Source organism: Strigops habroptila, chromosome 6, assembly GCF_004027225.2.
Source record: "Strigops habroptila isolate Jane chromosome 6, bStrHab1.2.pri, whole genome shotgun sequence".
In the NCBI taxonomy this organism is placed as follows: Eukaryota; Metazoa; Chordata; class Aves; order Psittaciformes; family Psittacidae; genus Strigops; species Strigops habroptila.
Window position 1 is genome coordinate 65,647,137 of NC_044282.2, and position 53,148 is coordinate 65,700,284.

The 53,148-nt window shown below is 45.7% G+C and overlaps 1 protein-coding gene across 1 annotated transcript; it reads left to right on the forward strand.

Moving 5' to 3' along the window:
* Nucleotides 1-17,229: 17,229 nt before the first annotated feature.
* SLC1A4 (solute carrier family 1 member 4) lies at nucleotides 17,230-49,160 on the forward strand. Its single transcript, XM_030489587.1, has 8 exons — nucleotides 17,230-17,804; nucleotides 27,659-27,701; nucleotides 29,140-29,202; nucleotides 34,136-34,302; nucleotides 37,688-37,921; nucleotides 39,018-39,212; nucleotides 40,633-40,767; nucleotides 43,357-49,160. Exons 1-8 carry the CDS (start codon nucleotides 17,293-17,295, stop codon nucleotides 43,589-43,591), a joined length of 1,584 nt encoding a protein of 527 aa, XP_030345447.1. The 5' UTR covers nucleotides 17,230-17,292; the 3' UTR covers nucleotides 43,592-49,160.
* Nucleotides 49,161-53,148: the final 3,988 nt, after the last annotated feature.

Genomic DNA, 53,148 nt, shown 5'->3' on the forward strand with positions numbered 1-53,148 from the left:
GCAAAACCAGGCAAGGCAACCGTGGTCCTGTCACTGATGCCAGAGCTTGGGGGGCCAGTTTATCCTAAGGTCACCTCCACCAGCCCCCATCTTTCTTCCTCCAGCATTGCCCAAGGGCTATCCCCACCATTCCTTTCCCATGCAGCATATGCCCCAATTCCTTGTCTTTTGAGTGGCAAAATTGAACTCTGCCTACGCAGCTGAGAAATGTCAAGCTTCGCCCAGACTTGTACCTGTCCAGTGCTCAAAAATGCAATGCTCAGAAAGCCCCAAGGCTGAAGCCTTTGGCTCAGACTTGTCCACCCAGCTTTGCTCTCCATCACTCCTCTTTATGCTGAACATGGACATTATGGTTAATGTGGAGGGCTCACAGCCCTGGCCTGCAGGACTTACCATCAACAGGATGTCCTTTATGAAATGATTTCTGGCAGGGTCATTTGGTGAGAAGCATTTTGCCATGTTTTATCTTGGTTGGATGCCTCAATGGGACTGGTGGGAGGTTTGCTCCTGTGGGGCCAGAGTCTCGCCCATGAGCCAGAGGCTCTCAGAAGTGGCTTTGGCTTTCTCAAACTGGGCTGCTTGTGACTCACAAACTTGTGTCTTGTGTTCAGATGAGAGCAAGAGATAGAGGGAAGATGGGTAAATGGGCAGACTGGTGCAGGTTTCATCCCTGCAAATTGCTTTAGCTAAACTAGGGATGTTGCTAGTGGGCTTTTGACATGCAATTCCTGCCAGCTCCTCAGTTAACCCTTCCCTGGGAGCAGAAAATGAGGGCATTTAATTTGCTCACCAGGACCAAAGCACAGTACTAAGAAGGTGAAATGACCCCTTTTGCCTGTGTGCCACTGGGGCCTGCCAAGCAGCACAACCATGCAATGTGTACAGGGCTCCATCATGGCTCTCCATATGGCTGGGGACTCTGGGTTCGACCAGAAACCCTTTACCAATATCTGTGGCATTTCCCATCGGCTTTCCCATATGCCTGAGATCTGGAGGAGGAAACTCCACGTGCAGCCATCATAGAATCATAGAGTCATAGAATAGTTAGGGTTGGAAAGGACCTTAAGATCATCTAGTTCCAACCCCCCTGCCATGGGCAGGGACACCTCGCACTAAAACATGTCACCCAAAGCTCCATTCAACCTGGCCTCAGCTGCAGGGAGGGCTGAGGAAGGAGCCAGCAGCAAGAAGCTGGGCAGAACTGTCCCATGTCCCCTTCATACTGGATACCTGCTTCACACGTGGTGGGTGATAAGCTCCCAGGAAGTGATTTCTGAATATACACAAGGCTAAAGGGGAATTGCTGTATTCCTGCTGGCTACAAGAGAGTGGATAGTGCAGTTACACACCTTATCGCAATGGTTTAATTGTTAGAAACTTGAATTTCACTGAATGCATTTAGTGAAAGCTGTGTTTGCCAGTGAGGCTCCTGATGTAGTGATGAGAGAACCTCCTAAGATACTTGTTTTTCACTTTTGGAATTGGTTTATCCAGTGTTAAAGAAAGTCTAGGCATATATTTAGAAGCTCCCCCACTGCCAGTCAGAATTTATATCCATAGAGCCCAGGTCCTGGGGAAAGGCTCAGGGTCTTGAATACACTATTTCCCAGCTTCAGGGTCGAACCTCTTTGCCCACATGCATGCAGGTGCCCCCACATGAACTGACACATCCCTTCTTTATCTGCTTCAGTCTCTTGTGGAATACTTCTACCAGATTCTGTGCATTTCCAGCCCAATTGCTCTGCATGTAATTATCCAATCTTGCTAAAACTGTTTAAATGTTTTTAGCCAATGTAATTATCCAATAATAGAGTCGGTCCAAAAATTGAAAGCAACAGAAAGAAAAAGAGGGAGGAAAAAAGAAAATAGAGGCATTTGCATCAGATTTCTTTTTTTTATTACTTTTCATATTTGACAGAATGGGGAGAAAAATCCTCTGAAGGTAGAAAAAGGTTGGTTTCAAAGTGGAAAAAAAACCCAACCCTGCCTTATCATCAGAATTCATTCCTGTGAAACAGTTTTCTGCCTGAAAGTGCTGACCCCGGGAAGATTTTTTGCTCTTTTCCCTGCAGTCCTCTTTAGTTGCCCGGAGGCACATGGGAGATGGTGTCATCTTGTTCCACATGAGCAGGATCAGCCGTGGTCAATGTCCTGCAAAGAAAAATGCATCCAGAACCTGCTGGAGCTGGCTGGTGATGCTCTCCCGTGAAAGACACTAAGCCCTGGTGATCACTTTGTGTTCCTGGGGGAATCATCTGGAAATGAAGCAGGGACCTTGCTCTAGGCTACAGCAAAATGCTGCATCGTGCTCAGCAGCATCTCAAAGGTTTGCATCCTCCTTCATCCAAAAGAGTCTTTCCAAGAGCATCATATGGTCACTGCCTTAGTCTTTGCAGAGGCAGAGGGGTATTGAACAGCTCAATCCCTTTCTTTGGTAATTCTTTACCATTTTCTGCACCACGTGAACAGGCATGTTAAGCCTTCAAACACCAAACCAACACAACTCTCCCAGCACACTAATGGAGGTTATAAGCCAGCTGAACAAGTCGAGGCTTACTTCTGGGCATTCACTTTTCGTCCTTCATCTGACTAATTAAGCAAGAAGCCTGGGTCATAAATTAATATGACTAAAACAAATGAAGCAGTGTAGAGTGCACCCTTAACTGTGCAGATCATAGGTCACTCCATCTGTACTTGTTTGCTTAGCCCACCCAGGACAAAGTCCTGGCATTTGAGCATTGAATTGTCAACTCTTTGTTTTTTATGGTTCACTGCTTGCAAGCGCACAGATTGTGTGGACATTGAGAGGCCAAATCCTGCCCCATCCTGCCCCACTGAGGAGGAACTGAATCAACAAGATGGGCAAGCATGACTCAAGGGTGGGATGTGACTGTGCCTGGCCACGCGTGCTGCACTTTGGATTGAGCAGAAGTAGGAGATAGTGGTGTTTTACCATGGAGGAATTTCCTACCTTGCAAGGAATTTCCTACCTTCCACCATACTGACCTCGTGCCCCATTAGCTTTGCCTCATCAGCTCAGGCTGGATCTCACAATCTGCCCTGAACTCTTCCACTGGCTGTTTCCAGCTGGGAGCAAGGGGCAGCCAGTCTCCAGTCATGGCGCTCACGGAGGTAGTCCATTCTTGTGCAGGTCCTGGGGTACCATGGCTGCTCCCCTTTCTTCCTGCTAAGCATTAGGGGACTGAGTACCATCCAGCCACCACTTGCTTAAATGTGCTGCAGCTCTTTCTGGCAGCACATATGGTCCCATGGAGAATTGATAAGAACCCAATCATTTAGTTCTGGGGAGGGAAACCAGGGAGATCAAAGTGACCAGCAATCCCATCTCAGCCATGCATCTCCTGGTCACTCTGGGGTGAAAACACCATGAGGCTTTTGCAGGCAGGTCTCTGACCCCTTCATGAGCTGGGCTCAGCACAACATCTTTCCTGCCTCCTTGGGAGCTGTGCCCCTACACTGGTAAGTCAGGATTCAGGATGGATGCAGGGAAGGGCAAACCTCCAAACACCACTATTTTTCTTGCCCCTAGGGTGTAGGTGAGACAGAGCATCTGCTGGCTTAAAGGGGATATTGTTACTGGAATTTGGGATGCCTTTCAGATTAAGCATCATGCAGCACTCACAAGGCTCCACTTAGCTGACATGTCTGAGCTCTGCCTGAAAATCTGATTTCCCTGTCATTACTTCTAAAGCTGTCTTTGCCTCTCCTCCTTTCTTTTCTGATTCTTTTAATCCTGGCCAGTTGTAACATGCACCTCCCTGTTATGTTCTTCAGATGTACTGCTCTGTTTTCATTTGAACTAAATTCTCTGTGCTCTTTTCTCCCCTTTTCCCAGTACTGGCCCTTTCCCCAAATTCCTGGCACAGGCAGTTTGTTTTCTATGGTTTTGCTTCATCTGAGCTCAGTTATTGAATGTACTTTCTTCTTTCCAGAGAGACTCCTGGTCCAGCCCTTGGGCTATGTTTCCAATACATTAAGTGTTTCCATCTCTTTTCTCTCCTCGACTTCGAGAAGATTTAGTTTCATCCATTAAAAAAGTAGCAGTAACCTTTTACATCTCTACTTCTGGCCTGTTTGTATTTAATGGTGCTATGCATGGATATCTATTTACCTACCTGTTGATTCCTTCATAACTTGAACCCCTTGGCCAAATTTGATGAAAGTGGATAGAGAGTTAAGGGGTTCAAAGGCTTAACATTCTGCAAAGTCTCATGAATATGTGTGAGTGAAGAGACAAGGAAGATGATCTGTGTTTTCTAACCAAAGGACAGAATATATACTGTGGTTTGGGGGCTCCAGATCCAAAGGCAAATGAAGAACATGCACTTAATTTTCTTCTAAACCCTGTGGGTTTTAAACCATAAAGTCTCATTATTTTGGAGGGACTGGACTCATGACTTTTAAACCATGGGGTATGAAAGCAGTCATGTTGGAGTCTCCTTGCAGCCAAGAGCAGTCAGACAGAGAGAACTTTTCCCTGCCGTGTCTGTGCAGCATCTACCGCTACAGGGTTCCCACCAGGTTGTGCCATGCAGGAAGGGAATGAATCCGGACCAAATATGTGATGGTTATGGGCATTGCAATCCTGTAAGCATCACCTTAGAGAGCAAAGGGGATAGCCTGGCATGTAGGAGGCATTTCTCAGGGGCTTTGCTTCTTGGATGGGCGCCCCTTGGCTAGGGTTTAGTGCCCCTTGGCTAGGGTTTGTCTCACAGGCACTCTTCCCAAACAGCTCAAAGGAGATAAAAGGATGAGATGGGGAAAAGGAAAGAAATGAAAGACCAGGCAGGAAAGGAGACAGAAACTGGGAGACAGAGAGCAGGAGACAGCTCTCTTATCTGTCGGAACAGGTAGCAGCTGACTCAGGGCAAAATATTCCTGTTTGAACACCAAAAAGCTTCTGTAGTCCCAGCCTCTTGCGTGCACAGGCCCTGCATGAGCAGCCAGCATGGAGAAGTCCAGCATTGCTCCCTGCTGAAGAGCACAGCTGAAGACAGATACATTTGCTTCCTTCGGGATTTCAAGTCACTTCCTACAAGGTCTGGTAATTCCACGGTGTGCATTTGCCTTCCTTCCTAATTTTATTTGGCTGCAGTATGTGTGTTTTACCTACAGTTCCCACACGAAGTAACCCAGCTTCTCCCTCCGTGCAGACAGCTATTTACAGGATTTCAATGGGTACGTCCAAAATGATTCCATGTCCAGAATTGCCACTGCCAAAGGAAGGAGACAGGGGTCTTTGTAAAGGGCTTTAATAATTTTCCTGTTGCTCTCACTGGCAGCTTTCGGCATGCGTCCCACATTCTTCACTAGCCCTTTCCTTAGCAATGAATAGGCTTTTAGCGCGCTCTCATAATGGTTTCTTTTCCTGTGGCACTCAGAAAAAGCTTTCAGCCCGCTCCAGCTGCCGCCTCTGCTGCCTCTCCTTATCCACAAGAAAGATGTGGTGGCTCTGCTCAGCATATCCTCTGCCGCTAATAGAGCCACTCTTTCACCTCTGAGAAGAGGTGGCGTGTGAGCAGGGGGTGGAGGATGGCTTTGCCTCTGCTCGTGTTTCTTAAAGCTCCTTTACAATCTGGGGGTGACAAGGCTGAGTTAGGACCCCTTTGCCGCCCCCAAGAAGCAAACGTGCCCATCCAGGATCAGGTAGCTTCAGCCTGGGCTCTGTGGCTGTACTGTGCTAGAGACTGAACTTGCGCTCCCTGATGCAGCTTCTCAGGTTGGATATAAGGAAGAAGTTCTTTACTGTGAGGCACTGGAACAGGTTGCCCAAAGAAGTGGTAAATGCTCCATTCCTGGCAGTGTTCAAGGCCAGGCTGGACAGAGCTTTGGGCGACATGGTCTAGGGTGAAGCATCCCTGCTCATGGCAGTGGGTTGGAACTAGATGACCTTAAGGTCCTTTCCAACCCAAACCATTCTGTGATTCTGTCATTCTGTGCAGGAGGTCTTGTCTCTGATTTAAGGCAGGTGGAAAGTGCATGTTCCTCCTGCCTTGTTTTCCTCATCTTAATTCCCATCAGGGCTGTTACTCCGAAACCTGCAGTGGCAGGACTCATACACAGCCACAGTAGTGTGTAATCTACTCCACATGGATATGTTGTTGTTTGGTTTTTTTCTCCTGGATTTCATAATGATGCTATTTAATTAGGGACCCAGAATTGCTTTAGTTCAATCTAATAAAAGGACCTTTGGAGCTCCCAGCAGTTATCCCAGATACCTACATTAGCAGGTACTCTAAACAACTGTGAACATTGTACAATAATGTAAGCTGAGATTCTCAAAGGCTTTGAGATCAATGAGAATTACAACCCCCAGGAAAACATTCGGTACCCATGTACTTGTCTGGGTCTGGCTAAGAAGTGCCTCTGGAACTGTGGACTTCAGCAGCAAAAAGCTCATTTTCCCTGATGCAAACACGATGTGAGGAAAGGGGCAGAGTGGCAATGCAGCACGCTGCTGTGACTTCTCCAGAATTGGAGGTTGTTTTCTAACTAACCTGTGGCCTCATTACACAAGTTTCTGTTTTCCCTTTTCTCTTAACTTTGGGTTTTTTTATTCCCTGCACAGGAAAGCACTGAGTATGTGTTTACCATTTTCCTTAAGTATATTTGACTCCCCCACATCTTCAGGTATTTCTATATATTGTTTCAGGATTAAAGACAAAATCTACATACACACACCCCTTCTTCTGATATTGAGGCAACTACTCTGTGATTCACACGGAGAGTTGGGACAATGGTAGACACAAGGTAAGTTTTAGCCTAGTTCCTAAAGAATTGTACAATGGCACATGTACTGGGAGATGTGTCCCTATGTGGCTCCTTATATCCGTCCCTCACTAATAGCTCTTGATTTGAGATCTCACAGGAATTGTATTTCTGTGAGTTTCATAAAAATAGGCAGGTTGGCTGAAGAGGAACCTCCACGGAGGAGCTGTCAGATCACCTCTGAGCAGAGGATTCACAGCCCTGGAGACCTACAGCCTCATTAGATGGGTTGGTCTTAGGCATCTCCTGGGCCTGAATGCTAAATTCTCTTCATCACAAAGGAGGGAATTGCACTCGGTGGCTGAACAGCAGCCTCAGAGGACAGAGGCAAAGAAGCTGTAACACCTCCTGAGATCTGTGCTTCACAGATACAGCAAACACAGCAAGTTTATAGTGGTTTGGTACTTTACACATCTGGTTAATACACTCACTTGGTGAATCAACCATGTCAGAACACATCACTGGCTAGATGCCATCTTCTGCAGTAGGTCAGATGCAGCCCTGGTAGCTATTTGCCTCTTTCTGCCCTAAAATTGATTTACACTCTCCTGGGGTCTCGGCGTAAATGACCAAGTACTTTTTTCTTCAACAGCCTCCACTTGCACCAAGCAGGTATAAACTTAATGTTTCAGGGAGGAGGAGAGGGCTCTACACTGGCCACTGACATAGATGTTATTTCGGATACCCCTAATGATGAATTCTAGCTGTTATAGTAACACCACATCTGACTCAGGCAAAGTGGTGTGCAGCTAAAATAGCAATCTGAGAAATGGAAGTGTCTGCTTTCTCCTCTGTGCATTTACTCTTGTTACAGCATCGCAGCAACACGCATACATACACGCAGAGCAATTGCTCTTTGCTCCAGGCTGGTTACTTTACTGCCTAATCCATGCATAGCCATCAGGGGCCTTGCAATAACTGGCCATGCTTGAATCTGCGGCCACGGACCTTGGCAGCAACATTAGTACTCAGTGTCAAGAAGGGAATCAACTTCTCTGGTTTTAACAGGCTGCCTTGGGTAGACTTTGCTGCCTCAGCTGTAGCTGGCAGGGGAGAGGGGAGTTTCCAGCTATCATCAATCTGTGCACTCTCTTGTGCTCTTGTATCAAGGGGTACAGAGGGACCAGGAAAGGTGCAGAGGGTGACAAAAGCATGCAGGGAGCTCTGTATGGGACTAACAACGTCTCTGGAAAAGAGATAACTGGGCCCAAAATCACAGCAGACAAATTTGCAGGAGGAAAATGCATGGAAGGCTTTTAAATCCCAAGGACTGCACCTGGAAACTGCTGAGCTGCAGGTTGTTGGATACTTAGAAAGTATTCTTGGAAAATATCACATGTTCTTGCTTTGCTTATTATGCTCTTCCTTTCCAGTGTGACTGTTCTCAGGACATTTTGCTGCTCTTTCTGCATGGCCCCCGGGATCTCTAGAGCTGAAGTTACGTCTGTTCAGTCCACACGTTTGCTTCCACAGCCCCTTGGTGTGGCCACTGTCATGCTTCTGCAGGAAGCTGGGGCATGGGAAGACACCTTCACAGGCCAGTGGGCAAAGGGCAGCTACACGGTCCCCCGCGTTCCCTGGCAGAAGCTCTACCCCTCCTGCTTGCTGTCATCCCAGTTTACTGTCACCCATAAGCAGGGATAGAGTATTCATTGTCATACCGTAATCAGGGATAAAACGTGTAAGGATAGAGATTCCCCTTGCTGCTTCTAGCCACTGAATCACAAGTAATGTTCAGAAATTACTCATGCTTTGTTCTCTCCCTAAAGTAGCTTTTTATAGTGTACTCCATACAGCTGATGTAAATCAAGGCATACTCTGCTTGTGTGTTAATCCCCGAATGCCAGGCAATCCTCAGGTGTCTCACTTACCCGCCTCCTGCCACCAGCGAGGTGCTTTGTCAACCCACAACCATGGGAGAAATTAGCAGGCTCTTCTACTTGGAGCAGTCGCAAGTTCTTCATTCAAGAATGCTTCCCATAGCTGAAACCGTCCCATCGTTTCCCTTGCTTCTTCAGTAGCAAAGCTTCACCATAAGAGGAGATCACGCAGCTTGTTTTCAGATCAGCCCAGCTTGTTTTGAAAAGCCCGACCCTGCATTTTCCCCACCAGCTAGAGGCAATGGCTCCCTGCTAGGACAAGGCATGTGACACATCCAAGATCCTGAACATCTGCACTTGCTCTTGCCCTTTTTTCCTGCTTTTCCCTGCTTTATCCTCAAAGAAAAATCCCAAGGAGACCCTACGAAGGAGAAAATGCCATTACTCTTGGGAGATGAGTCAGGGCCCTTCTTCTCCAGCATGTACTGATTTGTTTTTCTTCATGTTTGTATATTATTACGTCTTTCAAAAAGAGAACAACACACTCAGTTTTAAATTTACTCCTGTCTCAATTTGACTTTGTTTCCAAAGCCATTCAAAGGAGCCTTATTGTAAACAAAGTGTTTGTGTGTGGGGGGTATTCTATATTTGTCATCTTCTTGCTGGTAAAACTGCATGTGCCTTTGGAGGATAAAGTTAAACATTTACCCTAGGTCAACCATCCCTGGCTGCAGAGTTTATGTTTTGCTGGAGTTTGGGCAAGCAAGTGGGATTTGCTAAATTCCTTGCCTGTCTCTGCTATTAGACAATGCACTCACAAAGGCCTTTATTTGGTTTTGCATCCTCAGAATATCTTCAATCAGGTGTGAGAACTTCCCTAGCCTGGAGAGACGGTGAATCTACATGTAGCAGTGTGGTAGCATTGCGTTTGGGGCTGGGTTATCTTGGTTGCTAGCCAGGAACCTACATGCAGCAGGACCTGAGAACTGTTCTTGGGAGCTGTCATCACTGAGGGCCAGGGGGTTTTCTTACCATGATTTTGGACATCTTGAAATCAGGCTCATTCCCATAATCCAAGTGGCCGGTCCTGCATCCAGCTTGCAATGAGGCAAGCTGGTTGGTGACACTGGGAAGAGCTGAGGAGCACACTTTATGTTCCTCCCAGAGGCAGGCAGAGAGCACTTCTGCGATGGGGATGGAGCCTGTCCAAATTGCTTGGCATCCCAGGCGCAACAAAGTCTTCCTGCCAAGCTAAAGTCTGCATACCAAGGAAGTGCTCTAGGCCTCAGCCAGTGTGCTATGGCTCTTCTGAGGGCTCAATCTGGCCTGGGAGAAAACAAGGTCTCTCCCACATTCTTTTCATGTATTCTTCTCAGAAAAAGGCCACTCTGTAATACAGCCCCTGAGGACACTGCAGGCTGCCCAGGACATCTCCCTTGGGATGTTTGTGAGCACCTTTTTCAAGCTTCTCTGGAAAAACACGAAGATAAACCTCAACTCCTTTCTGTTCTCTTCCTTTTCATCTTGCTCCCTCTGGCTCCCACCATGGCTTTTAGGCATCAGTCTTCAAACTACTTCAAGTGAAAGCAGCCACGGGAGATGAGCTGATGGATGATCTCTTTGAAAGCCTGCAGAGGTTTCTGTTAGGTGTCCCAGGAACAGAGGGCAAACAGCAGCCAGACCCAAGGAAGCTCCTGAAAGCTGCAGATGACCTTGCTGGCCTTACAGAGATGGATACAGTGGCAGGAGGACGGAGGGAAGCAGTGGTGACACTGTGAGTGTTCACTGCACTCCTACTGCACACAGCTGGTATGTGGTTTTGTAGGTAATGTGGCCCAAGGACTACACTAACCTGTGCCAAAAGGGCATGTATCAGATGCAACAGCTCTTTAAAAGCCGCCTTCTCCTCCCCTAGCAAAGAAACTCAACTGATTTCTTTCAGACTTTGTATTGACTTTCCTCAAGTGTGGAAAACCTTCTCCTCTGTTTCTTACAGGCTTTTTCCACCCTTTGAAACCAATGTCACTAAAGCTTTTTTGTGCCAGCCACGTAATATGTGTTGATGTGACTGTATGAGAAAACACCCACCAGATGGGTTTATTATCACCATAGATTATCAAAAGCCAAGGGTGTAGCAATTGCTACTTTATGTCATGGGCTTTGTTCTCTTGGAAGTATTTGTTACACATAGTCTATTACGTTTGTGCTTCATGGTAATACATATCAATACCTAACATATGCAGTGGGACAGATAGATAGATACTATATAGTAATGTAAAGTGGATTCTACTCTTTTCCTTCCCCAAAACCAAAAATCACAAGGCATTAATACTTTCATTTCGGGCTGAGATGAACAGCACTGTGCAGTTAATGGTCAAATCTGACTTTCTCCAAGATCACAGCTGTTGCTATCCAAAGGTTTTATGTTATTACAGAGGCCACCATGAAGTTCAGAGCTCGCTCCAGATGTGCATGTCCTCAGGGCCAGGATACATTTATATTTTGAAGGTCAGAGCAGAAAGAAAAAAAAGTAGGATACAGTTTGGATGCCAGGATCTCCTCCGAGGAACAAAAAATCATCTTGAGTTTGTAATGTCGAGTGAGTATAATACATACAGAAGTCACAGAGGGAGGAAAACAGTGATTTTCTATGCTACTGTCTGGTTTGGTGAGACTTGCATTATAAGTCAGTGACGGGGGGTGTCACACAATGGAAATTGCCTGAAACCTGGATATCCTAAACCAGTTGTCTAGGTCTTCTTCATACTCAGTGGAGCATGGTAGATATTCCCATGGGAATTTCATCTCATACGCCTCAGATGCATCTTTTAAAAGGGGGTGACCTTCCCTATATGTCTATTGCCTGTGGCAAAGCAAGTATTAGACATTAAGTTTCTAGGTGGCAACAATTAGATTACATCCTAAGTGTCCATCCCACTGATTTGCATCAAGATTGTGGTAAAGGTTAACAGTGGGAATTGATGAGCAGCAGGAAAAAGGAATTGGAAGCCTGTCCTCAGAAAGATCTTGATACCAACTTCACTCAACAAAGCAGGACCTTTTCTAAGGGAAACAGCTCAAAATAAGTTCTGTGCTCTGCTTGCTTGGTGCTCAAACATAGAGGGGAAGGTCCTGACTGCCTTACAGCATCAAGATCTTTTCATTCCCTTCACTGAGGCTGGAATTTCAAATACCCACCTGCCATGGTTTAACCCTAGCCAGCAACTAAGCCCCACACAGCTGCTCTTCCACAACGCTGCAGTGGGATGGGGAATAAAATCGGTAGGGTAAAAGTGAGAAAACTTGTGGGTTGAAATAAAGGCAGTTTAATAGGTAAAGCAAAAGCCGCACACAAGCAAAGCCAAACAAGGAATTCAACCACTACTTCCCATCAGCAAGCAGGTATTCAGCCATCTCCAGGACTGGGAGATGGGATAGGAGAAATGGTGTGTTGCACGGAGCTATTGGGCATCAAAGCCAACTCAGGTTGGGTCACTGCTGCACTTGCACTGCTTCTCGTAAGACTTGTCCTCCTGTAACATGAAACTCAAATCCCAGGTTACAACGATTTAAAGGTATTTCCACTACAATCTCCACCCCTGGTCCCTTTGCACCAGACCATAGGGTTTAACATTGCAATGAACTCCTCTACTTGCCCCTGCTCTAGGTTGGACTTCTCCACAGACTGAGTCCCTTAGGGCTATACCTGCTCCAAATGGAGCCTTATCTATGAACCACAGTCTATTCAGAGGTATACCTGTTGCAACATAGACTCATTCACAGCCACAGTCCCTTCAGAACTAAACCTGCTCAAACATGGCCTTACTCATGGCCCTCCAGGGATGTACCTGCTCTGTCATGGGCTTATCCATCACCGCATGCTTTGAGGTGCTCCAGCATGACCTCATGCACAGCTGCTGATGCTTCAAGGTGTACCTGCTGCAGCATGGACTTATCCACAGCCACAGATGCTTTGAGGTGCACCTTTTCCAGCGTGGACTTGGGCCACTATCCCTTCAGAGGTATAGCTGCTGTAGCACAGACATAACCACAGCCACCAAGGCTCTGAGATGTACCTGCTCTAGCATGTCTTATCCACTGACACTGATGCTTCAGGGTGTCCTGGTCACACATGGTCTCATCCTCAGGTGACAGTCCCTTCGACTCGAGTTCACACTGGGGTTCTAGCCTGCCCAATACAGCAGCACAGAAGCAGCAGCGAGGCCCCAGCCATCTGCCAGCCCGCGCACATCACCATTGCTGTTATCAAAACATCACCAGGCACAGCAGAGTAAGGTGATAAGCAGCACTGCACTAGAGGAAGCAGTAAAAATGAAAACAACGAGCACTAGACTCTGATAGACACTGAGGCAGCAAGTCCCATGGCTTTCAATTAATAGCTACACAACAAAAACAGCTATAAATTCAATCATCTATAACTTTCCAATCCAATCTGTTGTTATCTTGAACCCTTCCTGCCCCACATTGGGCACCAAAATGGACTGTCGTGGTTTAACCCCAGCCAGCAGCTAAGCACGGTGTGGCTGCTCATTCATTCCCCCCTGGTGGGATGGGGAAGAGAATCAGAATGGTAAAAGTGAGAAAACTCGTGGGTTGGGATAAAGGCAGTTTAACAGGTAAAGCAAAAGCTGCACACAAGCAAAGCCAAACAAGGAAGTCATTCACCACTTCCCATCAGCAGGCAGATGTTCAGCCATCTCCAGAGCAGCAGGGCTCCATCATGCATAACAGTTACTAGGGAAGACAAACACCATCACTCCCAATGTTCCTCTTTTCCTTCTTCCCTTTGGCTTTACTCCTGAGCATAATGTCATACAGCACAGGATATCCCTTTGGTCAGCTGGGGTCAGCTGTCCTGGCTGTGTCCCCTTCCAACTCCTTGTGTGCACCCAGCCTATTCACTTGGTGAGGTGGTGTGAGGAGCAGAACAGCCTTTGATGCTGTGTAAGCACTGCTCAGCAGTAACTGTAACAAACACCTCTGCATTATCAGCACTGCTTCTGGCACAGATCCAAAAATAGCCCCATACTAGATGCTCTATCCCGCCCAAACCAGCACACCACCATCAAAAAATGATATCAAGCAGAATTGGACTGGAAATCCCAGGACCTCTTCTTCCTGGGCAAGCGGTGAAAACTATGTTGGCTGCCTTCTCACCTAAAGCAAAAGGAATTTTAACATTTTATTTAAAAGGAACTGGATTTTGTTTGTTGTTGTCTGTTTATGACCCCTCTGCTGGTTTCTGTAGGAAGCACTATAACCCTGTGCAGGTGAAAGCCAAAAACCTCCTTCAAGTCACAATAGGGAAAGTCAAACCCCTAATTTGGAAGCACCAGCAGGGTGGACATTGGAAACATGCAGACTCACTCACTGGAAAGCTCCCAAGACCTACAAGAGCTGAAATGAAAACATGACATAAAGGATCAGTCAATGGTTACTACTGAGTAAGTCAGTGGGCTTCAGAGTTAATCACTGCAGCCAGCCGTGAACTCTCACAGGGTGCGGAAAAACAGTCAGCTTTGCCTTTGGGATGATGTCCATTCTATGATGGGAGGCTTACATGCTCTGATTCCTTCTTGGCAAAAGCCTTGTTATCTGAAGTTATATTAAGAGAAGGATAACTGTTTGGAGCAGTGTTTAAACCAGAAAATCAAGAGGGGAAAAAAAGGGAGGGGAAATTGGGAATCTGACTTCTCACAGTGTCATTGACCAGGAAGCTTGATGCAAGCATGCCTACATCAAGGCGTTCCTCATGAAGGGCTGGCTATCACCAACCTTAGCACAGGTTAAAAACCATGCAGTGGGATCTGTGACTCTGGAGGTGTGTTTTCTTGCAGGTCTCCTGGCTGTTCTCACGGCACTGCTCTCAGCAAAGTCAAACCTGCAAGGAGCCTGCTATTGATTCACACGGTGGAAAAGGCTCTGTTTTAACTCTTGTGCTGGCGTCATACATGTGCTGCTATGGATGAGTTTTCTTATTTAATACATTCCTCGTGTTCAGACTTCCCTGAATTTCTCTCCTTGCTTTTCAGTTTGAGTATAGAAACAGCATTTCTGCTCAGTGGTTTTAGAATCTTTCGTCAACTGCAACAGAGAATAAAGACTTGTATATTTTTGTATTTCTTTTATATTTTTCTGTTGTTCTTTCTTTTCCCCTTTTCTCTTCCCCTTTTCACAGGTAAATGGAAAGAAAAAAGGGTGAGATGGGGAGAGAACAGCAGGGAAGAACGCAAGGGGAAAAAGGAAGCATGATGTTGAGGAATAGTCTCAAAATATGAATTAAAAATCCATTTTAGAAATGCTTCTGATGAGGAAAGAAACAATTATTTTGGAGGGTTAATTTTTTATTATTCACAAACCTATTCACAAGAAAAAACAATCAAAACTGATTTTAAAAGACCCACATAGCTTTTTGTTGCTTTTGAGGTTGGTGGAACTGAATGTCTTTGAAAGTGTTTGCAGATACTTGCTTTCCTGTTTAGCTTAGTCTTTGTTTCTTGTCTCTGATTATCCTAATTTGGCAGAATATTCATTCCCAGACTTCCACAAACCAAGCATTCCTCAGAGGGGAAGTTATCAGGAAAAAAGAATATAAAATCAATAAGATGCCTGGTATCTCGAGTCAAATTTTGATGCAGGAGCAAGCTGGGGATCAGGACTTTGCATCGAGCTCTGGGGCGGGTGGTGGTGGATGCAGTTGCTCATAGATGGTGTCATTACTTATTTAGACAGAGACGATTCCCAGGAGCTCTGGCCATGGTGTAGGGATCATCAGGTCTGCCCGCGAGGCTGGAAAGCAGAACAGAGTCTTATTAAATCAGGATTATCGCCCCATCATGCCCTGTCAGTCTCTTTAATTAGCCTGGTCTACCCGAAAAGCAGATGTGTGGATGTGTGGCTGGCTGTTTTCACGGTGTGTTTTCTGCTAGGCTGTGCTTCACTGGTGCCAAGGGGAGGAACTGAAATGAAGCTCCTTCTAAAATCCAAACATCAGCAAAGCTTGAGCAATGGGCTCCATGAGCAACCACAGCAGAGCTGTACCTTCAAGGCACTTGTGGATTTGAAAGCCCCAGGTGCCTCTGTCAGCCCCTTGTACCATCAGACACATCGTCTGCCCCTCAGACAACCTGCTCTGGTGAGGTCAGACCAGGTTCAGCCTGGTTGCCCAAGGAAGCATGCTAGGAGCCCATGGGTCCCTGCCGCCCTGACACTGATGAGCCTGTGAGATGGATGGCTTGGACCATGGGGATGGGGAGCACAGCCACAGCCCGTTCTGGTGCAGAGGATGGCTCCTGCCTTTCTGAGGGGTTCCTAGAGGGAGGAGGGGGACACTGCGGGGATGTGTGTGATCCGTGGGGACACTGAGGGTACATACATGAGCTATGAGGACACTGAGGGGATGTGTATGAACCAAAGGGACACTGAGGGTATGTCTCTGAGACATAGGGACACTGAGCGGGACACTGAGGGGACATGTGTAAACCATGGGGACATTGCAGGGGACACTGAGGAGAGATGTGTGGGCTGTGGGGATGCTGACACGGGGCCACATGTGTGTACCAAGGAGACACTGAAGGGATGTGTATGAACCATGGGGAGACTGAGGGGACATGCGTGATCTGTGGGGACATTAAGGAGACGTATGAGCTATGGGGCATTGATAAGGACACTGAGAAGAGATATGTGGGCTGTGGGCACACTGACAGAGACGTCTGTGAACCATGGGGACACTGAGGGGACATGTGTGAGCTGTGGAGACACTCTGATGGGGATGTGCATAAACCATGGGGACACTCAGGTTATGTGTGTGAGACATGGGACACTGAGGGGGGCACTGAGGAGAGATGTGTGGGGACAGTGACAGGGACATCTGTGAACTATGGGGACACTGAGGAGACGTGTGGGCTGTGGGGACACTGAGGGGGACACTGAGGGGATGTGTGTGAACCATGGGGACACTGAGGAGGCATGTCTGGGCTGTGGAGATGCTGATGGGGTTGTATGTGAACCACGGGGACACTGAGAGGATGTGCGACCTGTGAGGACACTGAAAGGGACACAGAAGGCATGTGTGTGAACCATGGGGACACTGAGGGGCATGTGTGAGCTGTGCGGACCTTGAGGAGGACACTGAGGGGATGTGTGCGAACCATGGGGACACTGAAGGGGCATGTGTGACCTGTGGGGACACTGAGGGGGGCACTGGGGGGATGTGTGTGGACCATGGCGATACTGAGGGGACATGTGTGAGCTGTGGGGACACTGAAGGGGACACTGAGGGGATGTGTATGAACCATGGTGACAATGAGATGATGTGCGTGAACCATGGCGACACTGAGGGGACATGCGTGAGCTGTGGGGACACTGAAGGGGACACCCTCAGGAATGTGTGTGAACCACGGGGACACCGAGGGGACATGTGTGCTCGATCCACGGTGACGCTGAGGGGGACACTGAGGAGACCCCGGAGCGCACATGTGCGAGCCTGGGGGGGGGAGGACGACACCGAAGGGACACGTGCGAGTCCCGCGGGCGGCGGCGCGGGGCGTGCCGCGGCGCGGGGCGGGCAGGGCCGGGGCGGGGCCTGCCGGCGGGGCCGCGCTGTCAGTCTCGGCGCGGCAGCCGGGGCAGCGCGGCGGGGCGGGTGCTGCCGCTCGGCAGCATGGAGGCAGCGCGGGACGGCAAGGCGGGCAGCGGCCCCAACGGCCTTGCGGAGGGCCCGGCGGCGGAGCCCGGCGCGGGGCGGCTGCGGGGCTGCCGCGGCTTCCTGCGGCGCAACGCGCTGGTGGTGCTGACGGTGTCCGGCGTGGTGGCCGGCGTGGCGCTGGGCGCCGCGGTGCGCGGAGCGGCGCTGAGCCCAGCGCAGGTGGCCTACCTGGCCTTCCCCGGGGAGCTGCTGCTGCGGATGCTGCGCATGGTGATCCTGCCGCTGGTGGTCTGCAGCCTGGTGTCGGGAGCCGCCAGCCTGGACACCCGCTCGCTCGGCCGCCTGGGAGGCATCGCCATCGCTTATTTCCTAGGGACCACGCTGCTGGCGTCTGGCCTCGCCGTCGCACTCGGTTTCATCATCCGTCCCGGCGCCGGCGCCTCCGGCATTAACGCCCCCAGGCTGGGGCTGGCGGCCCCCGTGCCCACCAGCAAGGAGACGGTGGACTCCTTCCTCGACCTCATCAGGTGAGGCCGCCCCGCTTCCCCCCCTCCACTTCCCCCCCGCCTTCCCCTCCGGAGGATGATGACAGACCCGGCAGTATTGCACGCTGCAGCCGCAGAACACCCCCCGTTCCCCCTCCTCCTCTCCCTCCTCCTCCTGGCTTCTCCAGAGGCACCGCTTGCTGCCCAGGTACCCGGTCAGGTTTAGGGAAGCGTGGTGCTGAACCTCTTTCTCCTTTATTCTTAATTGTGGCTGGGAGGATGAGCCGGAGCTTGCTCAGAGCTCTGGGTGCCTGGGCCCGTTTTTAGTACCGCCTGGAGGGAGAGCGGCTCCTGGGTGCTCGCTGCAGGGCAGGCATGGCCTCGCCTGGCACCTTCCCCTGCCCTGCTGCCTGGCCTTGCCCGTGTCCCGCAGGCAGGGCAGGGCAGCTCTCCCCATCCCGTTTTCTTTTATTCCTCTACCCTTCACTTAGTCTTCATATACAAATCACAACATGGTTTGGGTTGGAAGAGACCTTAAAGCTCATCCAGTTCCAACCCCCTGCTCTGGGCAGGGACACCTTCCACTAGACCAGGCTGGCCGTCCAGGGATGGGGCAGCCATCATGCCAAGCTGCCTCTTATAGTACCTTCCCCATAGGTGTGGGCATGGAAGTGGAACCCCATATTTCCATCTAGGATGTACCCAAACATAGTCCGGCATGAGGACGCTATGTTAGTGAGCTTCATCTCACCTCTGCACCTTGTAAAGATTTACCAAAACTATCTGGAAGCAAGGCTTCCACTTTAACCAGATTGCAGTCTCGTTTTATCCTTGTTCCTCCTTGCAAAGTTGCAGACTTCACCATTGTTTTTTCTCAGAGCTGAGTTCTGTCCAGCTCTTTAAATGAGAGAAACACTTACATAAATGAGGCAAACATCCAGCCAGCTTTTTCAATGTTGGACTTCCAATTGCAGTCTCTTGTGCTTTGATGAATCTTGGTCCAGAGCCCCAGATGTGAACAGCTGATGTGTTTTTATTATCCCGTGTGTGGCTCTGCCGCTTTTTCACATTCAAGTAGTGTTGAGCAGTCATGGAAAAGTGTATTACAAGCGCCTGAGAGAAGTCATGGAATAAAGGAAAACCGGGTCTCTCCCGGCGAGCGTAGCTGAGGGAGCGATGGGAAGTGATAGCCATCAATAGAGAGCATGAGGTTTGCTGAGACATTGGAAGATGAACAGCTTTGGAGGTAGTAGATGTTACGAAGATGCAAACAGAAGAGCAAGATACAAACAGAAGAGCAATCCCACCTGCATACAAGCAGAGTGGCTGGAGAGTTGTGCTTAGCAGGTATCTTGGTAATTACAAAGCTGAATGGGGTGGTTTTGTTTAGATTGTTTTCTTTGCTTTTATGAGTTCAGCTTTTCAGCCAGCAGCTTTTGAACTGCGTCTGGGTAAATGGATGTGTTAACAAAGATAAGAGTTAAAAAGTAAAAACCCAGGCTGTGTTTACAAATCCATGGTAATGCCCTTTTCTTTCCCAGAAAGAAGTATATTCCCTTTGCATAGAAAGCAAGTTCTGCTTTGTCCCATTGGCAACCATGTGTTTCATGTCGTTAGCTCACCTCTCTTAAGGACCAGCAATTCCTGACAGAGCACACTGAGAAATAGTAACAGGGCAGTGGGAGTAGGTGGGCTAGCGGTGGAGGTGATGTGGAGTTGAACGGAAATGTAGGGAGGTGAAGGAAAATTACAAAAGAAAGGAATCAGCACGACTGGGATAGTTGCGAAGACGACTGTAGCAGCAGCTGCCCCAGGCGCATCCTGGCATGGCTGCTGTAGCTGGTGTTTCATTCCTTTGTTGCCACGCAGCACAGAGTAGGATGTAGCTGAGAAACAGGGCAGGGATGCTCCAGTGAGCTTCGGGCTGTGGGTAACATCTGTGAAGTTGATAGCAGAAAGCTGCGTCTTGCTCTGGTCTGTAAATGCAGGTGGAGAGTTCATCTTGAAGGAGTTATAATGGTGGTGGGGATTGAGTCCTTAACTCCAAAGTAATGCTCATAATGATGAAGCTTGGGTTAAGCATGTGGGTTGCAGAGGCGTTTCCTTCTGGGAAATGAGGGGCCAGGAGCTTTCCCCCAGTGCATGTCCAGTGGACTGTGAATTCAGCTTTTCCTTGGAGCCCCAGGGAAGGGCTGTTGCATCTAAATTGTTGGGCAGCCCAGTTGTCACAGCAGCAACAGCAAAATCCAATCCAGAAAAGATGTGTTTGGACACAGCCATCGCTAAAAGTCCTGGTTTTAGCACAAATCCCCAACAGCGAGTGATGTGATTTTCTATAAATAATATCTTTCTCCCTCTGCCTTTTAATTTATTATTATTATTTTAACTGTTCTTGAAAATGTGAGTGTTCTGGTTTGAGCACTGATCTTGGTCCCTGCTGTGGTGGAAGGTATCAGAGTAACGTCATCTTCAGTTAACCCTTGAGTCTATAGGGCCTGGGGGGCTGAAACCTTTTCTTTCAGTGTGGCTGGGTCTTGCAGCTCTTTGCACTCTTTGCTTTTCCTTTTCTTTCTTTTGGTCACGAGACCAAAAAGGCAAGAAAACTTTGGTTTCAGCTGTGTCACAAGACTGGCTGTGTCCTTCAAGGCTTTACTGCTCAGTTTTGGATAAAAGGTGAAAACAAGGCACAAATGGGTAAACTGAGTCCCCCTACAGTACTGAAAGCAGATGTAAAACGTGGCCCAAGGAAGAGCGAGCAGAGGGAATCACAGCTGTGAGTCAGTGTTTGCCATGGCTTCTGCAGGGATGACACAGGGTGTCCTTTCTCAGGATGCAAATCTTTTCTGCTTTGGGGAAGTGTGTTAGTTAATGACCAAAGATGTTGGTTTCTGTTGTCACAGCAATGTCTGGAGGCCAGCTTAATTCTTGGTTGCGGTTTTCCATTTTTCCATTTCCACGTCTAAAGCTTCCACATAAACATGCACATACACATGCAGACATGACCTCTGGAAAAGACATTTGTCTTGGGCTTTGATAGCAAATGAACGATTACTCACTGGTGAACTGAAAAGCTGTCTCTGTCTTGTTTTGTCCATTGACCATAACCTCTGGGTCTAATTTGTCTGGTGGAGCACCGTCCTAGTTTCCCTTTTGGCAAGTGCAGGAGGCAAGCCTCGAGCAAGTCTGGCCGCTAAACCCTGGGACATAGAGTGGGGACAGTAGAGCTGTCCTGGAGGTACCTTTGTGCCCCACAGCATGGGTGGTAATGGCCTGTCTCATCTCATCTCAAGTCTGTCAAGTGGGCAGCTCTTCGGAGCTCCCTAAAAGATGAGCATGGCCCAAGGCAAGGAGAGGCTGCAGTTTAGTGATCATGGGAGAGATCCAGCAAGAGTTCACAGGTGCTTCCACAAGGCTGGTGGCTTAAAAAAGCCAAAACCAACAATAACAAAAGAAGTGGGGTGTGCTCTGAACCCAAAGGGGGGCCTTGGATTTCCTTAACTCTGTCCCGTGTCAATGAAGAATGACAGGCTTCTCCAGAGCACCCAGTTCAGCCTCTTGCATTAGGCCGAGATCTGGAGCACTCTTGCTCTACACGGTCTTAACTGAAGATTGGCCTCATGAGCATCTCCAGAGCATCTGACATGGAGAGCAGCTTGGTTGTACCAAATAGGCAAGTGCCGAGTGCCAACAGAAGATGAGGAGAATGAAGGGAAACTGGTTTTGTCCTTTACTCATTTGTTTGGTGGAGAAGGCAAAGCAATGGAGAATAAAGAGTGCTTTGCCAGCTTGGCTGTGAAGTGTGTAGCAGGTAGAGGAAGAGGCTAGCTGTGATACGGTGAGCTCTGGGGCTTAGCATCCACCTGGGTAGGTGACAGCTTGGCTCTGATCGTGCCAAATGTCTAACCAGAGAGAAGCAGGTGAGGAGGAGAGAAGTGGTGACAAGGAGGTGCCTCCTTCCAGCAGCTAACACAGCGCATATAGCTTGTTGGAAAGTAGCTAAGAAACAGCAGGATCGAGTGTTTTGCAAGAATCTATTGATTTGTTACTACTTTTGACGGGCATTTGTCAAGACTGCGTGTTTTGATAAGGTCAGAGTTTTGTTTTTGCTCTGATTTGTATTTGCTGATACAACAGAATCAAACAGTTTCACAGAAACCTATTGATCCTGTCAAAATTTCCAACAGTGGGTGATCCTGGTGTTTCATTCCGGTGAGGTCAATGTTTTGCTGTAATTTTGTACAAAAGACTTAAGTAGAAAATCTCAGTCATCAGAAAGGAACAAAATATTTTATATTTTTTTAGTGGCTTTCTTTGCCCAATTTTGGGATAAAAACATGTTTTGAAATTGTGGGACTGGCTTTGGGAAGGGAATTCTGTTTCTAATCCAGCTCTAGTTGTAATAGTCCAGGGAGGGAGGGAGGTAGTAGCATCATCTGCTTTTCATAGGAAGGGTACACAGAGGTTCAGGAGTCTGCCCTGAGCAGTAGGGTCAGAGTTTCTCAGGCAAGTCTGGAAAAGCATTTTACATTTTATGGTTCCTCATTGCCTGTTCTGTCTCTCTGCCAGCGTTTACCAGCGGTGCTGCCAAAGAGAGTACACACAGCACCATTAGCAAGCCCGTGCATTGGCTCCATGCGCCTTTGGGGCCAAAGAGCAGGCAGGATGAGCTTGAGTGCAAGGAGAAGCAACAGTTGTGTTCTGCTGGCTTGGCTGTAGAGCGGATTGCAAGGATGGGCTATGGTGTCCAGAGCACTCAGGCACCAGTTGCTCTGGTAAGCACTTCTTTCTCATAGCCTTGGTCTTCCTGGTGAGCCACTCAAAACCAGCAACTTTGAAGGCTCTGGAATCCCAGTGTGCAAAGAGAGCAAAACTTGAATGTTGGGAGAGGAGGGGGAGATGCCACTTTGCAGTGATAAATAGAGTAAGAAGCAGCTGAGGAACAGCTGCAGTTAGAGCACAGCATGTCCCCAAGATAGGCTCACCACTGGGTTTCGTAGCTGGGTGACTAGATCTGAACTTTGGGTACCCTCAGAAAAAAGGGAAGTAGTAAATGTTACTGTCCGCTTTTTGTTGTTTTCTGAGCCTGGATTCCTGACTGGGTTTTCTAGGAAGAACTCAACTATTTCATTCGTGTGCCTGCACTGACTGGGGTTTTATTAGGAAGCCTCTGAACATTTCTGCTCCTTCCTTTTGTTGTTTGTATTCCTTGCCTTTTACTACTGACTCCCCCTAGTTATGTTTTATTTTACAAGCAGCAAAGATGCAGACTGCACCATTAAGGCAAAAAAGTATTAAATAGCTGCTTTAAGTAAATACATTTTCAAGTTTCTCTGTGTTAAAGCAGATGCACATGCTCATAAACATGTATCTGTCCGGGGCATGTATTGTGCACTCACATACGTATCAAACAGCAGATGAGAAAAATTGTTCTGTAATACTGAATGAAAATCTTGGGACAGAAAAAAAGAGGTACTGGAGCAGTCCAAGCTGGGGTCTGTCAGGTTGCCATGGATGGCAATGAAGTTGCTGTCAGTGGACTCCTACCATTGAAAACACTTCATTGAGAAACAGGAGATAACGCAACAGAGAGTTTTTACTGGGCTTCCTCACAAAACTGTGTTTTCCAACGGCAAGGTTTTTGGCCTCAGAAATGGAACGTTTTTGTAAGGAGCAATGCAAGAGGAATGCGTAGTATTTTAGGGTTTTGTTCTGCTTGCCTGGATTTCCCTTTATGCTTTTGCTGCCAGAGCGAAGTTTATTGCAGAGCTCTAGCAAAAGAATCGCTTAGAAACAGTTATGCCTTACACATGCAATGAAAGAGTTCCTGTGCCATTCTTATCCCACTGGTGGGAAGCTACAGCGTAAAGAAGAGAGGAATTTGACCATAATATCAAAACTGAGAAGGAGGGGAGCTATAGCCCCTTTTTGCTTCCTTTTGAGCTTGAGGTTTCCTTACACATCTGGAATTCACAGCACTGGATGTTACAGCAAAAATACAGCAAAAATATACAAAAAATACAGGAAGAGACCTTCCTGCTAACTTTGGTTAGGGAAGTAATGGTCCCTTTTTGGCTGGTAGGAGCAGCTTTTCACTGGAGAAAACAGCTGCATTTATGCAGCTGTGCATGGGGAGGTGGCGTAATGAGCACAGCATTCAAGCAGAAAGTATTCAGACCCTGATACTCTTGCGACTTTCTGGTTCCTATTTTAAGAGGATATGAGATGGATGTGTTGCAGCACTGTGTGTTGCGCAGGTACATGAAGGTTTCCTGGCTCAGCCCAGCTGCCACTTGAGCCCCAGGACACAGATGTCACCATTGACAGCTCTCTGATGGGTTTATGATTTTGGTAGGGTGGCTCTCTGTATAACTCACAACAGGCAGAGAGAGACTTTCCTGCCTGGTGCTTGGTGAAGGGAGTGAAGTCTTCCTGTACCACGTACTTTGCTGTTATTGCTCCACAAAGGCACCCAAATTACAAAGGTAGTTGGGTCTATAAGTGAGTAATCCATCCCTCTCCATGGAGGAGGTCCCAACAGCAGTAGATCACTGGGGTGTATGCAGCCCATCTGTCCCTCTGCCATAATGTCATGTGTCGCTGGCTCGTCTCATTCTTCCTCCATACAGCAAATTTTGTCTCTTTGCATCACGGGGCCAAGGCTGCCTGATCCCAGACTCCTGTGCCGGGCTCCTTATCGCCCAGACTCAGGGTTTCCTCAGTGGTGTGCTCTCGCGATAGCCCACATCTGCTTCAAAAAGGGGATTGTGTTCTCTGGCACATGGCATGGCCGTAACAGGGATGGGGCCATTAGAAACAGCAGCAACAGTCAGCAGTCCAGCAATATAACGATGGTGATTTTCTTAAACCCCATGTTCACATCTGGTACAGGCTTTCAAAGCAAAAAAACCCTTCTCAACATTTGCAAAACCAGCTGGCAGACACCCACATTTAATTTGCATGCCCAATTACCCAGCTCATCAGCTTTCCTGTGTGCTGGTTCACCCGGACGGGAGGGATGTGCACGCTTCCCCGTGCTTGGGCTGCTTGGGCTTGGGGACACAGCGGATGGTGAATGCCAGCTCGCAGGGACAGAGCTGGCTCTGGGTTTCTACAGCGGGTGAACTTTGCCTTGCTGCGCGTGGTGAGCAGTGCCTGCAGGCACGAGCACATGATGAGCCCAGGCAGGTCACCAGCCGGCTTTTGGCTCTTCCTGCAGCACGCAGCATCCTAATCCCTTGTTCTTTTTAGGCGCCGCTGGGCTGTTGTTGCATGAATTTATTTTATGGCGAAATCCTGTGGTCTGACCCACCTGTAATTAAAGCTTGATTGAATTTGCATGCTGACTGATCTTGGGTGAGCAATGAATGTAGTCTGTGCAGAACTCATGCCTCTAAGATAAGCCATTTATTTGCTGGTTGCTTTTTGTGAGCTGACGCATTTTGTACTTTAAGTCCAGGATTTGAAACGGAGAGGAGCAAAACATTATGTATTGTTGGGATTTTGCAGTCAGGTGTACCTAGAAGTTGGGTTGAACAAAACACACAGCTCCCTCTGAGCTGCTGAGCTAAGATCCACATATTTTACTTGTTGGATTGTCAGAAATGCTCTTCGCTGTCCTCAGAGTTGAGTCCTGCAACCAGTGCTCCAGGGATAAAAAGTAGTCAGTGCTATATGCTCGTATTTGAATAGCTTTAGTGTTATTCACACTTGAAGCAAGAACCTGCCCCTTGTCTTGCCGTAGCAGGGCTGTTGGCATCACTCAAGTATGTGCTGTAAGTATATGCTTGGAGCTAAGATAGTGTTTAATTACTGAGGCCCATGCCTGACGGACTGTGTAAATTATGGAATGTTTGGTTTCTTGGCCACATTTAAACATTGGAGAACCATATTATTTAGGCTTTAGGATTGCTTCCTTTGGCTTTGTTTCGTCAGGATGGAAAAGCTGATTAGAAAAAAAAAAAAGTAATTTGATTTCTGGTTGTGTTTCAGTTCTTTTTCATCTCTTTGCTTCTTCAAAATCCAGTCAATTCTTTCTTCTTATAAAGCAATCGTCCTGCTGTGAAAAGTAGAGGAAAAAAAAATCCTCATTATCCCAACAGCATGTTTTCCTTCTTTTGGTTAAAACTGTACACTGAGCTGGGCCCATTTCTATATGTGATATTTTACTCCTGATAAAAGTAAGTTTGCTTTTACTTTACACAAGGTTTTTATCTACGAGATTGTTCCAGCTGTGCAAGAATTGATGCATGTTAGCTGCTTGGTTGATCTTACATGACCAATTCTTAGTGCCTTTGCAGTGGTAGAGCTCACTTTCTTACTTTCAGACAGACAGCTTATTCTTAAATTTTAAGGGGAAAAAGTTGCTGTTTCTTTCATGCTTAGTAGAACGTAGACCCCAGAAGCCAAGTTATTCTTAGAGGAATTTGGCTTTTACAACTGCGTCCTAATACACTTGTAATGCAACAGATTGAGGCTGAGGTAGTTCACAGCAGCCACTTGTTTGACCATGGTCCATGTACTTTACCTTGCTGTCAAGGCTGTGGGAAAACCCTGGCTGTGTGGCAGGATAATGGAGCTATGCCTTGGAGGATACCAAAGTCCTTATCTGTGCCATATCTTAGTCTCCCTCTTGCTTTCAAAGATTGGGCTCTGCTGCTGTGTTTCTTGCTGCAGTTCAGATTTGCACTTTCCATGTCATTCATGGACTGATCACAACTGAAAACCTGGTTTAATGTTGGATTTGTCAGGGTAACTATGGCAAAAACCAGGGGGAGGTTGGCAGGGCACAGCCTGCAGGTAGCTGCAGCTTCCTCAGCGCAGCACGAGGAGCAAAGGATGGGAAGAAGCTACCCAAATGTTCTTTGCCACAGTTTACTTGCTCAGGGGAACATCTTTTGTTTCCACGAGTTCTCATGCCTCCTTGATGCATTTGGCTGGGAGTATATTCAGTCCATACCCCTAACCTTCCTGCCCTAGCCAGCTACGGTCATGTTGTGACCCTAGAGTTCAGCTTTTACTCCTATGTGCTTTCTGACACAGCAAAAAAAAGTTGCCATTTGGCTAGGGGAGCACAAGCTCTGTCTCGTACAAGGGGAGAAAGGAAGTATAGCATTAAACCAACTATAAAATACAGCAAGAAACAACTTTTTCCTTATATGGTCCAGATAACCATTTTTCCTGTCCTTGTTGCTTCATAGATGCACATAACACTGGAGGCCCAGTAGAAGTGTACATCACTTTGCATACTATTTTCTCCGCACAAACCTGGTGCTCGATTTGCATTTCTGTATGAAGACACTGCCAAATTCGGATGTTGCGACTTTCCATATGAGCTGCCCCTACTTTCATCTGTGCTGTTTAAGCACTTGAGCCCTTGCAGAAAACTGTGGCCTGTGACATTTTGCTGCTTTACCTCGGTGTTCAGGGAAGCTGACCTTGTTGTGTTGAAGTGTTAAGCTGTTCTCCTAAGTGGATTTTGCCGACTGGATTGTCCTTGATGTTGATGCTGTGAGCAAAACGTAATCACATGAGTAATGTTAAAAATCTGCCTGACCCTGAAGCTGTTGCTGCAGCTGGTGTGTCAGTTTCCATAACCACTGGCTGATGTGTAACTAGCATCGCGTCTAATTGCCTCTGGTGTCTCTACCCAAATGGTTGGGTGTGGAGACAGGCAGGGACCTTTTTATGTGAGCAAAAGAAGATGGCATTCACACCTCTGGAGATGTAGCAAGACATCTGCCCCATGCTGCCAGAGTATCTTACGTAGTGCGTATCTCTCTGATGCCAATATGCTTGCCTTTGCAAAAGGAACTCTCTTTCTAGGAGTAAAATACCATGGTCTGTTTGGTTTAGAAGTTCTACAAGAAATATTTCATTCTCTTGTTTATATTTTACAGAAACCTGTTTCCTGCAAATCTTGTTGCCGCAGCTTTCCAAACGGTAAGATATGTGTGGACTTCGGACATGAGCTACAGTGCACGAACCGACAAAGGGGCTCCTCTTCTCCTCTTTTGTAGGAAAGGACAAGAAACATGGTGTAGAATATACGAAAAGTTAATGTACTTACAGTAGGTGGGATTTTTAAAAGCACCTGATGTAGTCAGACATACCACTTCCATGGCAAATGGTTTGATTTTGAAAAATACTCCTCAAACAAAAGCATGTTCATAGCCTATTTTTGTACCTCCACCAAAAATGTTCTTGGAACCTTTATACTTTGGGTGCTGTGTTGGGCAACAGTGGCAACTCTGCTTCATGCCAGGCTGCTGACCACTTTGCAGGGAAACCCTTGGGTACCTAGTTTGGAGCTGAGCTCAGAACAAGCTAAAGACTTTTAGGCTCCCATGCATGTAAGCATTACCTGTTGCCTGCTGCTTTTATTTGATATTTTCCATCCCTTGCTGGATTAATTGCTCAGCCTGGCTTCTCTTCCAGCAGAGGACAAAGTGTGGTAGGTTGATCACTGGCACCGGAATATAGTGTGGTTTAAACTGGTGGACAGGAGCTGTGGGGCTCCAAGAAGGTTTTGATTTAGTTTTTATTGCGAATTTTAGATGTTGGGATAAACACTGTTGAGAATATTGCTATGGGGCAGGGTGATTCTTTATGGTACAGGAATAGAATAACAGTTTTTGCCTTCATGGTATTCTGTGGGTTTGCTTTTTTATCAAAACCAAGGCCAAACTTTCAAAATCAAGTTCCATTTTTAGCGTCTATATAATACAGTACAAGTCAATATGCCATAAATAAAAATAGGAGCAATATGAGTAAGAAAAGGATATTCTGTGGTTCTTGAGTGTCAGGGTTCTGTATGTTCAGGGTTGAAATAAAGAAGTAGTCTTTTCCTCTGTGCTGCTGTTGTCACAGGTTGTCACATAAGCTTTTCTTTCCCCTACTTCAGATCTAAAGAAGACAAGCCCAAAGAAGTGCCCTGCTTTTGCGAGGTGTCTTGCTTATTGATCAAAGTAAACTGTTGCCCTAGATTTTAGGTATTTTACTGATAATTTTAATGCCTGCCTCACCATTTCTAACAGTGCAATAGCAGAAGTGCCACTTGCCTTCTGCAGGAGCCGGTGTGACAGCATAGTGTGTAAGCAACAGCAGGGTGGAGGGAAGGGGAATTCCTTGGCTGCTGCCCAAACCTGGGAGCTCAGGGGGTCACTGAGCACTTCCTCTGTTGCCACATGGGGAAGGAGCTGCATATGCTGTGACTCCCTTTTCTTGCTCAGGATAGGCTCCTTAGCTTTCTCAGGATGGTCTCCAGAACAGGTCTTCCTAACAGCAGTCTTCTCCTTATGAAATCCTAGATGATATGGTCATATTGATGGTCTGATCAGCAAACATTGTGGGTTGGTTTGTTTGTTTTTCTTACCCGCAGTATGCGACAGACTACAGGATGCTGCCCAGAAACACTACCTCTGGAAATGTCACGTGGGAAAAGGTAACGTCACTTCTTAAGTTTCTGTACATACCCTTGTCGACTGTAATGTTTGACTACTTTGCAATCTTTAACCCTTCCTAGCAGTCATTGGAAAGAAAAAGGTACTTTTCTTTGCATGGAACTGGGACACACACAAACCAGATGACTTACCCACAGCCACACAATAAAGCTACCATGGACAGGAGAGTTGGGCTCAGCTGATCTGACCCTTGAGACCTTATTTTTAGGCATCCTTTCTTAGACCTGATCTCACTTGATCTCAGTTTTGATTAGTCACTCTGCCTATTATTTCCAAATAACTTTCTGTAGACGTGGAATTAAATAGCAATCAGGCTGGCTATGTCCCCCAAACCTTACTCTTTGATAAGAGTTTGGGGAGAATGAGCTTTTTTCCACTACCCAAGGCTCTTCTAAAGGTTGGTTGAGAATTTTTTCTTGTTGCCATGCTGCTGAAGTTTTGTTTAAAGCAGTAACAAGTGGTCTGATCTAGACAGAACATTACAAATAGGCATTCACCCCATCTGACATGGATGCACAGCAATGACTACAGAACGGCCATGCGATCCTAAAAGAGCACTTTCTCTTTTCACGCCATTACATCCTTGGGCGGTACATTCCCATACAGCCTCGTGCTGCTAAAAACCAAGTTCAGTATGAAAGGCTATAACAATGTGCACTTAGACGTGTTTGCGGAGTGTAAAGTTATTCTTCAGTTATTCACCTTTCATTTCCCTCTGCTTAAGACTCTTATTTACCTTCAATGTCAAGTTTGATAAGGGCTCCTTGGCAACCAGGCACGGATTAGGGCCAGCTATATCCACTGGACATAGACTTGGCTGTCAAGTATTTTTTTTAATGCCTGTTCAAAGCCATCACTCTGTTTGAAGATATAAGAATGCGTCTTTTGCCATTTTAAAATGTGATATGGTTTTTCAGTTTTCTTCTTTCTTTTTCCCACTTACCAGGCTCCTGTTTGATGCAATATCAGAAAAAATACTCCAAATTTGTCACCAGCACCTGTTTTTGCCAGGAGTTATGATGTAAAGGTTATTTCTGCTATTATTTTTCCAAAACTTTTCTTCAATTGTTGGAGCAAAACCAGATCTGAACTGCTTTAATTCCAGAAGATGCCCTACTGTCTCTAGGGAAGAAAGGACCAAATAAAAAGAAAGCATTGTCTCAGTTTTGCTAGCTCAGTTTCAGTACTGGTCTGACCATATTCTTTATGGGTAGATGAGGGTTAAGTTTGGAAAGGAAGAGTATGATTTTTGGATAATACATAGTGTAAATATCATAGCGATAGAAGTCAGGTTCCAGGGAAAAAGATGCTATTCCTATATAATGTTTTTTTCATCAGCAGAATATTTGATTGAAGAGGAGAAATGTTTTCTATTTTCCATCTGAATAGTGTAGAGCAAAATTTCCATTGATTATATTATTTTTTCCCCACTGGTTAATAGGTCTTGTCTTTTCTCACTGTTGATATGAACAGTGGGGCACGTAGATGTCTGCTCAGCCATGTGCTTTTTGTTGTTTCACATGCTCCCCTCATGTTTACCTTGCTTTTATGGCTATATCCTCTCCATCCCCTCAGCAGCAAGGCTTCCTGGGGCACAGACTATCTCAGTTCCCCATCTGCAGCACAGGGAAGCTGTGGGGGACTCTGTGTTCCTCCTGTGACAGCAGTAAAAATACACAAACCAGTGATTGCTCTTCTTCCTCACATCACACGGCTGTTTTCTCTTTTCAGCCACCTACTACTGGGAGAGCTCAACATCAGCAGTTGTTTCCTTGATAAGCAATTTGTTTCAAGAGCTAAAAAACAATAGGATTTTCAGAGAAATTCAAGGACCAGAAGAGCTCCCTGAATCTTGCTACCAGAGCACATGATTGCAAGCAGACAATAACACGTCCCATAGTTTATCCAGGAACAAAGCTTTCATTAAAGCTGTTTTTGTTTGGTGTCCACAATGCTGCTTAGTTTGGCAGCTCCTTTGGGGTGATGCACTCTTCTGTTAGAGTACAAAAAAGCTGTTCAGCATTGGCCAGTTTTAGAGGCTGGGATTGAGAGAATCTTCCGCTGAAGATTTACTGCTGGACTCTTTCCATATTGCGCTCCCAGGAGGTGAAATTCTCCGGACGCTGGCAGATTGTCCTCTTGATTTGCAGGGAGAAATTTCTTGCAGTAAGTTACTACTCTGTGCAAATAATGCACTTTCTGCCTACATCCGTGCTGATGGGAGGCGATGATGAATGTTGGGTGTCATAAAGAAATTGGCTCAGGAGAGAGAAAGGGAGAGCAAGACCTGAAAGAGGGACCTAGAATAGCCTTGGCCTTGTCTAGTCAGGGTAGTGGCATTCCAAATTAAGCACTAGCAGCTTTGGCCCTGGTTCTCTTGTGTGCCTTCCAAGCTCTGTCCTGCTCTGTGATCCTGTGTGCCCTACGCAGCTGGTGGGAAGCTGAGCTGAATCTTGCAGATTCAGTATACTTCTGCCTCGTTCCTGAGAGTAGATCTCTGAAAACCCAAATGATAGAAGGTTGTTTCAGGCTCACACAAACTCACACCACTGCTTTTAATGGGTTGAGAAGCAAATCTCTGGGAGAAGGGGTTTATAAAGGGCAGAGATGTTTTGCAAAGCATCAGTATAAAGTAGTATGATGAAGGTCCCTCCCACTAACATCCAGGTCAGAATGCTGGGCGCTTCCAGCAGCTTAAAACAGTGAATTTCTATTCCATAGCAAAGTTCGATCTCTATTTGTTTTGTCTTTTTTTTCTGAATGAGAACCAAAGCAAAAGAGCACTCAATGTTTTTAGGAAAAAGTTTGGGCCCATTATGGTAAAATTCAGTTCCAAGCTGAATTTTCATATTAGCCGGACCAACAAGGTGAAAAGTTGTGCCAGAATGAAGTGGTGTTACATTCACTCCATGTGCATCAAGTGTTTCTTTTCTGGTGTAAATATGTTTACATTTTGCCCAAGTTCACATTTCCCAGACAAAGCTTTGGCTTTCATGAACTGACATGGCAGCGTTACTTTACTACACATTTAATTTCTTCCTGTTAATAAATCAGTCATAAAATTTGAGACTCATACATCGATTTGTACTTTATACTCATAAAGTATCACGGAAACTTTTAAATTCTCTTCAGCCTTATGGTAAAGCTGATCTCCTGTCTAGAGTTACGTTTTACCAGCAGAAGTGAAACACAGAATGTACACAGACAATTTATTCAACAAATAGGAGGGTATAATTTTTTTGTCTTAACTTTTCTAAACACAGAAGAGTTTAGGGCTTTGAGGCACACAAAATGGAATATAGACAAAACTATCCAGACAGAGAAGTGTTACTGTGTATGGAGAAAACAGCACATTTATTCAGATATCTTTGGAGATACACTGCGCCTCATTCTTAATACCCTGTTCATGTTTGCAGGTCTTTCAGTCGGAAAGCAGATGAACACTGACAACTTAGCCCTGAACAAGTAACTACCATTAAATTGCAGAGCTTATATCTAATTATTTTGTAGCTAGCAAATAAAAAAGCCAGAACCTTCATTGTTTGCAAACACTTTTGTTAACAGCAGTTTAGCCTTCATGCTTTTGTCTGTAATTTACGGTTTATTCCCTTCCCTGCAGTACTTCGTTTCCACCTGCCTCTAAGAGACAGTCCAGTTCAGCAGTACTTCCAGCAAAAACACCATCTCAAGCAGGCTGGTTTTGTCAGGTTTAGCAGATCAGTATCCCAAGTTCTTTAGTCAATACTCATTTCAAGCTTTTAGCTCAGAATGTATTTTTCTTTCCTAGCGTTGAGCTAGTGTCTGCTTAAACCAGCCAAAAGGCCAAAACTTGTACACAAACCTAATATGTTTTAGAAGCTCTTCCAAACAAAACAACAATTTGACATGTTGAGCTTGTACTGCCAAGTTGGGGAGAAGAAAATCAGTTTGTCAAAACAATTGTATTTTTATTTAGCCACAAGAGCACTCATTCAGTTCATATGATACTACCTTGGCAAGCAAGCTCCAGTTGTCTTTGAGAACTGTGAAGGGCGAGCAGAGCAGACTTTTGAGTAGACTAGTTTTTGTCAATAGGTGGATTCTGGTTGTCTCCTCTTTTACCATGCAGCCACGTGATTTTTAAGCAGGGGAATGGGTATTTCTTCTGTTCTCTCTGCATCTCCCACAGCTGACGTGGACAGATGAACGAGCAGGTTTCCACAGTTTGCTACCTTTCTCTGCCCTTCTCCCCACTTTCTGCTTCATAACATTGGTTGTTTTCCCCTGGTTTTCACCTTGGTATAAATATTGCACTAAAGCAATGCATGGAGCTGGCAGTTTCTGAGAGCAGATTCCCATCAGAGGTGTCAGAAATAAGAGATGTTTGGGGCCAGACCACTGCAAGCCTCTTGGAGGTATGATTTGTTTAGGCAGTAGAATATCATAGTGTCAGCAGTGAATGATGCTTTGTGGAATAAGCAGAGCTATGAAGTTAATATCACCAGTATCTGCCATTTATATCTGAAGTCTTTCCAACACCCATCTTCCTTTATGGGGAAATGGGTTTCAGTCTTTTAACCACATATGTGTTCGGTGCCCGTACTGTTTCACATCTGCAGTGGAGCTTATCGTGAGTGAACTGGGGAGGTTTGCTGTTCAGGTCGCTGAAAGCACACGTATCATATTGAAGGGCATGAGGAGAGGTAGTGTCAGACCCTTTCCTTCTCCAGTGCATCCGTGCCAGCTCATAACTAGGGAGGTTATGACCTTGTCCAGATCTTGTTTGGTTTCCTTCAACAAATAGGTTCTTCCTTCCCAACATAGGTTCTGCTTGTAGATTTCAGACCAATTGGCAGCAATAAAACGAGGTGACCCTTTTGTTGAGTTTTGTGCCAGTCTTGCATCTAACATACCACTGTTTTTTTGCCTCTACAGATCCCTGTCGGTACCGAGATCGAAGGGATGAATATCCTGGGGCTGGTGCTGTTTGCTCTGGTTTTAGGAGTGGCACTGAAAAAGCTTGGCCAGGAAGGGGAAGATCTGATTCGCTTCTTTAATTCTTTCAATGAGGCAACTATGGTCTTGGTTTCCTGGATTATGTGGTAAGTGTGTGACTGCAGTATATTATTATGTTTAGCTAAGGAATCTCAGCATTTATCCATCTTTCCAGCTTTTTCCTACCAGGGTCCCTCATCACAGCAAAAGCAAATGTCATGGTGTCACATGATGGGTCTTTTCTTCTTGCTTGTGCCTTGTAATTAGTCAGTCACACATAGCTTAAGGTATCAGTCTGGAACACTTCAGAGGGTCTTCAGGTCTCTAGGACTCATTTTTGATGAATTAGTGGAAATGTGGTTTTCTATTTCAAAGCAGCATAAGCCGATGGCTGCCTGCCATAATGTGCCTAGAGGTATTGGCCTTGAATGAATACAGGAGATGGGAGCAAGCGAGGAATATGGTTATGTGAAGGCCAGGGATGTTTGTGCTTGGAGTACACTTGCAAATGCAGCGTGTAACTAAAATCATACTCATAGCTTCATGCTTTAGACCAACATTTTTCTGTTGGTCTAAAGATTACTTTTACTGACCTGAAAGATATCCAAGGGGTTTGAGAGAAACCTATTGAGTGCATGAATACAGATCCCCATCTCTCCGCTTGCATCAAAGGGTGAAGGAGAAACTACATCCCTCTGTATAGAAGGGAGCAACAGTTTCCAGGGCTATGCTCTTCATCCTACTGAAACAATAGTGCTGTCTATTGAGTATTTTGTCATTGTTATCAGCAGAGCCTGAGTTACACAGTGGACTTTAAACCTCTGTTCCTCTTCTAAGATCTCCTCATTTTCTTGGGTGAAGCAGGAACTAATGTTCCCAGCAGCAATCAACTGTTTGTTTCTTGTTTGTCCTTGTTTCTCCAGAGATTCTTCTGTTTTCCATTTCACATCCCTGAGAGTAGGTATTTCCTAAGGTCAATTGTTTATTTTGTCTCCTACTATTAGTGAGCAAATCCATTATTTCACTTACTTCCCTGTAGTCCTGACACATTTATAGGCTGAATGTTGCTCTGACCAATCTCACAAAGCTTTTGGCACTGAATAAAGTCTGTATGTTAGGAACTGGAGTGCACTGAACTTTCTCACTAGGCAAGAAACCAGCAGTGGAGGAGGCAGGCACCTCTAGAGAGCAGTTCAGGCCACCTAAGCTGGGGTAGGACCAGCCTTCTGACTGGGTTTTCTGTCAGGTAGGATGAACCTCGGCCTCAGAGCAGCATCATGGCTGTTCTTGTGCAGCTGGATGGGTCTAGGCTGCTCCAGTGAAACCAACAGTACTAATATCTCACACACAAAAATATTCATAAGGACTGCTAGCTAACAAATTAACAGTGGTACATTCCTCACTCCCTTTCTAAAGCTGCTGGAAAAGCTATGAGCTTACCTTAGCAGAGGTATTTTTATTCCCTTCATTCTGCATTTTTCATTCCTACTGTTTTCTTCCTTCTAAGAAGTAAAAAGGTTTTAACAAACCACCTGATTTTACACAGGCAGATCTCTGTTAGTTGCTGTCATAACGAATTGAAAAATTCAAAGTCTCAAAGTAGCTTAAGTCTTTTGAGTGTAATTCCTTGGACACCGAATACTGATAAGAGGCAGTTCTTGTATTCAGCTGATTACAGTGCTAACACTTCAAGCCAATCAGTTGGTATATAATCCTTTACTTTGTGGATTATTGGGACCACAGCTGACTCTTAACACTGCAGTGCACTGTAGCCTTTGCTTGTTCTCTTTCCTTACTTTAAGGCTCTTTTGTTGTCCTGGTATTTATTCAAAGTGTGTCAAGCTGCATGGACCTCCCAAAGGACACTTTGGAGTTGATGAAATCATACTACCAAGAAAAAAGGCAACTTAAGCTCATATTTAGTCCCATGCAACAGCAGCACTTTGGTCTCAACTTTAGTTCCCTCCTCTCTAGCCTCCCTCTTCAGTGGGAGGGATCCAGTCTCAGCTCTGAATCAGTGTTCATGTTTGCAGAGCTTGTGCAGAGCCAGGGCTCAGCTAGATCTGGCTGACTGGGGTGCTAAGAAACATGGTTCAAAGGCAGTATGTTGCAAAATTGGCAGAGGCTCAGTGAGGACAGTTCAACAGGTTGCCCATGAGATTTGGCCAAGGGAGGACAGAGTATGCCCACATGGGCCATGAGGAGCTGTTCTTTGCCTAGCACAGGTGAGCTGCAGAACCAGTGAGGGAGAGAGAGGCTTAGAAGGAGTGATGTGGGCAACCTTAAGGCTTGCCCACCTTCCCAAACCTTTGCATGCTTAACCAAACCTTCTCAAGTTTTGTCCTGGCTCCACAGATCAGCTTTTCTGAACATGGGCAATGGATTGGAGGGAAAAGTGGGATAAAAAACATTCTTTATTCCTGAGATGTACAGGCAGATCTTCTGTAGTCATGTGTATGCCTGGGGCAGCGGTTTGGGGAGGTGGGTGGTCTTTTAGTGTTTCTCGATCTTAGAAGCAGAACTCAATGGACAGCATCAGCAGAGGTACTCAGACACCCGCTTCCTAAATAGAGCTCTAGAGGAACTGACCCTGGGCAGGAAGTGATTCCTGCAGTTCATTTAGTAGCTGTGGTGCTGTAGGTGCAAGGGCAATTCCTTGTTATCAGGGCTGTTCCCAGCTGCACTGATGGGGCCAGAGGTGTGGCAGTGGCCCGCAGGTTGGCCCTTCCCCTAGATCAGCTCCAAGTGCTCCTGACGAAGGAAATATCAAACAAATGCTGACGTCCTATGACATGGCATTTTTCTAGGTAGGAGGCATGGGAATGTATGTGTACGTGGCTGTTGGCTTGAGTGACGCTCTGAAAGCCTGCTCATTTAACTTAGTCTTTGTAGGCAAATAGCAGAGTTAATTGCTATCTTTGGCACATGCATCCCCAGCCTTTAGCTGAGCTCTCTGCTATGGGCATAGCTTTTTCTTTCCTGCACTAAATATGTTGTCACCCACTGTGTCTGCCATTTGAATGACCTAACTTCATACTTGTGCTTATAGTCACCACATGTGTAAGATCCTACTCTTCCACCTCTTTCTGTGCTCCAGTGACATGACACTGCTCCTTTTTCTTTCCTACCATCTGCTGTCCCTTCAGCAGTGACTTTAGCTTTAGGTCTTTGCTTGCCTTCTTCCCTGATGGACTAAAACTCCACACCAGTGTCTTGTGCCGATAGCTTCTGCCAGCATTTCTGCTTTCCACTTGGCTTCCCTTAGCACTCTCCTAGCTGAAACAGAGCTTTTTCAGTTTGACGCTATTCCAAGCAAGAGTGTTAAGGAAAGCCTTCCAAATTTGCTTAACCTGAGTGTGTGATGAATAAGGTGCTACCCTTCAGTAGAAGCAGCATATTCCTTAGGAGAATGTTATCTCCAGGACAGAAAATGGCATCTTTTCCAAGACTTTTTTGTTTGTACTTAATGACAGGCAATATTTCTTCACACAGGTATGTACCTATTGGCATCATGTTCCTTGTTGGGAGCAAGATTGTTGAAATGGAAGATATTGTGGTTCTGGTGACCAGTTTGGGAAAGTACATCTTCGCCTCTATTCTGGGCCACTTCATCCATGGAGGAATCATTCTGCCACTTATTTATTTTGCATCCACACGTCAAAATCCATATCGTTTTCTCTTAGGACTTATTACACCATTCGCCACTGCTTTTGCCACTTGCTCCAGGTGGGTTTCTGTGCTTCTTTGGGGATTACAGCCTGGTTATATTTGTCACTGGAAACTGATTATATCCCAACACCAAACTGTGCTGAGTTTAGGTGTGAATATTGTTCCTGAGATTGCAAAAAGATAGAACATAGAGGGTCTCACTCTGTCAGCAGCCTGCCACACAGTGCATACTGATAATTAGCTGTTGAAAACAGTTCCTCAAAATATTAGGACTGTAGCATGATGCCGAGTTGGAAATCTGGTTTTTTTTGGGAAAATGTGAAAGAATTTACCTTAAAAAGATCCTGCCAGCTGTGTTTTCAATTTTAAGTAAAGTGAGAGTCAGTAGTGATGGACTTTGTCCTGAGAATTTTAGTTCTCCAAGTTCAGAAGGATCTGGAACAAGTTTAGACTAATTTTGCAGAAGCAAAGCAGACATACTAGCTAGTGTAAAGGGACTTCATATTGTTGATTTCAAAGATTTGGCCTGATCAGCTTTCATTTATCGTAACCAAACTGTCAAGCATGTCATTTACACCCTTCTCAAGGGGCAAACACACGATCAAATATCATAACTATACAAAATCTTTTCAGGTTATCTCCAAAAGCAGATGCATGTCTGCCACAGGAGCTGAAGTACATCAAATAGGAGAGGGCAGTTTACAATGCAAGAAATAAATCCAGAAGTGATTTTTTAATTATTATTATTTGTTCATTTGAGAAGGTACTAGTACAACATTAACAGAGATTGCTGTTGCATGTGTTGTGTTTATTTTGGCATCTATTGGTGTATTTTTGTGGTTTGAAACTTGGTCATTCCACAGCCCTGTTAGGCTGCATTACTCTGTTAAGTCATGAGTTCTTGCTTCTGGGAGATTAGAGTTCTTATCAGCTATTTCTGGATGGAAGCGGATTATTAAATATCACTGCTCAAGACCAACAAGGTGGGTCCCTCATTGCTGTCATGACAGAGAGGGACTATTGAAATGGCATCATTGTCTTGACAGTCCTGTCTGCAGCATGTTAGAAACATGAAAGCCATGAGACAGTGACTTTCCATTCAGTGCACCCTGATGCTTTTGATTTTTGATTTTTCCCTATTCTCTGTTTCTAGCTCAGCCACTCTCCCGTCAATGATCAAATGTATTGAGGAGAACAATGGAGTCGACAAGAGGATCAGCAGGTTTATCCTTCCTATTGGAGCAACTGTAAACATGGATGGAGCTGCTATTTTTCAGTGCATGGCAACTGTGTTTATTGCTCAGCTGAACAATGTGGACCTCAACCCTGGGCAAATCTTCACAATTCTGTAAGTTGCTTGCTATTGCAACCACATCCTTCTGGCCCCCAGACACATTCAAGGCTGTGGTTTCTCTGTTAATAGCTAGCAGTTTGCATTCCACATCTCTGACCTAAAGCTGGTGAACTGCTATGAAACGTAATTACAGGCTGATTAAAGGATGGAGTCTTTTAAACTTTGAGATTTGCCAGAATCTCAATTTAATAAAAGGTGAAACCTGGGAAAGGTAATTGAATTCTGAAACAGACTGAGCTGTTCAAAGCTGTTTCCTACACAAAATTCCTCTCCTTCCTTAAGCATCTCACTCCCCCACCCTCCACTCACCATTAAGCTGGGTAATCGAGGCATGCTGCTCTACCCAGAAAGCTACCCCTGATTCTCCCTCTGGATGTCTTAGAAAATCCTCCTGCCAGCTCCTCAGTTCCTTATGTATTGATTTCACATGAAAGACTCTGCTCCTCCTTACCTCTGCCCTTCCTACCATCACATCACTGCCTTCCCAGGTCAGACCCACTATCATTCCCCTCCTGGCTGCTTTGCTCTACTATCCCCTTCGCCATCTCAGTCCTGCCTCCTTCTCTAGGACTCTCTCCCCTCCCATGTCCCGTATCCCATGAAGTGTCATTCTCTTCATTTCCCTGCTCCTGAAGTGAGGATCCTACAAGGAGTTCTGGCCCCTCACTGCTAAGAGATCAGAGCTGTATCTGTCAGATCCCTTAAGGCTGGTTCCTGGCGTTTTTTTACCCTCCCTGGCCAGGTTTTACTTCCTTCCTTATTGCATTTCTTGGTATATTATTTGTTTATCTAAGGCAGGGCTGGGACATTATTTTCTTTGCAGATGGCCAAATTGGCCTTTTAGGTATTCTTAGTAACTCAAGTGTTAACACAGGCCTGAGGATTATGCAGTGATCGTCCAAGGAAAACTCAGCTGTAGACATCTGCATATGAAAAGGTGTGCGGTCCATGTCTATACCACATGGACTTCAGATTTCCAGCTCCTGATGTAGAGTCTATATTAGAATGCAAGTGAGACACAGAGAATGGACAATATTCTGCATGTCAAGGTTTACCTTTATACGTTTGGGGGCAGGAGATGTAATGTACTCAGCATATTTGAAGTGATAGATGACTTGGAAATAGATATATTAGTAAGGCAGCAGGATCTGGTTGTGTTGGTTGGGGTTTTTTGCCTTTTTCTGAAAGGGCAATCACTGTATTAAACACAGAGCCATTGCCTTGGTAGCTGCTGTAGATGCCTGCTGAGCCCCTGTGCTCTGCACCCATTGCTTTGCATCAGCAGGCAGGAAAAGATTTGCCTGGGAAGCAAATGATCTGCGAGTCCCAGGCTGTAGAGTTTGTTTACAATTCCCATAGTGGGGAAGTGTGGAAGAGGAGCTGCTGCTAACAGGGTGTGCAAATTGATCTGCAGTGTCACAGCTACTGCATCCAGTGTGGGTGCAGCCGGGATCCCAGCCGGAGGAGTCCTCACCATCGCCATCATCTTGGAGGCTATTGGACTTCCGACCAACGATCTCTCCTTGATATTAGCGGTGGACTGGATTGTGTAAGTACTTCACGCCACACATATCTGCTGTTGCATGATGTGTAGCTGGAAATGTGGGGCGGGGTAGTCAAAGTAGTGCAGTATAAAATAAAACCGTAGAATACATGATTACCTATAGGATATCTCTTGACAGATAGTGGAAAAGGGGGTCCCTTCTCAATTAAAGCATTTAGTATGTTAAAATCACAGAATCACAGAATGGTTTGGGTTGCAAGGGACCTTAAAGCTCATCTAGTTCCAACCCCCTGCCACAGGCAGGGACACCTTCCACTAGAGCAGGTTGCTTAGAGCCCTGTCCAACCTGGGCTTGCCAGTTTTGAAGCCTTCCAGTGAGATAAATGTGGTTGCACACTCTGTTCTGCTTTCACAGTGATGCCTTTGAGGCTTTATGCAGCTGGAACTGGATGGACATTGCCAAACGTTTTTCTGTGAGCCCTTGGCAAAATCAAAACATACTTCTTCCTGGTTTCGGTTTCCTTAAGAAGATTGTTAAAAGTTTGTTCAGAAAGTGTTGATATTGCTGGAAATTAGTTGGGGAAACTAGGTGGGAAGGGGGAAAAGGAAATTGAGTCTGCATGGTGGTGGCAAGCTTTCTTGGTCACGTGTGGGAAGCAGTCTCCATCAGAAGCTGTTGTCAGCTATTGTTTGAACTATTTTTATAGTTCAAGACTGGTCAAAGCACCAACCGAAGCGTCACAGAGAGGTGCCATCCATTGGCAGGGTAGGGACACAGAGGGTTTGTGACACTCATCACAGTGTCACAGCTGGAACACGCTTTAGTACACAGTATTGCCACCTTCAGGCCACCGTCAGGTCAGGATTTTGCTCACCTCCTTCTCTTCTTTCCAAAACCCATTCTTCTCCTTGAAACACGGGGGATTATCTCCTTGCCCAGCTCTCTTTGGAAGTTTGTCTCACCACTTACTGTGCTTATGTCCTTGTTAAGGCCTAAATTTACCTTCTGTACCACCTAAATTAGATGAAGGAAAGCTTAGAAAAATCGGTTTACTTTAAGTATTGGGGACCCAGCCACAAGTGCATGGGAAGTATAAATGCCACATGAGGGTGATTTCTTCTGTCTTAGATGAGCCCCATGGAAAAGGGAGTCTGCTTTTCCTTGAACAAGCCTGGCTGGCTGCTGTTCTTCAAATACCAGAAAATCAAACTGGAAGGATTCTCTGAGCATTCATGAATTGCAGCATGCTTAGAGTTTAAATGCTAGTGAAGTAAGCATGATCTGATAATTTAAATGCATAATCTGCTTCCAAGCCATCTGGTTGAAGTTGGGCAGTGGGCTGAAATGACTGGTCAGTGTGGGTCAAGTGATCTGAATCCCATTGGGGTTTTTTCCAGTTGGTGGGTTACTGGGCAGTTCCTGGTTTAGACTGTACATAATCTCTCTGCGTTGCTTTTTGGGAACACCAGCCTCTCTGTATAGATGTGTACTTCCACAGTAGATGAGGAAATCAGGTTGCCTGAGGACACTTGAATTACAGAGGCTGGGGAAGGCGGCAGCTCTCCTTCCCTTCCCACACCACACATCTGTGAAGTGTAATCATATTCCTATGGCTTCATTAGGGCCATCAAACGCTATGGCTGTCACCTCTTGGGGATCAGCCACCTCCAAATGACAGGAGACACAGGCAAAGCAGTGGCTAGCCATTTGTATCCCATCTTCGTAAGGGATTACAGTATTAGCTGTGATTTCCACAAGTGCTTGGAGGCAAGAGTGAAACGCTTCCCCTTCCTTTCACTCTGGCTTCCCTCAGCCTGTGTGTGCTGGCTGCCTTCATTTCAAAATGTGTAGCATCCCTCTGTGGTCAACACTGTTGTTCTAGTCAAGGAACTCAGCCTTGTGGTAACAAAAGGGGAAAGGAGGGAGGGACAGTCCCGTGTCTTGTTTTAATGCCAGCTGTTTGATCACCAGAAAGGACCACAGTTATAAGTTGAGCACATGTTGAAGTTAGGCTGCAGAATGACTAACAGAAGCCTCAGAAGGCACATGAACAAATTGTTCTGTATGATCCATAAACCGCCTCCATTAGACCCTGGGGCACAGTAGTTTTGTGATGTAGGACCAAAGATTAGGACAAGAAATCCAGAGAACACAGTCATTCTGCCTGCTTTTGGAAGGTCTGCTTCAGTAGGTGTTTGGGTTAAGGTACGAGTCTCTATAGTTAAAAAAAGAGAGCTAGGTGCTCTGAGTCACCTTCCGGATGAGCACAAATTAAGTTCCCGCTCTGAACTTGCATGTGAAAACTGCTGGCCTGGGGAAGGGGAAGAGGAAGGAGGTGGGCTGGGAAAAGCGGGATGCCTGAGGAAGAGTAGTACCATTGCTGCAACCCCCTGAGAGACCAGAACCAGTTGATAGTAACAGTTGAGCTGACCTTAAACCAGCTTTGGTGCAGAGTTTTAGTTCTGAAATGGCGATGATATTTCTGTGGAAAATACCTGTTGTAACAACATCTCCTTTGTCTAGCCCCACTGAAGTCAGTGGATCAGCAGGGCTGAATCAGCTCTCCTTTGTGTGTTGTAACTCTCTTAAGCTAAAAGCCTGCTGCTTTGTTTTTTGTTTCTGATCTTAACCAGGGACCGAACCACCACAGTTGTGAATGTGGAAGGGGATGCCCTGGGAGCAGGCATCCTCAATTACCTGAATGAAAAGGAAAAGAAAGACAAAGAGCAGGAGCTAAAGGAAGTCAACGTGGAAGCAGTTGCTAACAGCAAGTCTGAAGCGGAAACATCGCCTTTGGTAACCCACAAAAACCAAGTCTCCAACACGAGCAGTACAGCAGACCCTGAATCCAAGGAATCAGTATTGTGAACTAGAGGCCATTCATCAACACGTGTCCTAGAGGTGGACCAGGGACTTGCTAATGCACCTAGACCTTTGCAATGCTAACAAGGGCTGAATGGCTCTTGAAAGTTTTCAGTTCCAGTCTGTTTTGAGATATGCTGGCCTAGGGAAGGGGAGGGAGGTGGGGTGGGCAGAGAAGGGGTGCTGAGAAAGAACACTCCCTTTATAGTAGTATTTTGATAACTCATGTGTGTACATGTATATGTGCTGCACGCGCACACACATATACATGTATGTGGAAACTGCTGTGGAAACTGCCATTGAAACTTCTGGTTTAACAAGACTGCTCTTAGTAAAGGCTCATATGGGTTGGAGGTGGGGAAGTAGACAAACCCAGTATGTGCTTATGATAGGGAAAAATTAGTAAGCTTATTGTGCTGCTGTTTGAATGGAGATGCAGACTAGAAACTCCAGAGTGGGGGAAAATGTTGCTTACATTTAGTTTCTGCCCTGGAAACTCTTATTGACCGTTACAGAGACAATATGAAGCAACATTTTTCTCCTACTCCTCTTCCTCTCCTGTTCTCCAATCCCTTAAAAATGTCAAATATGTCCTCAAAACTAGCCTTTTTTTTCTTTTTTTTTCCCATATCTGAATTAATGGCTTGTTCCATTCCCCCCCTGCATTGCAGCTCATAGCAGCTTTTCTGCCTTTTGGTAATTCCCAGACTTTGGGACCAAACATAGGAGATCTTCATACAGATCGAGGACTGGTTTTCTCCTTTCCTCTAACCAAGCTGTTAAGGAAAAAAATCCAGAGGAAACACAAATTTTGTTAAAGTAATCCCTCTGGGGCTGAAAGAAATGTAGAGTCTGTTCCAGCATAAATAGATCTGAAAGAAGCTTGCCTGTGACAACATCAAGAAATCAAGAAGTCAGTTCCCTTCATGAAAACTCCTTTGCTAGCACGCTATGTCTTGTTCATGTTTATTTAATGGGTCAGTCCAAACAAGTTAAGTCATATCCCTCTTCCAGCAAAACTGAACAGGGGAGGAAGAAAAACTGAGCACACATCATGCGGGAACTGATGACAGGCAAGTCTGAGTGTTGGCTGGAAAGGGGAAGAGGTGAGTTTATAACCCCATGTAGTTCAGTGATGTGTGTGTTGGGGCAGCTGCATACCTGTTTCAGGAGTCTGGTCCTTCTATAAATGTTTTTCTGGCAGCAGCTTAACATTTAGTACTTCTGGGTGGTGCTGGGCCAGGGTAACACGTAGTGGCAGATGGTAACCTTTGCTTGAGGCTGAGCAAAATGCTTCTGGATTCTGACTCCATCTTTTTTCCTTTACAACGTACTTCCTGAATTTGCAGCCCAAACCTGAACAGAGTCCAGCAAAACTCGTTGCAAAAATCCTATTGATTTATCTTGGCCTTTTGGACAGCAAATAGTTATAAACTTATACCTGTGCATATGCCAAGATTTGCCTGGACTTGCGACACTTCCCCTTGGCTACTTTAGCAAGATGACTGCATATAGCCAGTCTCCACACTGTTAATTCAGCAATATATATTTACACTTAGCTTTCATATAAAATAATGCTGAGTCTCCCTTTTTCTTTCTCCTCTCTTGCTTCAGAGGAAGCTATCTTGGAAAGATACCCAGTTGCTGATGTTTATGTTCACAGCACTAGGAAAAGGCAGCTTCAGTTTCATGCACTTCATTTGCAAAGCATCCTTCTTGGTAAAGGGACACAATGAGTGTTGCAAAAAGATGCTCAGAACGAGATGTGGCTACCTCTGAGGGAAAACATATAGTGAGTGTGTCAAACTTGGCTCTCCAATCATGGGCAGCAGGGCTATGCAAACAATGAAGTAGGAAAGGATTAGTCAGTCCCCTGAGCAACTGCAGGTGGACTTTCTTTTTAACCAGTTTATTTATAACCATGTCCATACAAAATTTGGTCATTCCTTGGCTCCTCTTCAAAATGGAAGGAGACAAACACAATTTTCTCTAGGGACATCCCTTGCCCAGTATTTATTATTCCATTTTTAGCAGATCAAGACTCGCTGAAACTTTACATTTCCTCCCATTAGATTCATCCCACCTCCTTTCAACTCAGGAAACCAAAAGCGTGCTTTGTAGCTGACAGTGAAAGTCAACAAATAAGAGGTGTTTTGAGAAATGTTGGAGGTTTGAAATAATTGTTCCCAACAAACTTTTTTTTTTTTTTTAAAAACCGAGTATTTCTTTGAAAAATCTGAATGCACCAGAACCCCAAATACTCTGATTTTAAAGTAGTATATGTCTGTCTCAAGGAAGCTGAAAATCATGACTGTTCTTTGTGGGCTGGGGTTCTGTAGTTGCATTTTATCCCCCACGAGAGGTTAGCTCCTCTGATGCTCTTGCTCACCATGACACATGCAGCTGGGATGAGGACGTGAGAGCAGGCAGCACTTGCATGACAGTTCCCATGGAGCGTCACAGCACCATTGTAGACTAGAATATTTCCCAAGTTTTATTGTGGGCTGTTACTGCCCACAATTAGAAGTACTCTCCTGAGCAAGTCCAAAGGCTGGGCTTCCTCACAGGCAGCACCTTGCCATTGCTGTGTGGATCTTTGTTCCTTGCGGTGCTGCAGCTTGATTGCGCCTCACTTGTAATAGTGTGCCATAGGCTGTAGCACATTCCTTCATCATGGAGTCATCATAGAATAGTTTGGGTTGGAAGGAACCTTATGATCATCTAATTCCAACCCCCCTGCCACAGGCAGGGATGCCTCACACTAGACCATGTCACCCTTGTCCTTCTGACAGTAGATCCTAGGAAATGGTAAATTAAAGCCAATACATGAGAGTCATTGTAGTATTTTCCAATAGCAAAGCAGAATCTCAGAGTCTTTGCTGAAGAATGCCTCTCCCGGTCCCTACTAGTGGATTGCCACATTTTGCATTGATGCGAATGTTTAGTCCCATGTAAAGCTTGTTAGAGCAGTCAGATTTAAGGAGGTCAAATCATTCTCATAGCAGGACTTTAACCAAGGAAATCTAACACTCCTTCTCCTGGAAACAGGTGCTGTAGGGTTTATATGAATCATTAGTATTTGGGTTTTAACTTGGCAGGAATCTGTATTCTTACAGAAGCCCTACTTTAGACTTACAAAGGTGCCAGATCTGTTCTTGCACAGCAAGAGGGATCTATGGAAGCAGGAGTGCTGGGTAGCTACTGTCAGAAGATCTTGGTCTTTTCTGTGTCATCTGTGTCAGAAATTGCATTTCGTGTTTTTCTGTGATGTTCCCATTCCTCATGATAGCCATGCCGCATCTCCTAGGGCTTTCCATCCGGTTTCACATATTTTCTCTTAAGGTACAGATGTGAAATATCCAACATTACACTCCATTGGACTGTAAGATATTTGACACATTCCAACAACTGCCCTTGTAACGATGTGAATCCTGATTGAAAGCCTAATGAGATAGAAGACTTGCCATGTCCTCCAAGCGGTCAAGGTCTTCAGGTAAGGCCGCTGGGAGAGAAATGAAAGGGCTGTTGAAGGACTTGCATTTTAGATGCTGTCCTTGACCTGCAGTGCAATGTGTTACACTGGGATCTTCCTATTTCAGCCTCGCTCCAGAGGCTGAGCTCAGAAGGTGCTCGGCAGCGGTGCAGGTACAGCCGGTAGTACCTGCTCTGCTCTCACCAGGCACTCCAGAGTTTGGTGCTGGTGTGGTACTTCACTCCAATGCCTCTCAACCGGACGTGTGTTTGTGTTCTCCCAACGTGACTGTAAAGTGGAAACCTTTAGTCAGTTGCTTTTTTTCTTTCAAGAGGAAATAAATTCCATCTAGAAAATCACTAATTTTTTTCTTTTTGGTTTTAGTCTCTTTCTTTAAGTTACAAATTCTCTCCTTAGGAAAGCAGGCTCAAACAGCTCGGGTCCTACCCTCTAGTACAGCAATTGCTTTTGGGGAGAAAGATACGGGAATATGGAAGAGACAAGTCTGCAAACCTTTGGTATATGCACTCCCATTTTGTCTATGATGCCATTTATTCTTCCACTTTTACCTTATCTTTTTCACTGAAGTTTATTTTGATTATTTTGGACCATCTTTTATTTCTTCTCCAGGATTGGCTTTCCACTCCATGCTTTACCCGTCATTGCCTGATCTCATCTCATTTCCTGGAATGCCCTATGATGGTTTTAGGTACAGGGTGCTCAGGTATAAATGGGAGAGTGGACTAAGCTTTGAGGGCTCCAGCTGGTCTTTGGAAAAGTAGTTTGCATTCTGCATTGCTATATTGTGCTTGATATTTTCAGTAAAAACCCATTATTCCTAGGAACCAAGCTTCAGCTGGGTCTCGATGGTGCATTGGTAATTACGCTACAAGATGCGGTAATTACAAAGGGCTTTAAACCCTTCTGGGGATGTCTCTTGCAATCAGGGTGGCTTTTGTGTTGAGAACAGACTAGGGCCAAGCCCAGAGCTTCCCCTGCAGGGATGTGACAAACGACTGTGTCCTTTGGACATAACAGAAATGTGGAGCCAGCCAAAGTGCCACATGAGCTGGTGAGATAACCTCTGCTTTGTCTTTTCTGGGCAGCCGTGTTACTGTCTGAAGAGGTTGCAGGGACACTATGAAGGGCAGGAAGGTTTCATATGTGCTTGCTCTGTTCCTATACTCTTCCCTGGGCATTTGCTGTGGCCAGTGCCAGAGATGGATGTGACTCAGTGTCACCATTCTTAGACTCATTCTGCTGTGGTTCCTCTGTATTTACAGCAAGAATAATGAAGACAGATGTTTAGGCAGTTCCTCTTTCAGTCGAGTCAAAGGCCCTGGTATCTTTGTGATCGGCCACCCTGCCGTATGTTGTAGGCTATGGCCTCAAGTGCTTTTAAAAGGTACAAACCCACCTCCTTTTTCTGCAGAGATTTGCAGTCCCCTATCCTGAATCTTCACTCTGCTCCTCTGCTAGCACAGTGCATTTCGGCAGCCACTGGAAAGCACCTCCTGTTGGGAATCATAATTTTTAATCTGACCCTCCCACAGGCAGTGGGCAGTGGGCCTCAGGTAAGAAGTCAAAGGACCAAAAGACAAGACATTAAGTTTACAGATACTTACCTGTGTCTCACAGGCAGTAGTGTGGAGGATCGTGAGTCGCAGTGTTTGGAGAGCACTCTTAAGACCGAGAGCACTAAATCTGAAATAATAATGAACTTTTCAAAACTCTGAAAGGAATCAAATGATTAAAAGTATGCATCATGAAGTCAGGATTGCATTGTGCTGCAGTATGAAGGACTCTGATGGAAAGCAGATCCAGTGTGTGCATTTGCTGGGCAAACTCAGGGGAGCTAGTGTGAGTGTGAATTGCATTTCAAAAGGTGGCTGTGGTTTAGTCAACAGGGCACAGTGCCCTGTATATCTGCCTCCATCCATCTCCACCTGGCATGCCATGAAAGTTTAGGTTCAGGTAAATTAACAGACCTCACCATGAATTCAACGTCTGAATTAGGAGTCTTGTCAGCTTAGTTTCTCTCTAGTTTCAGTGGAAGAAAATGCTTTTCAACTAAAAGAATAAGTTGTCTTGTTGACAGTATCAGTGAAAACAGTGGAGGAAAAGAAGGAACAGTTGGAAGGATGCAGGGGGAGCACAACATAAGATGGAGTAAGCAAATGGTTAAAGAAGCTGAGACCTAAGGAAGCGTCTTTTCCTTGGCATTTCAATACAGACAGCATCAAGAAGACTGCAGGCATTTGTCCAGCAGGTAGCAGGGGATGCAAATCCCTGCCCCGGGATTTGCAGGGAGAGGCAGACACAAGTGCTGATGTTTCTGAAGCGCATCGTCACTGAGCAACAACGAAGCATGCAGCGTGTCAGCATGGAGCTCTGATAAGCTGCTCCTGGCTGCCAGCCATGACCACAGAGACATAACGGTACAGTTCTGGATCAGGGATTGACCCACATTCCTCCTTGCAGGATAGCTAGGACAAATGCTCCTCAGATAAATGCATGATAGCCATTATTCTCTGAGGACAAAGAAGAGCTTGTTATCTATGCGAGCATATTGATGAAAGCCATGTTCACTTGCAGCTTCAGTTTCAGGGAGGAGGGAAAAGGGTACGACAAATGAGCTGAAACTTTTTCCAGACATTCAGCAACACATTGAGACAGTTGCCACTGAGTATTTTAGGTCTGTTGAAAAGTGATCAAGAGCCCTATTTGGCTCCTGTAGCTCTCTGTCCTTGCATCTGAGCACAGGCTTGAGAATTAATGTTAACATGGTATTCATTCTCTGCATGGGGTCTTTACAGACATTTGTGACCAGCAGGCACCATTTCACAGCTGCAAAAGTGAATGCATGCAGAAGGTGGTGAAATAATGCTGCTTTGAGTCAAACAAGGAGTTGCCAAGCAAGCTAGGGGCAATCTTGGATCCTGAAGCCAAGTTCATTGCTAACTAACAACTATCATCTCCCTAAAAAAATGAACGTCTGTGGTTTTATAAATATATTTGAGTATTGATACATAGCAGTAATAGCATGTTAGTGCAGGATAATACCTTCCCTTTTTTTGAGGAGTGGAAGGGGAGAAGAGTAGATGTGGGAGAGCTGTCTTCCTTCTAGGATGGAGTTTTAATAGAAAAGGAAAAAGGAAATCTCTTTCATTCAAGAGTTCATGGTATGGTTCCTTATCAAATTCTGTCTCAGTGTCAGCAGATACATCATCCTCAGCAGCAATGAAATCTCATTTGGGTTTAACCACTGATCTCGGTGCCAGCAGGAGGTGAGGACTGTGGAAATTTCAGCAGACCAAGTGCTCTTGAAGTCCTGCTCAAGGAACATTTGTACTTTTCTTTCCCAAGGCCACAGATGCTGTTTGCAAGGCAAGCAGGCCCACCGACAGGAACCAGAATGAGGAAATGAATCTTGAGCCAAGCCTGTTGTAATGCAAAGTTAACAGTGTGGGTTTAAGCCACAGAAACCAAGAAATTTGGTATTGGATTAGATTCAGTTCCTTAGGATAACTTTCACTTGCTCCTTCTGATAACACAGAGAAAGTAATACCCTTCTTTTGCAAGCATTTAAGTTAGTAACTGAAGCTAAACTGCATATGGCATGTTGGTGCGACTGAAGTTAATTGCAGTTACATGCTACAGAAGGAAATCACTAAGGGAAAACTTCTCTGTAGGAAGCTGTTTACACATGCCTGAATCCCCCTGGATTACATTCCCACAGAAAGAATTGTGCTTAACCATAAAAAAACACTCCAAGTATCAACTGGATTGGATTGTAGCTTAAGAACCAGAAGGAATGCCACACAGTGGACGGGCCAAGGCCTTTGCTAACGTGCATGAATGTAATTTCCTGAGCTTTCAGTGGCCTGGGGGCTTGTGATGGAGATGATACCTCCTTAGCAGTGTAGGGGTTTGGTCTGGTCCTCTTAAGATGATCAGTAAAGCAGCAGTAAAGGAACATTATTAAAACCTGTTGGCTGTAACCAGAGGCATTTTTCATGCTCACAGTATTCTCATGACATGGTGCCCTCAGGCAAATTGTCTCTTCTAGATAGTGTTGATGCGGAAGCAAAGCTTCCTCATTTCTTGATCGGTTTTCCTTCTCTGTATCCCTCTTGCAGAGTCTGCTGTGGTCCCTGGAGCCTGCCCAGACCCAGCAGGACCAGGTTCTTATACTACATAGATTAAACTTCAAGATTAGAGAGTCCCATATGAGGACATAGACTGTCTCACACCCTGTTACGAGGGGATGAAGATGTAGCTTCAACTTTGGAGGAGGGACTGGGCTGAAGAAAATCCTGCTTAATTAAGGCAATACCTTAATGATATTTTACAGTTAATAAGTCAAATAACAGTTGCCAAGGTAGCCCAGCCCTGGATGACTCCCTGCTCTGCCCCACAATACGTCTCTGCCCCTCTTGACATTATTTCCCTGAAGACCAGTGGAGGGAATGTGTTTGCCATCCATGAATATTCCAATCTTTTACGAATATAATCTTATTTAGACTTTCTCTGTTGCTATCCTGGCTACACTTTCATAAGGTCATCCACAAAGTACATGCTGTACAGGGTGGAGACCACTCGTAGCGCTACAAATAGCTGAGCGTACCTCTGCTAATGGGAGATGAGCCTCTTTGTTTCTGAACAGCTTCATGGTTACAGCAAACTGAGACTGACTCACCCACACGTTGTGAGGGTGAAGATTTTGATTAGATTTTGATTAATCCCTCTATATTTGGGGATACCAGGACCACCCCTAGGACATGAGGAGTCTCCTCCTGCAGCAGAGGTATGCAATCTGCCTTTCTATCCTTAAAGGTGCCTTGTCCTGCTTCCCTTCAGGACAAATTCCAAGTTGCTATTTGGTTTTGGAATACAACTATGCACCAAAGGTGAGAGACTCCATTATCCCTGGAGACAGGAGGGAGAACATGATGCCCTGGTGTGGGACAGGGAAAGTGAGTTTCTTTTCTTTATCCCATAAGCTCTCTGTTAGCAATCCTGCCTCTGATGTGTGTATGCGTTTGCGTGCTTTTATTTCTACATGAACACAAATTGCTCTAATTAGGTGGGAGGATTCTTGTATTTTTATATGCTAAGCCATTTTGATTAATTACTTTAATAAAATGACAGACAGATGAACTCTGGAATTCACTGCCATCTGCTCCAGTACAATTGACTATCAGTGAATATCGGCCTTCAGATAAACCCTAGTTCTTAGAGTAACCACTCCGTTGAATAAGTACTTGTGCCATGTGGATGTGTTGATCCTTGTGAACATCTGTAACTATTCCTCTTTAAAAGCTATGGGTTTGATCCATGTGGCTCTGTATCAGCCTTTTTATTATCTACCAAGAACAGATGTACGTGCATATATGCAAGAAAAGACCATATTGCTGTTTCTGGGGGTGTGTGACCCTGGGGTAGATATTACAGATGTTTGTTGTGTACCCTTTGGTGTAAAACCTCTCCCTGCCTGCCCAGGAAGAAAGCAGTCCTGTGGCTCAGGTTGAGATGGTTTGTTGTATTAGAAGGGTGACACAATAGGATGCTCTCTTTTTCCCTTCTCTCATGGAAATGTATATTTGTTCTTTCTTTGTGTAGCTTCTCAACCTGAAATAAAAATCACTCCGAATAGAATTCATGTTTCCATCTTTGTTTGGAGAAAACCCAGCCTTTTAGCTGGTTCAACCTTCCATAGACAGCTGCTGCCTTGCTGGACCAGGCTTTTGGGCTCTGTCACCAAGCAAGCTCTCTGTGACTCCTTTGGAAATGCCCCTGAATGAGAACTGTACCTTGGTATTCAGGTTCAGTTTCCCAAACTGTGCCCTTTGCCTGCATGCTGGTGTCACCAGTAATCGGCATATCACTCCATTTAACCCCTTCCACTGGAAACCAGGGCATGCCTACTCACAGTAGCATTTCTCCAAGCCCTGTGCACAGGTATTCAGCTCTCAAGAGGCTTTGGGAGAGCCCAGATTAGTAGGTATTTGTACTGATGTGTGCCATAGTGGAATAGCAGGGCCGACAGACAGACCTGCTGCCTCTCCTGCCAAGCAAACGGACTTTGTTC

Excerpts from the sequence above, each read along its gene's own strand:
- SLC1A4 (XM_030489587.1), top strand. The coding sequence starts at position 17,293 with ATGGAGGCAGCGCGGGACGGCAAGGCGGGCAGCGGCCCCAACGGCCTT. Across the intron at positions 27,702-29,139 it reads TTGCCGCAGCTTTCCAAACG|TATGCGACAGACTACAGGAT; the intron begins GTAAGATATGTG and ends TCTTACCCGCAG. Across the intron at positions 29,203-34,135 it reads GAAATGTCACGTGGGAAAAG|ATCCCTGTCGGTACCGAGAT; the intron begins GTAACGTCACTT and ends TTGCCTCTACAG.